At 42.2% G+C, this 72,089-nt stretch overlaps 2 protein-coding genes and 1 long non-coding RNA gene across 10 annotated transcripts; 1 reads left to right on the top strand and 2 right to left on the bottom strand.

The window, feature by feature from the left end:
• The first annotated feature begins 49,052 nt into the window (after positions 1–49,052).
• LOC123047240 (uncharacterized) lies at positions 49,053–53,600 on the top strand. 2 transcript variants are annotated; one of them, XR_006422856.1, is made up of 6 exons: positions 49,053–49,414; positions 49,557–49,726; positions 49,974–52,304; positions 52,558–52,708; positions 52,789–53,007; positions 53,134–53,600. XR_006422856.1 is itself a non-coding variant. In XM_044470738.1 (3 exons), the coding sequence occupies exons 2-3, from the start codon at positions 49,712–49,714 to the stop codon at positions 52,269–52,271; spliced, it is 2,313 nt and encodes a 770-aa protein (XP_044326673.1). In that variant the 5' UTR covers positions 49,053–49,414; positions 49,557–49,711; the 3' UTR covers positions 52,272–52,385. The 2 variants fall into 2 exon arrangements, 1 of the variants encoding a protein (XP_044326673.1); XM_044470738.1 differs by lacking the exons at positions 52,558–52,708; positions 52,789–53,007; positions 53,134–53,600 and having other exon boundaries at positions 49,974–52,385.
• A 13-nt stretch (positions 53,601–53,613) lies between these two features.
• LOC123047242 (uncharacterized) lies at positions 53,614–54,264 on the bottom strand. Its single transcript, XM_044470739.1, has one exon. The coding sequence runs from the start codon at positions 54,177–54,179 to the stop codon at positions 53,880–53,882; it is 300 nt and encodes a 99-aa protein (XP_044326674.1). The 5' UTR covers positions 54,180–54,264; the 3' UTR covers positions 53,614–53,879.
• Positions 54,265–54,655: 391 nt separating this feature from the next.
• LOC123047239 (uncharacterized) lies at positions 54,656–71,603 on the bottom strand. Of its 7 annotated transcripts, XR_006422853.1 has the most exons (12): positions 71,281–71,602; positions 71,126–71,195; positions 69,912–69,982; positions 69,507–69,586; positions 59,011–68,742; positions 58,820–58,926; positions 58,605–58,713; positions 57,701–57,969; positions 57,035–57,164; positions 56,588–56,883; positions 54,990–55,202; positions 54,656–54,891 (listed from the first exon to the last, which is right to left on the bottom strand). It is a non-coding gene; the product is annotated as an uncharacterized lncRNA (long non-coding RNA). The 7 variants fall into 7 exon arrangements; XR_006422851.1 differs by having other exon boundaries at positions 56,588–57,164; positions 58,214–58,713; positions 71,281–71,603; XR_006422850.1 differs by having other exon boundaries at positions 54,962–55,202; positions 56,588–57,164.
• Between the last annotated feature and the right edge of the window lie 486 nt (positions 71,604–72,089).

Below are 72,089 nucleotides of genomic sequence, written 5' to 3'. Positions count from 1 at the left end.
CAATAATCATGTTAAATCCAATATTGTTGCTTCTAGTAGTTCTCTTGATTCAACTAACGATTCTCTTAGCCAAGTTACACTTGAGCAAGAAAATAGCTTATTGAAGGGAATCATAGAGAAAGGTGTTTACAAGAGCCTTGGCGGAAGTAAGCAATTCAAGGAGATTGTACGCAAGCAAGGAAGGCACCGGAAGAATCAAGGTGTTGGTTTTGAACGAAAGTTCAATGTCAATGGAGTTGAGTGGGAAGAAGATCAATATCCCAAGACGAAGTTTGTTCCTCAACAAGAGAAGTATGATCCCACTTCTTTCAAAGGAACACAAGCTCAAGATGATATTCCACCACAAGACCACATGCAAAAAGGGAAGGACAAGCTTCAAGAGAATGATGCATTTGAAGAAGCTCCTAAGGCCTTGGTCAAGTGGATTCCCAAGACTACATCAAGTTCTACTTCATCAAGTACGACTACAACTCCAAGGATTCCCATCAAGATGATGTGGATCCCAAAGAAGAAGAACTAGAGAGTTCTTGAGGGTGACTCCGCCAACATACTTCACTCATATCATTTTGGCGAGGACAAGTGCAAACAACCTCCATATCTTGCACTAATCCAAGGAGCCACAAACCCTCTTGTTGGTAAGACAAGGGACAAGGTAACCTAATGCTTTCATGGACATCATCTTGCGTGTGCATCACTCTATGTCTATGGATATCCTTGCTTGTTCCTTGTGGGACTAACCCGTGTAGGTATTGAAAGTGCAACTCACTCCAATGGATTGCTCCAAATGATCTACATCAACATTGAGCATCCACATCTTCAACACCTACGTGAAGTCATCATGGACAAAACCCAAGGTTAGTTCATCCCTCTTAGGGCGGATATCACATCTAGGGGGAGCTTTACTGTAAAGAATTGAGCTAAAGCAACTCTAATGGTGTGAACACATCAATGCTTTATGTAAAAGTGGTAACCCCACTTGTGCTTAAACGATGAGTATGACCTATGATCAAATGTTCTCATTTGACTCCTAAGTCAATATACTCATATATAGATGACCTAGTCATCACCAATTGTTTAATCGATGCTATAATTGGTTGTGCATGCTTTGTCACATATTTCATTTGCCATCTTATTGTGTGAGCATGTCGTTTGCATATTTTTCTCATTCGAGGACATCCACTTGTTATTTTGTATGTTTGGCTTTCTTTTCTTTGACCAAGTGGATGGACAAGAATGCCTAAGTACCCTCTCTAGCTATCTATGCTTTTCTCATCTCAAAATCTATTCATGCTACATCACAAAGTTTGATCAAGTCAGATTCAAACCACTCTGTGTGAGGAGCACTCGGAGTCCTCGATTTGTCATAGACTTGAACTTCCAAAACCTCTTTGTGCATTTTGGTCTGACCGATAAATCAATTTTGGTCACACCGAGTTCACTAAGTTGATCTAGGTTTTCATCTCGGTGCAATCGATTAGAACTTTTCGATCACACCAAGTTGCAGTAACTGTTCACAGTTTTGCATCTCGGGGCCACCGAGTTGTTCCACTCAGTCACACCGACAGGGTCAGGTTATATATACCACGGGTCAAATTTTGGAAATTTCTCCAAAACCATTCGCCCGCGCGCAACCTGCTCCGCCTCTTCGGGTCTCCTGATCGTCTTCTCGCCGCCAGCGACCTCCCGCCGCTGGACTCCGCCGCCGTCAACGGGAATCAACTCCGCCGTTGCTGTCGTAGCAAGTTCACCGCCAGATAGGGTATGAACTTGACTCTTTGTGCTATTCTTTAACTCCGATTCCTAGCACATTGGATTGCCATGACTCTTGCCACGTATGAAATCATCCTGTCCAACTAAAACATCCAGTAGAATAGATTTAATCTGAAAATTTAGGGTTAGGTTTCTGCCGAATTCATCTCGGACCGACAGAGTTGTTGAAATCGATTCCACCGATTTTGCTTAGGCCATTGCACATGCGATTCTCGGTCTGACCGAAAATTGTAGATCGGTGTGACTGAGTTTGATTCTTTGTGAAACCCTAGCAGTCTCGGTGCCACCGAACTGTGGCTCGGTCTGACCGAGTTCACTAGTTTAGGTTCCAAAAGCTGCTTCGGTATCACCGAGTTTACAAATCGGTAGCTCCGAAATGTTTTCTGTGGAAAACTAAAACTATGCTTTTGAATCAATTGTTTTGCAAAATCTCTGTACTTTGTGATCCTCATCTACTCTACCTCATCTACAACCTATTCACGGGGTCTACTGACAGTTTTTTGCTTGAAGATGTTTGATCAAAGTGATAGTCAGAACAAGTCAGAGGAGCAGGCTTAGTTAAGTGAGGGCACTAGTCCCTCAAGCAGCTATGATGAGGGTAGCAGGAGCACACCTAGTAACCTGCCCAAGGCAGCTACTAGGACAAGGAAGAGGAGAACATCTGAATCTGAAGATGAGGACTACATTGCAGCTGAGGATGAAGCCACTTCCAAGAAGAAAGTGGTGAAGAAAGAATTTGGAACTGTAGCTTCAACAAAGCCAGGAATGAACGGAAAAGCTCCAGCCAAGAGAGTTCCTATGCTAAAGGTCAGAGCATCCACTCAAGAAGCTTTGGGATCTGAACCCAAAGAAGCAGTTGTGGCTAAGAAGAAAAGGAAAGAAAGGGCCAAGAAGACCATGGCCAAAGTTGTTGGGAAGCCCTCAATGATGGAAGAAGAGGAAGAGGTTGCTGCACCAGCACCTAAAGCTCAGAAGCTGATGGGAGATGCTATAAGATCAGGGGATGCTCCATCTAAGCCCAAAGATGCTCCCAAGGCTGCTGCTCCTAAGCCCAAGTCTGCAGCTAAGAGGAACACCAGGAGTATTCCAGCTGAAGAGAAGAACAAGGCCCCAGTGCTTGAAGCTATTGAAGAAGAAGATGATACACTTATCTTGAGAAAGTTAAAGCCCAAGATCCCTGACCACAATGATGCACATCTGGTTGCAGAGGGCATGAAGCTCAGGAAGGATGCATGACTGAGATTATGGAGATAGTCTGATCCCTATGCTGTCAGGAGGAGAACTGTTGTGGACTACAGGTTCCACACAAAGGAACAACAAGATTTCTATGAGACAGTTTTGCTTGACAAGAAGCCCATAGTGTGTGAAATGAGATTGGTTGACTGGGAGTACATCAGGAAGAATGAAGATCATTATTCAGGAGTATATGACAGCTTCAAAACATGTGGAGTTGACACATTTGTTTCTCAGGAGCTCACTAAGTGGAATGATGAGCTGATCATGCAGTTTTACTCCACTGCCCACTTCTACCCAAATGGGAAGATCATCTGGATGTCAGAAGGTACTAGGTATCAATCCTCTGTAGAAGAATGGGCACAGTTGATCAATGCTCCAACAGAAAGTGAAGATGACTTGGATGTCTATGTCAAGAAGAAGAAGGATCACAACTCCATGGCTAGTATGTACAGAGAGATCCCAGATGCTGCTCTAGAGACACATAAGTTTGGATCTGTACATTACTTGTTGTCAGGTTTGCCTACCATCAACTGGATCTTAAGGCACACTTTGCTGCCCAAGTTAGGTGATCACAAGATGATCAGAGGACATGCTATCAACTTGCCTCATATATTTGATGTGCCTTAAAAATTCAAAGTCATGAGTCTGATTGCGGAGACAATCAAAAGGACTGCTGCTGATCAGAAGAGATCTTGTGGATATGCCCCACATATTTAGGAGCTCATTAACTCCAAGATGGGCACATGCAAATATCTATTGGACAAAGAGCACCTGCCCATCTACCCTGACTTTGAGGACAACACCATTGTCATGGATGAAAATGAACCATCATCAGCCCATGCACATAAGAAGAGAGAGAAGGCAAAGGCAGAAATAGGTGCAAAGATGCCAACATCTGAAGAAGCATCTCAAGTTTTCTTGAAGAGCAAGCAAGATCAGCTTGGATACCTAATTGCCTCCACCTTGAGGATTGAGAAGGGCTTGGCCACCCTGACTCAAAACTAGGAGAGCTTGGAGAGGATCATTGAGCAGAAATTTTATGATCTTCATGTCAAGGTAACTGAGATCCAGTCAGTAGTTGAGCAACTTCAGGAGGAAGTGGAGGAGAAGGGAAAGTGTACTACAAATGCTTTTCATAGAGTGCCCAGGAGCCAGAGATCTGCTGCAGTGTCTGTCACAGATACGAGAGCTACTACATCAGCACCAGCAGCCACAGCATCAGTTCCACCAGCTCCAGCAGCCACTCCACCAGCTCCAGCAACATCAACAGAAGCCTTCGTCCTTGGATCCATCTCAACGCCACCTCATGAAGACCAAGCCTGAGAGTCTTTTAGCACTATGCATTTTTTATGAACTTTTTGGTAACTTGTTGCCAAAGGGGGAGAAAATGTATAGATTATAGTCTGAGAGAAAGAGAGAGAGTGTTTCTTTTTGGTATCTCTTTGCTTTGCTTGAACTTTATTGTGTGTTTGCTTGATACACTATGTCTTTTGTGTTATACTTGGATGATCATGTGTTTGATCATATGCTACTTAATGCTTGTTGGATGATATTACCTCTTATATCCTTTTATGATCATTCACTTGCTTGGTGATGAGTGCATGCTTTTAACTTATATCATTTTGAGCGCTCCACCAAGATGTATGTGACATGAAAGAGTAACCCATGATCTTAACACATTGTGCATTTGCAGTCCAAAGCAAATTTTAATTAATGTGCAAATTTAGGGGGAGCTCTTACTTATCACATACTTCTCAAAGCGACGATGTTTTTTCAATCTCATTATCACTTGTCGAAGCTTTGATCTATATGTTGTCATCAATTACCAAAAAGGGGGAGATTGAAAGTGCAACTATCCCTAGGTGGTTTTGGTAATTCATAACAACATATATCTCATTGAGCTAATGCTATTTCAAGGTAAACATTTCAAGAAAGCTCAATGGTTGGCATGGCATGGATGAGAAACATGGACCCCTCAAAATGCTAAGGACAAAAGGATTGGCTCAAGCTCAAAGCACACGACTCTACATCTTACTTTTAGTGATCCAAGATCACATTGAGTCCGTAGGAAAGCCAATACTATTAAGAGGGGGTGAGGTGTTGCTTAATGGCTTGCTTGCTCAAAGTGCTTAGTGATATGCTCCAAAGCCCTCAACCACTTTCTCACATCCACATATGTCCCAAACCAAAAGTCAAACTCGGCCCTACCGAACCTTTCTATCCGGCGCCACCGAGTTCAATTGACATAGCCACTGCCAGAAACCCTAGTCTTTTTGGTCTCACCGATAGGGATCTCGGTCTCACCGAGATGAGATTGTAATCTCTCTGTTTCCCTTCGTAATGTTTCGGTCAAACCGAGATGAGTGATCAGTCCCACCGAGATTGCAATGCAAACTCTCTGTTTCCCTTTCGTAACGTTTCGGTCCAACCGAGATGAGCGAATCGGTCCCACCGAGTTTGCTTGACCAACTCTCTGGTTAGCTTATTACCAAAATCGGTCTCACCGACTTTGTGTAATCAGTCTCACTGAGATTACGTTATGCCCTAACCCTAATGATATCGGTCCCACCGAGTTGACATGTCGGTCCCACCGAAATGCCTAATGGTCACATTATGAACTAAACCGGTCTGACCGAGTTTAACGATTTGGTACCACCGAGTTTGGTTAGTTGTGTGTAACGGTTAGATTTTGTGTGGAGGCTATATATACCCCTCCACCCAATCTTCATTCGTGGAGAGAGCCATCAGAACATGCCTACACTTCCACTATCCATTTTCTGAGAGAGAACCACCTACACTTGTGTTGTGATCAAGATATACCACTCCTATCACATAAATCTTGATCTATAGCCTTCCCCAAGTTGCTTTCCACTCAAACCTTCTTTCAATCAAATCCATATCCTGTGAGAGAGAGTTGAGTGTTGGGGAGACTATCATTTGAAGCACAACAGCAAGGAGTTCATCATCAACACACCATATATTACCTTTTGGAGAGTGGTGTCTCCTAGATTGGTTAGGTGTCACTTGGGAGCCTCCGACAAGATTGTGGAGTTGAACCAAGGAGTTTGTAAGGGCAAGGAGATCGCCTACTTCGTGAAGATCTAACCTAGTGAGGCAAGTCCTTCATGGGTGACGGCCATGGTGGGATATACAAGGTTGCTTCTTCGTGGACCCTTCGTGGGTGGAGCTCTCCGTGGACTCGCGCAACCGTTACCCTTTGTGGGTTGAAGTCTCCATCAACGTGGATGTACGATAGCACCACCTATCGGAACCACGATAAAAACATCTGTGTCTCCTATTGCGTTTGCACTCTCCAAACCCCTCCCTTTACATTCTTGCAAGTTGCATTCTTTACTTTCCACTGCTTATATACTCATTGCATGCTTGCTTGAATTGTGCTAAGATTGCTTGACTTGTGCTAAGTTGTTAAAATCTGCCAAGAACTAAAATTCGGAAAAGGCTAGATTTTTATTTGGTCAAGTAGTCTAATCACACCCCCCCCTCTAGACATACTTTCGATCCTACACTTGTCAAAGCAGAAATCATGCCCCCTTATCACAGGATTCTCATCAATGCGTGTTGGGTAATCCAACCGTGCCGTTCGCATGTCTCCTTGGGAATAGGCGAGGTTTAAGGCCTATGAGGGGGCGCTTGATATTCACTGCCTCTATAAGAGGACAAGGACCCATATGTTCACCTCACGCCTTCTTCTTCCTCTGCCCTTCCGTCCCCGAGCTCCAGCGCCCAAGTTCTACACTTTCCCTTCGCCCCAACTTCTCCAGCAATGGCCAGATCCGGTTTCCAGGGCAAGTGGATGGCCTCCTCCGTAATGGAGAAGGATATCAAAGATCTACGCGAGGCGAGTGATACGTCTCCAACGTATCTATAATTTATGAAGCATTCATGCTATTTTATTATTTGTTTTGGATGATTACGGGCTTTATTATACACTTTTATATTACTTTTGGGACTAACCTATTAACCGGAGGCCCAACCCATATTGTTGTTTTACTGCCTGTTTCGGTATTTCGAAGAAAAGGAATATCAAACGGAGTCCAAAGGGAATGAAACCTTCGGCAGCGTGATTTTTTGGAAGAATATGATCCTGGAGAATTGGAGTTCACGGCAGAAGATCCTCGAGGAGGCCATGAGATAGGAGGGCGCGCCCACCCCTCCTGGGCGTGCCCCCCTGTCTCGTGGGCCCCTCGAGCACCTCCCGACCGACTTCTTTCGCCTATATAGTCCCACGTATCCTAAAAACATCCACGAAGAAGATAGATGGGGAGTTCCGCCGCCGCAAGCCTCTGTAGCCACCAAAAACCTCTCGGGAGCCCGTTCCGGCACCCTGCCAGAGGGGGAACCCATCATCGGTGGCCATCTTCATCATCCCAGCGCTATCCATGACAAGGATGGAGTAGTTCACCCTCGGGGCTGAGGGTATGTACCAGCAGTTATGTGTTTGATCTCTCTCTATCTCGTGTTCTCTCTCATGTTCCCTCTATGTCACGATCTTGATGTATCGCGATCTTTGCTATTATAGTTGGATCTTATGATGTTTCTCCCCCTCTACTCTCTTGTAATGGATTGAGTTTTCCCTTTGAAGTTATCTTATCGGATTGAGTCTTTAATGATTTGAGAACACTTGATGTATGTCTTGCCGTGCTTATCTGTGGTGACAATGGGATATCATGTGCCACTTGATGTATATTTTGGTGACCAACTTGCGGGTTCCGCCATGAACCTATGCATAGGGGTTGGCACACGTTTTTGTCTTGACTCTCCGGTAGAAACTTTGGGGCACTCTTTGAAGTACTTTGTGTTGGTTGAATAGATGAATCTGAGATTGTGTGATGCTTATCGTATAATCATGCCCACGGATACTTGAGGTGACAATGGAGTATCTAGGTGACATTAGGGTTTTGGTTGATTTGTGTCTCAAGGTGTTATTCTAGTATGAACTATTGAATAGATTGATCCGAAATAATAACTTTGAGGTGGTTTTGTACCCTACCATAATCTCTTCGTTCTCTGCTCTTAGTGTCTTTGGAGTGACTCTTTGTTGCATGTTGAGGGATTGTTATACGATCTATCTATGTTATTATTGTTGAGAGAACTTGCACTAGTGAAAGTATGAACCTTAGGCCTTGTTTCCTATCATTGCAATACCGTTTACGCTCACTTTTATCATTAGTTACCTTGCTGTTTTTATATTTTCAGATTACAAAAACCTTTATCTACTATCCATATTGCACTTGTATCACTATCTCTTCGCCGACCTAGTGCACCTATACAATTTACCATTGTATTGGGTGTGTTGGGGACAAAAGAGACTCTTTGTTATTTGGTTGCAGGGTTGTTTGAGAGAGACCATCTTCATCCTACGCCTCCCACAGATTGATAAACCTTAGGTCATCCACTTGAGAGAAATTTGCTACTGTCCTACAAACCTGTGCACTTGCAGGCCCAACAACGTCTACAAGAAGAAGGTTATGTAGTAGACATCAAGCTCTTTTCTGGCGCCGTTGCCGGGGAGGTGAGTGATTGAAGGTATATCTTTAGATCTTGCAATCAAATCTTTTTGTTTCTTGTTTTATCAGTAGTTTAGTTTAGAAAAGAAAAGTACAAAAAAATGGAATTGAGTTCGTCTCATATGCCTCATCTTTTTAATATCTTTTGTGAGAATTATGGTAAGGAAAATTGTGCTCAAGTGCTAGAAGAAGAAATCTATAAAATGTTTGTCACTAAATCTTTGAATGATGAGCATGATTGCAATGTTGTTAGTATGAACTCTTTGAATATCCATAGTACTAATGATGATTGCACTAGTCATGATGAAAATATCTCTTATGAGCATGTCAACAATTGTGGAGTGCATGTTTGCATGAACACACCGGATAGAGAAGATATATATTGCAAGAGTCATAAGTATTTAGAAACTAAAAGGTTCCAAGAAAGTCTTGATGTTTGTGCTGAAAAATTCAATATTTTTCGCGCTCCTTGTGAACTTTGTAATGAACGTGCTCATTTAAATCTCCAATGCAAATTGTTTCATGACCAAATCGTATCCAAAAATTGTGATAATTTGATTACCCTTGAGCATCATAAAGAACTTAGTCTTCTTTTGGGGTATGAAGAAATGAAACGTATAACTGAGGGTATTCCCAAATTCAATCTTGATAGATTTCTTGATTTTGATCTGGAGAAGATTTATTTGTATTGTGCGGTGAATTGCATTGAAAATCCTTATATTGCCAATTACATAAAGAAAAGAAAGCAAATAGAAGATTATGAGAATACTAATGAAAGGGAAGAGACTTCCCAATATCCTCGTATTATTTCTTATGATGAATCAGGTAACGAGGAGGAGCTTTCTATTCAACCAATCCCATCAATAAAGAAGGTTGAACCCACACATAATGTGAAGAAGAAAAGGAAGAGGAGCAGCAAAGGTAAAAAGGTATCCCTCCCAAATGATGTTGCTCCTACTACTCATTGTGATGATGATAATTGCTATACTATTGGTGCTATCCATACTATTAATGATGAGAATGATTATGCTTATGATATGAAAAGGCCCAAGCTTGGGGAAGCTATGTTTGATGAGGATGAAATATTTGAGAATATATTTGCTGAAATTAATGTTTGTCCCAAGCTTGGGGATGCTATGTTTGATGAATATGATATTTTTAGCCTCCCAAGTTTTGATATGCAAAGTTGTTATGATGATAGCATGCCTCATACTTATGATGATTATATTGATGAAAGTTGGTTTGGAAGAGTGTCAAACTTTAGGAAGTAGTGATCCCACTATTTTGGAGGATGTTGAATCTTATTGTGATGAATATGAAAGTGGGTTTGGAAGAGTGTCAACTTTATTTAGTGATGATTCCACTATCTTGGGAGAGGTTTCAATCGATTATGATAAGAACAAAGTTGCTACTTACGATGATTATTGTGATGAAACTTATGCTATAAAAAGTAGTGATGATTATATTTATAAAACTTGTCATGATTATGATTACCCTTTTTCTGAACATTACTCTTTTAATGTGGAAACAATTTATAGTATTCAAGTCTCTTATGATACTCCCACCATTCCGAATGAGAAGAAATTTGCTTATGTGGAGAGTAGTAAATTTTCTATGCTAGAAGATCATGAAAAGAATGCTTTAGGTGCTGGTTATATTGTTGAATTAATTCATGATGCTACTGAAAATTATTATGAGGGAGGAACATATGCTTGTAGGAATTGCAATAATATTAAGTTTCCTCTCTATGTGTTGAAAATCTTGAAGCTATATGCTTGTTTTACCTTCCTATGCTAGTTGATTATTGTTCCCATAAGTTGTTTGATCACAAAATCCCTATGCATAGGAAGTGGGTTAGACTTAAATGTGCTAGTCATATTCTTCATGATGCTCTCTTTAGGTTTCAATTCTTATCTTTTATGTGAGCATCATTTCATCATGCCTAGTTAGGGGCGTTAAACAATAGCGCTTGTTGGGAGGAAACCCAATGTTATTTTTGTTCCTTGCTTTTTGTTCCTGTTTAGTAATAAATAATTCATCTAGACTATGGTTATATGTGGTTTCATGTTTTAATTAGTGTTTGTGCCAAGTAGAACCTTTGGGAAGACTTGGGTGAAGTCTTTATGATCATGCTGTAAAAAACAGAAACTTTAGCGCTCACGAGATTAGCTGCCATTTTTCACTCAAGAGTGATTTTAGGTTGATTCTTTTTGAAGATGATTAATAGACAAATTCCTCAGGTACACCAATTTATTTCATAATTTTTGGTGTTCAATAAGTATACGTTTGATACAGATTACTACAGACTGTTCTGTTTTTGACAGATTCTGTTTTCATTGTGTTGTTTGCTTATTTTGATGAATCTATGGCTAGTATGTAAGGGTATGAACCATATAAAAGTTGGAATATAGTAGGTTCAACACAAATATAAATAAATAATAAGTTAATTACAGTACCTTAAAGTGGTGGTTTGTTTTCTTGTACTAATGGAGCTTACGAGTTTTGTTTTGAGTTTTGTGTGGTTGAAGTTTTCAAGTTTTGGGTAAAAGATTTGATGGAATATGGAATAAGGAGTGGCAAGAGCCTAAGCTTGGGGATGCCCAAGGAACCCCAAGGTAATATCCAAGGACAACCAAGAGCCTAAGCTTGGGGATGCCCCGTAAGGCATCCCCTCTTTCGTCTTCGTTCATCGGTAACTTTACTTTGAGCTATATTTTTATTCACCACATGATATGTTTTTTGCTTGGAGCAAAATTTTATTTTGTTAGTATTTTCTTGTTGTTATTTATAATAATGTTTTGCATCTATATTTTCAATAAAAATGTCAAGGATAGCCTTTACCATGCTTATTTTGCTAGTATACATGTTGCTGTTTGAAAACAGAAAGTTTACCGCTGTTGAGAAAATTCCCTAGAAAAGTCAGAGAATGATATAATGTTTAATCTTTTTGAATTATGAGCTATTATAAATCTTCTACAGCATATTATTTTTCTCATAATTTTTTGAGTTAGGGAAGTATGATGAATCTTGCATTCTTTACAGACTATGCTGTTTTGGCAGATTGCTGTTATGTTTGCATTGTTTGCATATGTTTGCTTGTTTAATGATTCTATTTGAGGATAGGAGTATTAAATATGCAGATATATTTAGTATTCAATGTTGAATAATAATATTAGTGATTTTTTACAGTAGAAAATGATAAGTTTTTGCATTGGTTTATACTAACCTATCTCACGAGTTCTTGTTGAGTTTGGTGTGAATGAAGCTTTTGGTAAAAAGAGAAACCATGATATGAGAGGAATTAAGGAGACACAAAAGTTCAAGCTTGGGGGTGCCCAAGGCACCCCAAGATAATATTCCAAGAAGTCTCAAGCATCTAAGCTTGGGGATGCCCCGGTAGGCATCCCATCTTTCTTCTTCAACAACTATCGGTTAGTATCGGTTAAGCTTAAGTTTTTGCTTCTTCACATGAGTTGTGCTATCCTTGCAATGTCATTTTATTTTGTTTTGCTTGCTGTTTGAATACAATACCAAGATCTGAACTTCTTAAATGAGAGAGAGTCTTCACATAATTGCGTAATTATTTAACTACTCATTGATCTTCACTTATATCTTTTTGGAGTAGTTTGTCATTTACTCGTGTACTTCACTCATATCCTATGAGTAAATGGTTGAATGAGTTGAATGTCATAAATATGAATTTATATATGCCTCATTCGCTTATCCCATGGGGAGCAATGACTTCACATCTAAGAAGTATAGGTTGTAAATTTATTGACGGTTAGCAAGCATTGTATTGGTCATTTGAACAATTCATGAAAGAATATTGAAGGAAGAGAGATTTCACATTGAAATATATTATCATAGACATCTTTTATAATTGTGAGCACTCATTAAGTATGACATGCTAAAGAGTTGATGTTGGACAAGGAAGACAACGTAATGGGTTATGTTTTCTCACATCTCAGTTAAAGTATATTGTCATGGATCATTCAAATATGTTGGGCTTACCTTTCCCCCTCATGCTAGCCAAAATTCCTAGCACCAAGTAGAGATACTACTTGTGCTTCCAAATATCCTTAAACCCAGTTTTGCCATGAGAGTCCACCATATCTACCTATGGATTGAGTAAGATCCTTCAAGTAAGTTGTCATCGGTGCAAGCAATAAAAATTGCTCTCTAAATATGCATGACTTATTAGTGCGGAGAAAATAAGCTTTGTACGATCTTGTTATGGAAGCAATAAAAGCGACGGACTGCATAATAAAGGTCCATATACAAGGGGCAATATAAAGTGACATTCTTTCGCATTAAGATTTTGTGTATCCAACCCTAAAAGCGCATGACAACCTCTGCTTCCCTCAGCGAAGGGCCTATCTTTTACTTTATGTCTTTTACTTTACGCAAGAGTCAAGGTGATCTTCACCTTTCCCTTTTTTCATTTTATCCTTTGGCAAGTACTTTGTGTTGGGGTGATCCTGATATATATATCCAATTGGATGTACGTTAGCATGAACTATTATTGTTGACATCACCCAAAGGTGAATACGTTTGGAGGCAACATTATAAGCCCCTATCTTTCTCTGTGTCTGATTAAAACTTCATAACCACAAGTATTGCGTGAGTGTTAGCAATTGTAGAAGACTATATGATAGTTGAGTATGTGAAGTTAGCTAAATTAAAGCTCTGACATAGACCCTTCCTGAAAATAGGATGAATTGCAATTGTTTGATGACTAAGAATGAAGTTTGCTAGTTTTCAAGAAAGTTTATGGTCTATGCTTTAACATGTGAATAGCTTGTTACTTGATCATGAAAAGTTTTATGAGATGCACTACTGTTATGACATATAAACATGCTAGAAAAGGTGATTGAAATTATCATTGATCAAACTTATGCACCTGCTAGCATTCACACTTCATAAATTATTTCTTTTATCATTTACCTACTCGAGGACGAGCAGGAATTAAGCTTGGGGATGCTGATACGTCTCCAATGTATCTATAATTTATGAAGCATTCATGCTATTTTATTATCTGTTTTGGATGATTACGGGCTTTATTATACACTTTTATATTACTTTTGGGACTAACCTATTAACCGGAGGCCCGGCCCATATTGTTGTTTTATTGCCTGTTTCGGTATTTCGAAGAAAAGGAATATCAAACGGAGTCCAAACGGAATGAAACCTTCGGCAGCGTGATTTTTTGGAAGAATATGATCCTGGAGACTTGGAGTTCACGTCAGAAGATCCTCGAGGAGGCCATGAGAGAGGAGGGCGCGCCCACCCCTCCTGGGCGCGCCCCCCTGTCTCGTGGGCCCCTCGAGCACCTCCCGACCGACTTCTTTCGCCTATATAGTCCCACGTATCCTAAAAACATCCACGGAGAAGATAGATGGGGAGTTCCGCCGCCGCAAGCCTCTGTAGCCACCAAAAACCTCTCGGGAGCCCATTCCGGCACCCTGCCGGAGGGGGAACCCATCACCGGTGGCCATCTTCATCATCCCGGTGCTATCCATGACGAGGAGGGAGTAGTTCACCCTCGGGGCTGAGGGTATGTACCAGTAGCTATGTGTTTGATCTCTCTCTCTCTCTCGTGTTCTCTCTCATGTTCCCTCTATGTCACGATCTTGATGTATCGCGAGCTTTGCTATTATAGTTGGATCTTATGATGTTTCTCCCCCTCTACTCTCTTGTAATGGATTGAGTTTTCCCTTTGAAGTTATCTTATTGGATTGAGTCTTTAATGATTTGAGAACACTTGATGTATGTCTTGCCGTGCTTATCTATGGTGACAATGGGATATCATGTGCCACTTGATGTATGTTTTGGTGACCAACTTGCGGGTTCCGCCCATGAACATATGCATAGGGGTTGGCACACGTTTTCGTCTTGACTCTCCGGTAGAAACTTTGGGGCACTCTTTGAAGTACTTTGTGTTGGTTGAATAGATGAATCTGAGATTGTGTGATGCTTATCGTATAATCATGCCCATGGATACTTGAGGTGACAATGGAGTATCTAGGTGACATTAGGGTTTTGGTTGATTTGTGTCTCAAGGTGTTATTCTAGTATGAACTATTGAATAGATTGATCCAAAATAATAACTTTGAGGTGGTTTCGTACCCTACCATAATCTCTTCGTTCTCTGCTCTTAGTGTCTTTGGAGTGACTCTTTGTTGCATGTTGAGGGATTGTTATACGATCTATCTATGTTATTATTGTTGAGAGAACTTACACTAGTGAAAGTATGAACCTTAGGCCTTGTTTCCTATCATTGCAATACCGTTTATGCTCACTTTTATCATTAGTTACCTTGCTGTTTTTATATTTTCAGATTACAAAAACCTTTATCTACTATCCATATTGCACTTGTATCACTATCTCTTCGCCGAACTAGTGCACCTATACAATTTACCATTGTATTGGGTGTGTTGGGGACACAAGAGACTCTTTGTTATTTGGTTGGAGGGTTGTTTGAGAGAGACCATCTTGATCCTACGCCTCCCACGGATTGATAAACCTTAGGTCATCCACTTGAGGGAATTTGCTAATGTCCTACAAACTTGTGCACTTGCAGGCCCAACAATGTCTACAAGAAGAAGGTTGTGTAGTAGACATCAACCTCTTTTCTAGCGCCGTTGCCGGGGAGGTGATTGCTTGAAGGTATATCTTTAGATCTTGCAATCAAATCTTTTTGTTTCTTGTTTTATCAGTAGTTTAGTTTAGAAAAGAAAAGTACAAAAAATGGAATTGAGTTCGTCTCATACGCTTCATCTTTTTAATATCTTTCGTGAGAATGATAGTAAGAAAAATTGTGCTCAAGTGCTAGAAGAAGAAATCTATAAAAGGTTTGTCACTAAATCTTTAAATGATGAGCATGATTGCAATGTTGTTAGTATGAACTCTTTGAATATCCATAGTACTAATGATGATTGTACTAGTCATGATGAAAATATCTCTTATGAGCATGTCAACAATTGTGGAGTTCATGTTTGCATGAACACACCGAATAGAGAAGATATATATTGCAAGAGGCATAAGTATTTAGAAACTAAAAGGTTGCAAGAAAGTCTTGATGTTTGTGCTGAAAAATTCAATATTTTGCGCGCTCCTTGTGAACTTTGTAATGAACGTGCTCATTTAAATCTCCAATGCAAATTGTTTCATGACCAAATCGTATCCAAAAATTGTGATAATTTGATTACCCTTGATCATCATAAAGAACTTAGTCTTCTTTTGGGGTATGAAGAAATGAAACGTATAACTGAGGGTGTTCCGAAATTCAATCTTAATAGATTTCTTGATTTTGATCTAGAGAAGATTTATTTGTATTGTGCGGTGAATTGCATTGAAAATCCTTATATTGCCAATTACATAAAGAAAAGAAAGCAAATAGAAGATGATGAGAATATTAATGAAAGGGAAGAGACTTCCCAATCTCCTCCTATTATTTCTTATGATGAATCAAGTAACGAGGAGGAGCTTTCTATTCAACCAATCCCATCAACAAAGAAGGTTGAACCCACACATAATGTGAAGAAGAAAAGGAAGAGGAGCAGCAAAGGTAAAAAGGTATCCCTCCCAAATGATGTTGCTCCTACTACTCATTGTGATGATGATAATTGCTATACTATTGGTGCTATCCATACTATTAATGATGAGAATGATTATGCTTATGATATGAAAAGGCCCAAGCTTGGGGAAGCTATGTTTGATGAGGATGAAATATTTGAGAATATATTTTCTGAAATTAATGTTTGTCCCAAGCTTGGGGATGCTATGTTTGATGAATATGATATTTTTAGCCTCCCAAGTTTTGATACGCAAAGTTGTTATGATGATAGCATGCCTCATACTTATGATGATTATATTGATGAAAGTGGGTTTGGAAGAGTGTCAACTTTAGGAAGTAGTGATCCCACTATTTTGGAGGATGTTGAATCTTATTGTGATGAATATGAAAGTGGATTTGGAAGAGTGTCGACTTTATTTAGTGATGATTCCACTATCTTGGGAGAGGTTTCAATCGATTATGATGAGAACAAAGTTGCTACTTACGATGATTATTGTGATGAAACTTATGCTATAAAAAGTAGTGATGATTATATTTATAAAACTTGTCATGATTATGATTACCCTTTTTCTGAACATTACTCTTTTAATGTGGAAACAATTTATAGTATTCAAGTCTCTTATGATACTCCCACCATTCCGAATGAGAAGAAATTTGCTTATGTAGAGAGTAGTAAATTTTCTATGCTAGAAGATCATGAAAAGAACGCTTTAGGTGTTGGTTATATTGTTGAATTCATTCATGATGCTACTGAAAATTATTATGAGGGAGGAACATATGCTTGTAGGAATTGCAATAATATTAAGTTTCCTCTCTATGTGTTGAAAATCTTGAAGCTATATGCTTGTTTTACCTTCCTATGCAAGTTGATTATTGTTCCCATAAGTGGTTTGATCACAAAATCCCTATGCATAGGAAGTGGGTTAGACTTAAATGTGCTAGTCATATTCTTCATGATGCTCTCTTTAGGTTTCAATTCTTATCTTTTATGTGAGCGTCATTTCATCATGCCTAGTTAGGGGCGTTAAACAATAGCGCTTGTTGGGAGGAAACCCAATGTTATTTTTGTTCCTTGCTTTTTGTTCCTGTTTAGTAGTAAATAATTCATCTAGACTATGATTAGATGTGGTTTCATGTTTTAATTAGTGTTTGTGCCAAGTAGAACCTTTGGGAAGACTTGGGTGAAGTCTTTATGATCATGCTGTAAAAAACAGAAACTTTAGCGCTCACGAGATTAGCTGCCATTTTTCACTCGGGAGTGCTTTTAGGTTGATTCTTTTTGAAGATGGTTAATAGACAAATTCCTCAGGTCCACCAATTTATTTCATAATTGTTGGGGTTCCATAAGTATACGTTTGATACAGATTACTACAGACTGTTCTGTTTTTGACAGATTCTGTTTTCATTGTGTTGTTTGCTTATTTTGATGAATCTATGGCTAGTATGTAAGGGTATGAACCATAGAAAAGTTGGAATACAGTAGGTCCAACAGAAATATAAATAAATAATGAGTTCATTACAGTACCTTAAAGTGGTGGTTTGTTTTCTTGTACTAACGGAGCTTACGAGTTTTGTTTTGAGTTTTGTGTGGTTGAAGTTTTCAAGTTTTGGGTAAAAGATTCTATGGAATATGGAATAAGGAGTGGCAAGAGCCTAATCTTGGGGATTCCCAAGGCACCCCAAGGTAATATTCAAGGACAACCAAGATCCTAAGCTTGGGGATGCCCCGTAAGGCATCCCCTCTTTCGTCTTCGTTCATCGGTAACTTTACTTTGATTTATATTTTTATTCACCACATGATATGTGTTTTGCTTGGAGCGTCATTAATTTTGTTAGTATTTGCTTGTTGTTATTTATAATAATGTTTTGCATCTATATTTTCAATAAAAATGTCAAGGATAGCCTTTACCATGCTTATTTTGCTAGTATACATGTTGCTGTTTGAAAACAGAAAGTTTACCGCTGTTGCGAAAATTCCCTAGAAAATTCAGGGAATGATATAATGTTTAATATTTTTGCATGATGAGATCTTATAAATATTCTACAGAATATTATTTTTCTCATAATTTTTGGAGTTAGGGAAGTATGATGAATCTTGCATTCTTTACAGACTATGCTGTTTTGGCAGATTGCTGTTATGTTTGCATTGTTTGCATATGTTTGCTTGTTTAATGATTCTATTTGAGGATAGGAGTATTAAATATGCAGAGGCATTTAGTATTCAATGTTTAATAATAATATTACTGATTTTTACAGTAGAAAATGATAAGTTTTTGCATTGGTTTATACTAACCTATCTCACGAGTTCTTGTTGAGTTTGGTGTGAATGAAGCCTTTGGTAAAAAGAGAAACCATGATATGAGAGGAATTAAGGAGACAAAAAAGTTCAAGCTTGGGGGTGCCCAAGGCAACCCAAGATAATATTCCAAGAAGTCTCAAGCATCTAAGCTTGGGGATACCCCGGTAGGCATCCCACCTTTCTTCTTCAACAACTATCGGTTAGTATCGGTTAAGCTTAAGTTTTTGCTTCTTCACATGAGTTGTGCTATCCTTGCAATGTCATTTTATTTTGTTTTGCTTGATGTTTGAATACAATGCCAAGATCTGAAATTCTTAAATGAGAGAGAGTCTTCACATAATTGCGTAATTATTTAACTACTCATTGATCTTCACTTATATCTTTTTTGAGTAGTTTGTCATTTAATCGTGTACTTCACTTATATCCTATGAGTAAATAGTTGAATGAGTTGAATGTCATAAATCTGAATTTATATATGCCTCATTCGCTTATCCCATGGGGAGCAATGACTTCACATCTAAGAAGTATAGGTTGTAAATTTATTGACGGTTAGCAAGCATTGTATTGGTCATTTGAACAATTCATGAAAGAATATTGAAGGAAGAGAGATTTCACATTTAAATATATTATCATAGACATCTTTTATAATTGTGAGCACTCATTAAGTTTGACATGCTAAAGAGTTGATGTTGGACAAGGAAGACAACGTAATGGGTTATGTTTTCTCACATCTCAGTTAAAGTATATTGTCATGGATAATTCAAATATGTTGAGTTTGCCTTTCCCCCTCATGCTAGCCAAAATTCCTAGCACCAAGTAGAGATACTACTTGTGCTTCCAAATATCCTTAAACCCAGTTTTGCCATGAGAGTCCACCATATCTACCTATGGATTGAGTAAGATCCTTCAAGTAAGTTGTCATTGGTGCAAGAAATAAAAATTGCTCTCTAAATATGCATGACTTATTAGTGCGGAGAAAATAAGCTTTGTACGATCTTGTTATGGAAGCAATAAAAGCGACGGACTGCATAATAAAGGTCCATATACAAGGGGCAATATAAAGTGACATTCTTTCGCATTAAGATTTTGTGTATCCAACCCTAAAAGCGCATGACAACCTTTCCCTCTGCGAAGGGCCTATCTTTTACTTTATGTCTTTTACTTTACGCAAGAGTCAAGGTGATCTTCACATTTCCCTTTTTTCATTTTATCCTTTGGCAAGCACTTTGTGTTGGGGTGATCCTGATATATATATATCCAATTGGATGTGCATTAGCATGAACTATTATTGTTGACATCACCCAAAGGTGAATACGTTTGGAGGCAACATTATAAGCCCCTATCTTTCTCTGTGTCTGATTAAAACTTCATAACCACAAGTATTGCGTGAGTGTTAGCAATTGTAGAAGACTATACGATAGTTGAGTATGTGAAGTTAGCTAAATCAAAGCTCTGACATAGACCCTTCCCGAAAATAGGATGAATTGCAATTGTTTGATGACTAAGAATGAAGTTTGCTAGTTTTCAAGAAAGTTTATGGTCTATGCTTTAACATGTGAATAGCTTGTTACTTGATCATGAAAAGTTTTATGAGATGAACTACTGTTATGACATATAAACATGCTAGAAAAGGTGATTGAAATTATCATTGATCAAACTTATGCACCTGCTAGCATTCACACTTCATAAATTATTTCTTTTATCATTTACCTACTCGAGGACGAGCAGGAATTAAGCTTGGGGATGCTGATACGTCTCCAATGTATCTATAATTTATGAAGCATTCATGCTATTTTATTATCTGTTTTGGATGATTATGGGCTTTATTATACACTTTTATATTACTTTTGGGACTAACCTATTAACCGGAGGCTCAGCCCATATTGTTGTTTTATTGCCCGTTTTGGTATTTCGAAGAAAAGGAATATCAAACAGAGTCCAAACGGAATGAAACCTTCGGCAGCGTGATTTTTTGGAAGAATATGATCCTGGAAACTTGGAGTTCACGTCAGAAGATCCTCGAGGAGGCCAGGAGATAGGACGGCGCGCCCACCCCTCCTGGGCGTGCCCCCCTGTCTCGTGGGCCCCTCGAGCACCTCCGGACCGACTTCTTTCGCCTATATAGTCCCACGTACCCTAAAAACATCCACGAAGAAGATAGACCGGGAGTTCCGCCGCCGCAAGCCTCTGTAGCCACCAAAAACCTCTCGGGAGCCCATTTCGGCACCCTGTCGGAGGGGGAACCCATCACCGGTGGCCATCTTCATCATCCCGGTGCTATCCATGACAAGGAGGGAGTAGTTCACCCTCGGGGCTGAGGGTATGTACCAGTAGCTTGTGTTTGATCTCTCTCTCTCTCTCTCTCTCTCTCTCTCTCTCTCTCGTGTTCTCTCTCGTGTTCCCTCTATGGCATGATCTTGATGTATCGCGAGCTTTGCTATTATAGTTGGATCTTATGATGTTTCTCCCCCTCTACTCTCTTGTAATGGATTGAGTTTTCCCTTTGAAGTTATCTTATCGGATTGAGTCTTTAATGATTTGAGAACACTTGATGTATGTCTTGCCGTGCTTATCTGTGGTGACAATGGGATATCATGTGCCACTTGATGTATGTTTTGGTGACTAACTTACGGGTTCTGTGCATGAACCTATGCATAGGGGTTGGCACACGTTTTCGTCTTGACTCTCCGGTAGAAACTTTGGGGCACTCTTTGAAGTACTTTGTGTTGGTTGAATAGATGAATCTGAGATTGTGTGATGCTTATCGTATAATCATGCCCACAGATACTTGAGGTGACAATGGAGTATCTAGGTGACATTAGGGTTTTGGTTGATTTATGTCTTAAGGTGTTATTCTAGTACGAACTCTTGAATAGATTGTTCCGAAAGAATAACTTTGAGGTGGTTTCGTACCCTACCATAATCTCTTCGTTTGTTCTCCGCTATTAGTGTCTTTGGAGTGACTCTTTGTTGCTGTTGAGGGATTGTTATATGATCTATCTATGTTATTATTGTTGAGAGAACTTGCACTAGTGAAAGTATGAACCTTAGGCCTTGTTTCCTATCATTGCAATACCGTTTACGCTCACTTTTATCATTAGTTACCTTGCTGTTTTTATATTTTCAGACTATAAAACATTTATCTACTATCCATATTGCACTTGTATCACTATCTCTTCACCAAACTAGTGCACCTATACAATTTACCATTGTATTGGGTGTGTTGGGGACACAAGAGACTCTTTGTTATTTGGTTGCAGGGTTGTTTGAGAGAGACCATCTTCATCCTACGCCTCCCACGGATTGATAAACCTTAGGTCATCCACTTGAGGGAAATTTGCTACTTTTTACAAACCTGTGCACTTGCAGGCCCAACAACGTCTACAAGAAGAAGGTTTTGTAGTAGACATCAGCGAGGTACCTGACGGCGGAGATAAACACAAGCTTCCTACCTCGGGGCAGGTCATCCCCACCCCGGAGCCTGGTGAGAGGGTGGTATTTATCCCCCACTTCCTCCGAGGACTTGGGTTCGCCCTCCATCCATTTGTTTGAGGTCTCATGTTCTACTACGGGCTGGATTTCCACGATCTGGCCCCAAATTCCTTCCTCCACATCTCGGCGTTCATCGCTGTGTGTGAGGCATTTCTCCGTGTCCCCCCCACACACACTTCGGCTTGTGGCTCAAGGTCTTTAATGTGAAGCCGAAGGTGGTCGAGGGCTAACAGCCGAGTGCGGCGGTGCCATGGTGAGAAAGCTCAACAATATTACCTGGCCCAGAGGGAGATTCGTGGATATTGTCAAGGTATGGCAGCAGGAGTGGTTCTACATCACCGAACCCCACGGCACCAAGTGGGCGGCCGCTCCTGCTTTCAGATCTGGACCTCCACTGCGAATCGCGTCCTGGACCAACAAGGGTCTAGACTGGGGATCCCCTAACGAAGTATCGATGCTGCAAAAGCGCATCAAGAGCGTGATAACAAAGGACATCACCCTTGCTGATGTGATCCAGGTGATGATTATCCGCCGAGCTCTTCCCTGCCAATGACGGCCTCTCAAAATGTGGGAGTTTAATTGGGAAAGGCCACGGACCCTGCAGCGGTTCTTTGGCACGACACACAAAGGGATATGGAAGCTGCTCTTCAAGAAGCAGAAGACGTGGCCAAGGACATCTGACGACACCGGCCTCGACTGCAACAATCTGGCATTCCCAGTAAGTATCATATTTCCGAACACTACTTAGCTAATCAATCTTAGGGAGTGGTACTCAAAATTTCATCTCCTGAATAGGGCTGGATAAAGAAGGCGGAACGGATTAAGTGTCCGACCCTGCTCCCGAAAACCCAGCTGAGCCTCTGTTGATGAGGATGCTTGTCCCGGCGCCCTACCATGCACCAACAAAGAAGGACAAGAAGAAGAAAAGCAAGGAGGCCGAAAGTGGCCTCCATCACGAAGATACTTCGGTCGCTATGTCCGGAGGAACCGAGGCTCCTTCCTCTCACGAGGGAGACGAAGACGAGGACAAGGAGGAGGAGGTGGAAGAAGAGAACCCTCCTCTCAAAGGGAAAAAGAGGGTGGCCTCCATAAATCCGAAGGAGGGGGCGTCCAAGAGGGGAAAGATATCCCTCTCAGATGATTCGGATTCGGGCACCGAAGCTGTCCCCAAGCACCGCCCCTAAGCCAAGCCCCTTGCCGAATCGTAAGTACCTTAGGATGCCTTATATACATGCAATCTTTTTATAAATTGTAAGAATAATATCAAATTACGTGTTTTAGTCCGGCCCGTGATATCCCTCAAGAATCATCACCATCAGGGGATCTTCCGCCGGAGATGATGGAGAGCGAGGCACCTCCACCAGCTTCCTCGCCTCCTAGGGCAGACGACATCGAGGTGTCGTCCCTAAGGATCTCTCCGGGCCCCGAAAAAGTGCGGGTGGCGACCAAGACGGTGCCAAAGGATAACACCTTGGCTGCTGAGAATATGAGGGGCGCAACCGTCATGGAGACCGGCGATGGGGGTTCTGGATCATCCGACCCCCAGCCGGATACTGTTCTGGAGAGACAAACGGCTCCAGAGTCGAATTAGCAGCCCCCTCCAAGGGAGGGGGAGACAGCTATTCTGGCGGCGACCTCTACTAATGCGGATGCGCCGAACATGCTGATGGACGCTCTACAAAGTGTGTCCGTCTTGGAGGAGCACCGTACCTTGATGGGTACGGTGGTTGAGAAGATTTAGTCCGCTAAAAGCGGTCTGAATGAAGCCTTCACGAGCCTACTAATATGCTTCGAGGTATGTGATGTAATGTTTTTAGCCGCTTTCCATATGAAAAATCTGCTTGTATATAGATAGTAGCCCCTGAGACTCTGTTTGGCCCATGAAGGAGGGAGAACAGAGGATCTATAGTCATCCGCGGGAAATAACATACTTATCTTTTTGATAAAAAACAGGCTTCACTGTTAGCAGCGACCGCTCAGGCCACCAAAGTTTCTGAACTGAAGCGAAAACTACAGCTGGTCGACGAGGACAATATCCGTATTAACAAGCGGCTCGATGAGGCGCAGGGTATGTTTCAAGTACTCCGTACATGATTATATTAGTTTGCAAATGCTAAGTTGAAGCTTACGCGTTGCTATATGCATAATTGCAGATGGCGCTGCTGAGGTCGAGGCTCTCAAGAGTGACCTTGCCTACGCGAAGGAGTAGGCAAGGGTGAGCAGTGCGGCCGCTGAGAAAACAGATCCGGATTTGAAGGCCGAACAGGCCACCCGGCGCCAATTTGAGGAGCGGGTATCCAAAGTTGAGCAAGAGCTCACGGACGCCACTCGCAAGTGCGAGCTCCTCGAGGAGGAGAATAAAGCTAAGGCGGCTGAACTCGCCAAGGCCCTTCAGGAAGCCCAAGAGGCGAGGTCCGAATCCCGAGCGGCTCGCGAGGAGATTCGGCAGGCTGGACAGATAGCGGCTGGTAAGCCCTTTCTTTTATAGTCTAAGTTTGACGATCAAAGGTATGCCTTGCTTAATCGACTATGGAGTTCTCCAGACACTTTTGAGGATCTTCCGAAGAGTGCCGCCGATGCTGCGCAATTCTACCGAGCCCAGGAGGGACATGCGATGGAGAAGTTGTTCTGGTCGCAGTTCACGACACAGGAGCACTCGACGCTGCTGAATGACCAAATGGCGCAGTGGGCCAAGCTGCATAAGATGTCCGGAGCGGCCATGAAGGATGTCATAGTCTGACTGTGGCCCGCCGAACCCGTTCTGAGCAGCTATTTTGGCCTGGCGCGGTGACTCATCGATGTCGTGCCCCGAATTGATGCAATCAAGCAGTCGGTATGCATAGAAGTTACACGGATGGATTTCGCCCATGTCAAGATGCACTGGGCGAAGATGAAGGCCGCCATTATCACAGTCGAGGGTCCTCCCGGAGGCAAGGACCACCGCACACCAGAGAGCTATTTAGAAGACGTCCTAGAGGGCGCTCGCTTGATAGAGGGTCAATGCTCAAAGGACATTATGTTCAAATGAATGTATTCGAATGACCAGGACATGCTTATTATATGTATTAAGGCTTTGTGATATATTTCTGCCATTGTCTGAAAGTTCTTTCCTCCTGTGCGGCATTTTTTGTATTCCTGAGAGTTTTCCAGTCGTCGGCTTCACCCCCCACATAGATACTACGGGGGTGTTTGGAATGGCACATGAGCACACTTGACCCAAAGTCTTGGTCCATAAAGGAGGTGTCAGCGCGGCGAACCAGGCAATCGGACTATATGGCTTTACCACTCTCGCTTAGCCATAGGAGTTTGACAATGGGGCTAGAAAATAGCCCCTGGTACGTAAGCGGCTATCCGAATGCGGATGCGTAACGTATATGACCGGAAAAACAGTCCTTCGTTTTATACGGAAAAAATCGTTAAAGCTTTAGTAAGTCGCCGAGTGGCTGACCAGCTCTCGCCGCATCATGACAGTCAGTTTTCGGCTTTCTCTACTGAGGTGTTTGACCGGACGAACCAGAAACGCAATCGCAGTAGTTCTTCCTTTACTACCCTAGCCGAACAAACGGAACGTAAGGTAGCAAACACAGGAGCCGGGCAACCCAACTATTGACCAAAGACATGATTCAGAGCTGATGCATATAATGCCAAGTTCGGGACGCCGAAGTATGCTACAAAGCTGTTCGGGCTTTTGTTTGGCGACACATATGTGGCCGTATAGAGCCCCTGGCAATGGGTGTCGAGGTATGTGAGTGAGACAACTAGGGAGATGGAGTACAGTTTTATGAATAAAGTTGATACCGAAAAATTGTCCTCACTTTAATCTGATTGATTCGTCAAAATGTGATCTTACAGAGGGTACCATAAGCACCAAAGCCATTTTACATGTCAGGGATCTAAGAATAAGGAGAAAATCTTAATACAGGTCCTTTGAATTAGGTTTGGTCTGAAGAATCCTTTGGATATCCTGCCGCACGTCTGCGCCGCTTTCGCCTTGTAGAGAGGGGTTCCTTAAAAGGAATGGTCTTCGGTTATCTGCACGAAACCGGGCTCGAAGAGAGTCCTTGTAAGTCCGTAGGATATATAGGTTCGAATGCACCTGTGGTAGTAGAGAAAAAGTAATCGAAGAAAAAGGTGTAAGGTCGTACAGGGTCGAACCGTACTATAGACTTGTCCGTATTGTGCCTCCATTGATGCCCAAGGTATTTTGAGTGCGTAGTGACGCATGTGCGGTACAAATTCCGCGGGTGTGTGCGGCGGTCGACGGAGGCGAAACTGCTAGTCTAGCTCTGGAATTACCGAGCTGTCAGCTTGCGGAACTGATCGGACTCATTTAACAATGTCCGGTGGTTTGATGGCCGATGAGGTGTGCGGCTTGATAGGGCCGCTGTGTACTTCAGCCATGAGAGCCGCAGTGTGCTCCTCCGTACGGAGGTAGCATTTCGTGTTTCCATTGACTGTTATGACGCCATGTGGACCGGGCATCTTGAGCTTTAAATAAGCGTAGTGCGGGACCGCGTTGAATCGAGCGAAAGCGGTCCATCCGAGCAGTGAGTGATAGCCGCTGCGGAAGGGGACGATATCGAAGATCAAGTCTTCGCTGCGGAAGTTGTCTGGCGAGCCAAAGACGACTTCCAATGTTATTTAGCCCGAACAACAAGCTTCTACACGAGGTATTACTCCTTTAAAGGTAGTTTTAGTGGGCTTGATTCTTGACGGATCAATACCGATTTTGCGGACAGTGTCCTGGTAAAGCAGGTTAAGACTACTGCCACCGTCTATGAGGACTCGCATGAGGTGGAATCCGTCGATGACTGGGTCAAGGACCAAAGCTGCCGAACCTCCATGACGGATACTGGTCGGGTGGTCCTTTCGATCGAAGGTGATCGGATAAGCCGACCATGGGTTGAATTTTGGGGTGACTGGCTCTACGGTGTACACGTCCCTTAGTGCGCGCTTGCGCTCCCACTTGGGGATGTGGGTGACGTAGATCATATTCACCGTTTTGACCTCGGGGGGGAATTTCTTTTGTCCCCTTGTGTTCGATGGGGAGGCTCTTCATCATCTTCCTCGCTGGGCGGCCTTTTCCCCTTGTGTTCGGCATTGAGCTTGTCGTCCTGTTTAAAGACCCAACAGTTTCTGTTGGTGTGATTGGCAGGTTTATCAGGGGTGCCATGAATCTGACAAGGTCGATCAAGTATTCTGTCCAAACTTGATGGACCATCTTTGTTTCCTTTGAATGGCTTCTTCCGTTGACTGAGTTTGGAGCCACTGAATCCGGCGTTGACCACCATGTCTTTGTTATTGTTTCGACGCTTGTGCTTGCCGTGTCATGGCTTGCCATTGCCGTCCCTGGCTTTAGAGGTGCCTGGGTCGCTGGTGCTATTGCTTCTACGAGCTAGCCAGCTATCTTCTCCCGCGCAAAAGCGGGTCATAAGTGCGGTCAAGGCTGCCATGGACTTCGGCTTCTCCTGGCCAAGGTGTCGGGCGAGCCACTCATCTCGAACACTGTGTTTGAAGGCCGCGAGGGCTTCAGCGTCTGAACAATCCACAATATGGTTCCTTTTTGATTAAGAACCTGGTCCAGAGCTTCCGGGATGATTCGTCGGGTTGCTGGATTATGTGACTGAGGTCATCGGTCTCTGGGGGCCGAACATAGGTACCTTGGAAGTTGTCTCTGAAGGCGTCCTCCAAGTCTTCCCAGCTGCCAATAGAGTTTTCTGGGAGGCTGTTCAGCCAATGTTGTGCTGGTCCCTTAAGTTTTAGGGGGAGGTACCTGATGGCATGCAAGGCATCACCGCGGACCATGTGGATGTGGAGAAGAAAATCTTCAATTCATACTACGGGGTCTGTTGTGCCATCGTATGATTCAATGTTCAAGGGTTTAAACCCTTCTTGGAACCAGTGCTCCATTACCTCATTGGTGAAGCATAGGGGGTGTGCGACGCCTCAGTATCGGCCAGCGTCACGACGTAGTTTGATTGGAGTCCATATGCGATTTTTGGCCCGGGTGAGGTTGTGCTTGTTGCGCCAGGCCTGATGGTCGTCTTCTCTCGCTGGGGCACGCCCCTTTGATCCATCGATTGATCCGGTATGACCGGCTCTATTGTCCAGGTTCTGTCGCAGGTCCTACATGTATCCTGCAGCCGCTGTCCCTCTGCCTCTAGGGAGAGGTGGTGCGGGCTGGTGTTCGGCTTGAGTTGCCGCTCTGTCCCGGCCATGAGGTGGCCGGTCAGGTCCGTCAGCCGCGTTACGTGCTGTTAGTATAGGTTCTAGGACCTCATCATCGAATTGGGATAGCAACCTGCGCTCTGGGTAACTCTTAGCTGCACGCTCGAGTCCGTATTCCTCAGCTGCCAGGACATTAGTCCATCTGTCATTGAGTAAATCCTGATCAGCTTGGAGTTGCTGCTACTGATTCTTTTTCAGGCTTCTTGCAGTGGCTATTAGCCTGCGCTTAAAGCGCTCTTGATCGAGGGGTTCCTCTCGCATGATGAAATCTTCGTCGCTGAGGCTCTCGTCCTCTTCGGAGATTGGTAGGTAGTTACTCCTCCGAGCCCTCATTCCCGATAGGATCGTCGGGGTTGACTTGCCCATCCTCCCAATCATCTTGTTCGGATGTTGGCTCGATAGGGGCTTCTTGGTCTTCGGTGTTCTCCGGAGTATTATTGTCTCCGGTGCTGGTATTGCTGTCTTTTTAGCGACGCGATTTTGATCGGCGCCGCTGATGCCGACGCTTCGGAGGTGCTTCGACATGCTTGTCGCCTAGATTCTCCCCACCATTGCCGTCATTCTCTTTGGGGGTGTCCACCATGTACATGTCATATGAGGAAGTGGTCGTCCAGCGTCCAGTGAACGGCGAGTTCTGGATCTTCTCGTCTCCGGTATCGTTGCCCATACCGTCGTGTCTTCGGAATCGTAGTCGAGCGTGTCGGTTAAATCTTTGACAGTTGCTATGAAGTGGGTGGTGGGTGGGACGTAACATTCCCTGTTCTCAACCCCTATTGTGGGCTGGGCGTAGTTCGGCAATGATTCTTCTGCAATGGCAAGAGATCACATTAAGTCCAGGGCCTCGTTTAAGAGCGCGGTTTGGACGGGGAAGCGAAAGTCCGTGGAGTTGGGCGGGACAGAAGTTCCTTGGCCGAGCTCGCATAACACGGACCTCGAGAGTTCGAAGATGGTGTTCGGGGGTGAGTCCGACTTCATGTTGATAAAGGGAGCCTGGCGTGACTCCGGGCCTGCCGGTGAAACGATCCCCTCCGTCTCTCCGGTGTTAAGCTCTATGGCTGCGGGGAGTCCAGCGGGCTCAAAACTCCCGTCTTCAGACCTGGTGACGTGTTCCGGATCTAAGGCCAGAGCTGCGGTCGAGGCCGCGAACCCTTGGAAGATCAAGTCTCCTCGGATATCAGCGACATAGTTTAGATTTCCAAAGTTGATCTGATGACCAGGGGCGTAGCTGCCGATCTGCTCTAGATGGCCAATCGAGTTGGCACGTAGTGCAAAACCGCCGAATACAAAAATTTGGCCGGGGAGAAAAGTCTCCCTCAATGCGGTATTGTTGCAGATGATCGATGGAGCCATCGAGCCTTCTAGCGACGACACAGTGGAACTCTCAATGAAAGCACCAATGTCGGTGTAAAAACCGGCAGATCTCGGGTAGGGGGTCCCGAACTGTGCGCCTAAGGATCGAAGGTAACAGGAGGCAGGGGGCACGATGTTTTACCCAGGTTCAGGCCCTCTTGATGGAGGTAATACCCTACTTCCTGCTTGATTGACTCTGATGAGTATAGGTGTTACAAGAGTTGATCTACCTCGAGATCGTAATGGCTAAACCCTAGATGTCTAGCCTGTATGATTATGATTGCCCCTACGGACAAAACCCTCCGGTTTATATAGACACCGGAGGGACCTAGGGTTATACAGAGTTGGTTTACAGAGTAAGGAAGATGCATGATCCGAACGACAAGCTTGCCATCCACGCAAAGGAGAGTCCCATCTGGACACGGGAGAAGGTCTTTAATCTCGTATCTTCACGGCCCATTAGTCCGGCCCATATCACATAGCCCAGACGCCCGAGGACCCCCTAGTCCAGGACTCCCTCAGTTACCCTCGGGCTTCCTTCTTTCCTGGGAATCAAGGAAGCAGTAGCGGGACAATCCTTTATTTCCCCCTTTGGACCAACTACAACAAGCTCGCTCCTTAGGTTAGCTGTGTTGGTTTTCCCTGATTTCAGTAAAAGATTTGTGCTAGAGACAGATGCATGTGGGCATTGGAGCTGTGATAAGGGGTAGAAGTATTCGTGTGGGGTGGGATTCGAGGATACCGATGCATCCCGGGTTTTGTCGAGTTTCACGAACAAAGGGAACATCACATGATAACCATAGGTTCACTCGAATATCATTCGTGTGCTCATAGGGATTGATATGGACGCCCACGGTCCCGCTGTCGGTCATTGAACGAATGGTTTCGTTCATGTCTATGAGTTACTGAACCTACGGGGTCACAAGTTTAAGGTAATCACTACCTACTGAGTGTTAGTAGGACTGGAGTGATGAGAATATATTTGAGGAATTGTTTCATTAATATTCGGAATAGTTCCGAAAGGATCCGGAAGCGTTTCATAGTCACCGGAATGGTTTTGGTGAATATCAGATAATACCGGATATTACGATAAATATATATATAGGTGAAAAATGTTTCTGGGATGTTAAGTTTGTATATAAAATAGTTTTAAAATATTTAGAACAATTTTATAGTGTCAACGGGCCTAAAAAGGCCAAGGTATGAACAGTAAAATTGAAAAAAAATCTTACTTTTTTTGGGAGGTGAACTTTGATAAATATTTTGTATGCTCACCAAATTTCCTCGCTAAATAATATTCGTGGAAATCATAGAAAAAACAAAATCAACACTCCAAAATGCTTTCAAGAAAAAGCATTTTTGAAGCATCATCTTTTTTTGCCATGGCTTCCATGAGTGTTCTTTCGAGATGAAAATTTTCAAACACACAAGACATTTGTCAAAGTTTACCATAAAAAAACAGAATTGTTTGATTTTTAATTTATTTCCATTTACTATTCATAAAGGAGCATTTGAGCTCGGGTGCAAATACTCCACTTCCTCTATACTGCTGGAATCATGGAAAGCAGCCAATCTCCCAAGCACGTGCACTCGTCATCGAGGACTAGTCTAAATGAACAACGCCAAGGTTTAGATAAAGGTCTTCTGTACCGACGGGTAGGCCGCGGCAGAGAGCCGTGATAATGATGTGATGGACGAGAGATCCCTAATGCAATGGGAGAAAAGAGATCAAGCGAATTCAGGTATCCGTGGAGCTTAGCTAGGGATGCAAGCAGGCATCCCGCATAAGCCCGCCAAAACAGGAATTTAGTTCAAAATGAATTAAAGCTGAACCGGAAAAATTATAACTAAGTTGGTTTACTTTGACTACGAAGCGGGGCGGATCGGGCGCCGCCTTGCATCCCTAAGCTTAGCCATGTTGTCGCGAGCCAGATACGAGATACCAATAGTTTTGGGAACGGGACAGAAGAGATGAAGTCACATTTTTTTTAATACAATACAGTACAGATGCACACACTTACATATACGCATATACACTCATCCATATGAACACGCGTGCACACACTCTATCTTTATGAGCATCTTCGAGAGACTGAGTAAGCACATTATCTTGAGATTAACGAAGTCGCCACGAATGCCTTTGTAGTCGACGAGAACATCTCTCTCACTAAATATACGTTGTTGGAAGACTGGAATAAATCTAGATAAATGCGACCACGAAGACTAGAACCCTCGTGGATTGGTTCCACCACAAAAACCCAACCATTTCAGCTATGCTAAGTTCGCATGATTTCACACAATTGACAAGGTGGCATACACAAACAATAACATTACTTGCCACTTATTTTGTGCAGTAAACGGTATATCATCTACACATAAGGTGTATTGGGTTGGGTAGTGTTCCTCGTTTTGTGTTTGTATAGGCTTATAGTAATATTTTTATTTCATTCATTATTTTCACATTTTATTTTTTTTCTTGTTTCTTTTTTGATTTTATTTGTTTGTGTTTTTCTCCCTGGTTTACCATTTCTTTTTTTAGCCATGTATTTCATCTCCTATATGTATTTTCTTCTCATTACTTATGAAGCATGGACATAATTTTGTTCGCCCATGGTTTAAAGTTGTTCCACAAAACAAAACACATGTTCATTAGAAAAAAACGTTTTTTCCATTTTCAAAGATATATCTAAAATGTTCATTATTTGTTCAATCCTTATAGCCTAATAAATATCCATGATATTAGTTTTTATGAGAGTTTTTGTGAACTACAAAACAATTTTTTATATTTACCTAGTTTTTTAACTATCAAAATACATTTTTCTAAAGCAAGTCGTATGAGCGGCAGGAACATGTTTTGTAAACTATCTGAAGAATTTTTGTGATATTTGCATACTATAACATGAGTGTTACATATCATAAGCTATATGAACAGTTTTCATGATTATTGGAACTAATTTTTTGAGATACATGAACATATATTGTATAAATAAATAAACTCTCACTAGTTCTCCAAAATCTGGTAATACAAACGATTTTGTTATGAATGACTTTTGATTGGATTTTTGCATGTTTTAGTTTGTTTCCACACTCTATTATACTTCATAACCTAGTAGCATGCCAACTGAAAGAAATTCCGACAACTTGTAGAGGCGACCTCGTCTTGCTTTGATGCAAGATTAGCGATGCTATACTTGAGCATGCGGTAAGCGGTATATAAGAGACCCCTCTGGAATGAACTGACAATGACTAAGTGATACAACTATATACAAGGCAAAAACATTAAAAGAGAAGGAAAAACATCAAAAGCCCTCAAAGATCACACTTGTAGACAGACCAAAGCACCAGTAGGTTGTAAATAACAATGATGACATAACTAAGAACAAAACATGAGAAAAGAAAACTCACAAAATATGGTGAAAACATAGATGATGAATTAGAATGAATGATTAATTTTTACTATCCATGTAGTTTAGAAACAAAGATACGACTAATGATGCATTCAACACTGGGGCGAGCATGGGCGGCCGTGCTAGTTCTTTGCTGGTGATGCATACATCCTCTGACTAGCAACCAACGGGGACAACACAATTGAGATCTGTTATCGTTCATCACCCGCCAAACCTCGATCTCTATTATCACCACTGGTTATGACTTATTTATACTAATCACTTTTACTTTTTATATATATCATATTCACTATACGTAAATTAGTTTTAAATTGATACAATATTTATAAATGACCATTTTTTTCTGAGAGTGGTGTTTTGGCACCTAAGAGCATATGATCCTGGTTTTTAAAATGTGTTTTAAACATATTTTGAAATGTCGCAAAGTTGGCAAAATGTTTTGGGCGTACATCTCGACATTCTACATACTCATAAAGTCGTTACATGAAAAACGGATGACTTTTGTGTTGCTTGTGAAAAAGATAAAATTTGGTGTTAAAAAGGGCTTTTCACAAGACATTTTTTTTGTCTTCTTACACAAAAAAGGTAGATTTTCCGTGAAACTTGGCGTGCCCATGTAGAATATTGAGATGTACACGCCAAATTTTTGTATTGATTTTTTTACAATTTGAAATATTTTCCCAATAGCTGAGCATATGCTCCCGTGTGCCAAAGTGCATTTCTGATTTTTCTTTCTACTATACCTAAAAACATAAATAGAAGTAACAAATTTAACTATTGTCAATTTTACTTTTTACCATTAAAATTACTATAATGATAAACCAACACTGTTTGTTGTAAACTTATGTTAATTTTTCTAGATATATGTTCAGTACATTGAAGTAAGATAAATTCCATCTATATAAAAATAGAAGTAGCATTCATATACAACTTTTTTGAGTTATGCTTCTAGTTTATTATCGCTGAACATCTTGATATTGCTCTATAATATAAGCAACTAACAAATATCTTAGTAGAGATTTGTGGAGCGCAATTTTTATCTTAATTGCAATTTTTTTAATCTTTCTACTTAATTAACTAGAAGGAACTGATGTGCACTTGAAAGAACTTATTATCTGAAAGTATGTTTTAAATTTTCCTTCTCTTTTCGTTTCATGGCCCTAAGGAAAAATCCAAATTGCTGGTCTTTTAGTTGAAACTAGAAAGATAACTGTGATGTGCGTCACTCAGTGATCGCTCTCATCAGAAGGCACACTTACCTATTAATGTGTTCTAACTTGCAGCTGAATCATGTCTAGTTGACTTACTACCGTATCAGGTGCAACAGTTTACCATCCCGGTTAGGATCATGTAAATTGAGTGGGGGATGCCGGTGGCTCGGCTCCGGTTAGTATTTAGGTTAAGGTTTTCTCTCTCAGGGGTGGCGTTCGTGCAGATGGCGGCACTTCGTATTTGAGCTGGTCTTCCGGATTTCAATCCTCTTCGAGATTGTCCATCGGGACAGAGTCGATGGAGCTTCAGTGTAGATTTCTGCCGTCCTTGGGGCGGTAGGGGTTAGGGTTTCTCGTCTTGCGTGCGCGATGGCAAGATTTGGTGTTAGGCGCTTCATATTGATTCAAGGATTCATTGGCGACAACTACGGCTCTGGGCTGCTAGTCCTTAGTGGTACATGCACAAAGATGATCTGAATGCCATCAACAAGGTCAAGCCGGCTCAGATAGGAGAGCCGCGCATCGACAAAATGTTCTAGCAACGGTAGTTGTCATTCTATTTTATTATATTTGGGATGATGTGTACTTGTTATGAACCTTTATATTAGATCTGGGGTATTTTTTGCAAAAAAATAAGGTGCAACAGAGTGCACAATAAGATATTGAAAACATATTCACCACCACCTCGTCACACATCAGGCGGACTCGAGGTCTCTAGACCAAAATTTCATTGTTATCATCGTCATTATGTTATCTTTACAATCACTAGATAACCTGTCGGGGATATACCCCGCGGTGTAACCCGGCTGGAAGTATAACCCTGCCGGGCATGGCCACTCACTAATGACCCGTCCTGACTGGACGACGTACTAAGTGACCCGCCCGATCCTGGCGACTTATGGGTAACCTGGCAAGCGGATCAGAGGAGCGACAAGACCCGGGGGCCCGGGAGGCTCAAGGCCCAGAAGGCCGGCTTATGTTATGGTAGGCCGGCTTAAGAGGAAAGGTGTGAGGAATATCTTCCTTACAAGGAATCAAGACCCGGACTTGTATCCGCCTTGTAGTAGAACATAGGCTAGTCCTAATCCTATTTGGACTCCACATGTAACCCGCCCCTCTAACTTATATAAGGAGGGGCAGGACACCCCAAAGAGGGACAAGTAACAACAACAATATCTAGGGCTAGACACAAAGGGGGAGCCGGCTTATGCGGCGACTCTCGATGAGCATAATGAGACCTAGCCTTAAACAGCATGTAGGGCTATTCCGGATGATGTTTCTCGGGGCACGAAGCTGTCTAAACCCTCGTCTTGTGTGATGATCCGCCTAGCGTCTCTCGATTCCGCCCAACCCCTCTCAAGCTACCACATAGATGCGTTGGCCTCGCGACTAAGTCCTCACACTAAGGACATCTGCCGTGACAATTTCACGACAGTTGGCGCCCACCGTGGGGCTGCTCGTACGGTGGTGTTGAGTTCTTGGAGGGATCTTTTCTAGGGTTCGAGAAGTTCGCAGTTTTTCGGCTCAAACCGACGTGGAAAGATTTACATCAGCTAATAGTTCATCAGTCAAGATCAAAGAAGTTATCAGCGGCGGCATATACAAAATTAAGATCAGGAATAATTAGGGTTACAGTTTTGATCAGCCACTGTCTTGCGATTGATTTGTTTGATTTCAAGTCGCCAAGACCGGCAGCGATTGTTTCTCGAGTAGCCGAAACGGACAGATTTCTGAAGAAGGCACGTTAAATCTGAGTCGGCTCCCGTGGCCTACGTGGTCGAGCCGCTGTCACCGCCTCTGTCTCTGCGAGTCTCCGTCTCGATCCCTGCGGCCAAGTCGCCAGGCCACGCCTAATGAGTTGCCTGTTGTTTTTGATTCTTCGTCGCTGCTGAGCGCGGCTGGATTGTTTCTGCTGCGGCACATGCGTGACGGGAACCGGGTTCACGAGAAGATAAAGTTTCGAAAGAAAAAACAAACATCTTTCGCTGCTATTCCCTAGCATGACGACCGAAGACTGCAAATCAATCGACAAGTTTGTTTGTACGTACGAGCAAGCACATATCAAGTGAAAAGACTATGCTGGTCTGTTTATTTTTCAATGGCCAAAGTCACGTTGGATCTGCTTACAAGATCTAGATGGAAGAAAAGTCAAAGTTGAAAAAAAAGGGGCTACTAGGGAACACAGAGGTGGATTCATTGAACCGGCCGCGGCTCGGAAGCAGATGTCTCCAGCCTTGGACTCCTCTACCGACTCGCTTCGGGCCACTGCGCCTCCGCTGTCGCCGGTTTGCGCCTCCTCGTCTCGCCTCTGTCTGCGTCCCTAAGCTGCCATTGCCAGACGCGCCTATGACAGCCGCGTGGCCGCGGCCCCACTGTACCAACGCCTCCTCGACCGCGCTGTGCTGCCGTTTCAAGTCGTCTCTGTCCGATTCTACAACGAGCAGCCCCAAACTGTTTCCTCTGTCACCGACTCACCGACGTCGTCACAGCCCGCCTTCTGCCGCCTGTGACCCGGTCCGATTCACTCCTGCGTGAGGCCGCGCCTGCGTGCCTCCACCCTGGCTTGCGTCGCCGTGTTAGTGCGCGCTGCTGGCTCCGGCTCGCCGTCTCTCCGTTTTGCGCCTACCTGCGCCCGGCCGGGTTAGATCTGCAGTGCCGTCTCCCGCGTCACCCTGCTTCAAGCCGGCCAAGCTGCCTTCACGGCTCCTCTGTGGCCCGCGAGCCACCGGTATGCCGCGTTGAGCCGTCGGCCACCCGTCCCGGCGCTAAGCTACCCACATCCATGGCCAAGGTGTTGCCTCGTGAGCCGGCAAAGTAAGCCGCCAGCTACTTCTGGGCCATGGTTCCAACCAGCATGAGAGTCGCCGTTACTGTTACTGAGACTTCAAACCGTTCTCCGCCTCACATAGCCAGTGCAATTCTACTGCTGATATGACCCGTCTCCGCCTCGCATGTCAATAAAAATCTCTGAACTAGAAGAGGATATATCTCCTGGTTAAAGAGAGAAGCGGGCATGACCATGTGGATTAGAGTACAAAATATGGCCTCCCCACGTGAAGCATCAGACCATATAATAGCGGTAATAATCAATCAAGAAACAGTTGGAACGTGCAGACAAAAGAGCATGGTGCTGTTCGCTGGTTGCACAACCAATCAAAATTCCAGGACAATGATTCATTATAGAGGAGGTGGTGTAATGCTGTGCCCATGAAACGTGTGTTAGCATCATCATGCACCTTCTTGATGTTCAATAGGTGTGCACAAGCCGCCGCCGCTGCGGTCCGGTCTACATCAACGCACCGACCGACTCTCCCGTCCGCAGCCGGTTCAAAACACCGCGGCCGACTCATCTGTCCGCGTCCGTGCCGTTCTCCAAACACTGCGGCCGATTCTCTCGTCCGCGCTGGCTCACAATGCCGCGGCCGGCTCACCCGTGATTGATTTCAGCTTCATCCGGTGATCATCAACTTCATGGCGGATTATTTCCGGCTAAATATATCAGGTTGAATCCATCCAGTCAGTTTTTTATTGATACATTTTTATGATTTCGAGAACAATTACTTTCGCCTGCAATACCTTTTATGCAGGATAATTAGTCACGACAAAAGTGGCTCATATCATGGGTACGGAGCATGCGCTGGTAACATCCTGCCCGATGTTCATCCATGTCATATTACATGGTGAATGGATGCGTGCAAGACGCCATCTTTATGGCCCGGTTTACATCGGCTTGCCGGGGCTGCGCCTGTGATTAACTCGTTCGTCCGTGCCGGCTTGCAATGCCGCGGTCGAATCATCTGTCCGAGCTGCCTCTGATGCTGAAGTCGTCTTTACCGTCAGTCTCTCGTGGCCTGGTCTACATCAACACATCGGGCCGCACTTGTCTGCATGAGTTGTTTATTGAGTATGAGCAAGTCACTACTTGAGAAGCCCGGTTTGTTTCCAACAAATTGGAGGCAAGTTATCATGTCTTATCAGCCACTGTCTGCACTGGATGGCTCAATGGGTAGGTGCACAAGTCGCCGCCACTACGTTTTGGTTAACTTCAAACAACCAGTTGGAAAGAACCATTGGCCGAGTTGCTGACACGGCTCATACGAGATCATTTATAATGCGCCGCAGTCACCTCAACCTTCGGTGGATTCATATCGCGTTATCAACGCCAATGATATACACCTTCTGCTATGGTAAAATATGGAGAATCTCAAGCCAACTCTTCGAGTCATCTTGAGACTCGGGGGCTACAATGGTATGGCTCGGCAAAATTAGCCGGTTTCAATGAATTCAAGAACTCCGGGTCATTGAAGGGAAGATAACCCGGCCCTGGAGGCTACTGCTTTATTGGTGAATATTTAAAGGCCGTCAGAAAATTTCCGGTTCAAAATGAAGATTCCGGTTTAAAATACAGCTCAAGAGACATCTCTCTCCCGCAAAGCTTTGAAGCTCTCAAAACCGGTTCGACATCCGGCTCAAGGTAAATTTGTCCCTTACAAAGTTTTGCGGCTCTCAATATCCGGTTTCAGAATTTCCGGTTCAAAAAGAATTAATCTCTCGCAAGTTCAAGTTCTCAGACAAATTAATGGTTACCTAAGAAAACTTGCTGCCATGATGCACGGTTCAAAACATGGGTATCCTGCCTTACGGCTTACCTTATTATGGTCACTTGGGGGCTTCCTGCTCATCGGGCATAGCTATCAATACCCTCTTGATCGGCGCAATGCCAAAATTTATATGGTCACTTGGGGGCTTCCTGTTCAAACATAGGTCGTATTCGAACCAAAGAGAACATAACTGTCGATACCCTTTTGATTAGCAAACTGCTGAACCTAATTGGGGGCTTCTTGATCGTATCTGAATCATAACTCAACCCCTTTGGGAATCAACGTGGATCATATTCGAATCAGCGTCGTTAAACAACTCTTAAGGTCACTTGGGGGCTTCCTGTTCAAACATAGGTCGTATTCGAACCAAAGAGAACATAGCTGTCGATACCCACTTGATCGGCATCGCCAACGCCACCGGGGGCTATATGATCATATTCGAATCTTAGCTTAACCCCTTTGGAACGGTTTACTGATCGTATTCGAATCAGAAGCCTCAAAAAATTTATCTGTTTTTTATACAATCGCAAGTATTTGAGTTGTCACAAATATCATATGTGTCGGCTCTTACAGAATCAACTTTACTGTCCGAATCACATAAACCGACGGTATCACATTTGGGTGGTTACCCGCCCTGGCTTTTGACGTTAAGTCGTCAGGGCATATGTTGTTTAAACTCTGTGCAGGATTTGAAGAATTATGACTTATATAAATGCTTCAGTCCAAGCTCATCACTGAAATTGGTGTCTTAAAAGGGTTATCACTTATTGATTTTCTCAAGGGCTATAGGCCACCGGGTTACAAAAATTCCGGCTTACAATAAATGCGCATTAAGTCGTCATCGGCCAAGAGCCGCCAGGTTTTCATACCGGATTATATTATTCAAATCTTTAATAGCCAAAAATGGTTGGATTCTTATTATGGTTATCAATAGCCAATATTATGATGGAGGTCTTCAAAGTCGCTTCAGCGCAATGGCTATTATTTTATTAATGGATATGATTTATTCTACAATGGAAGGAATAGTCCTGAGTCGTTGCAGGCTTACGACCCAGCACTTGGGGTCTACATTACTCAAATTGAGGTTACATCAAATATGCAAGTCTCATGTCACTGCAAGCATTCACCATGACACTTGGGGGCTAATACAAAGTCATTTTTGCTCACCTCATTGAAGACCCGACTCATCACATCGTAATGAGCCGGCCCTTTGGGGCTACCAATTGCTCCTGTCAACAATTCAATGTACACAAGTCTTAATCCATTATATTGAAAGGTCCACTACTCAGTTGGTAGAGTACAAAGCCCTTAACCTTATGGACGTGGGTTCGAGCCCCATGGTGAGGGTTACATCATATGATATTATTTTCAATGAAGTATATATAAAGTCCCAGCTCAGTATTATCTTACTAAGCCGGCCCTTGGGGGCTACACATTGCTGTTCAAATTTACATGGTTATATCTACAAAATCCCTGCTCATTATTGCATAATGACCTGGCCCTTGGGGGCTATACTGTTTGAAGTTTTCAAGAGCATAAAGCAATTACAAGTCCCAGGTTGCTGCAAGCATGACAACCCAGCACTTGGGGGCTACATGTGTGGAATATTCAGTTTATATGATTGAGATGAATAACCCGGATTTCTTTAAGGTTGCAACACTTATATTGAAGCAAATCTTAAGTTATCACTATGTTCTCCTCTTAAGACTTGAGGGCTACAGGTATTATGCATATAAAGAAGGAACATCTTCAAGTTCTCAGCTTTGAGTAAATCAGGAAGATCAACTACATGACCCGGTGTTAACAACAATTATGACTCGACATCATCAGTCTTTTAACCCGAAGATTTTGGAAATTATAACTCGGCAAGATCTACATCTTTAAGCCGGTTGAAAATCAGATGAGTATTTCAAGACCTGTATTTTTTAAGCCGACGCTTTGGAAGCTGACTCAAATGGATTATTTGTTTACAATATGTCTTTTACAAGCAAATGGATTGTGAAGCTGGTCTATTGACCCGTATTTTCTAGAAGAAGGAAATGACAAGGACTTAAGGATGTTCAGGTGCCGGTTTATAAGAATTCTTAACCTGGAGCACAACCTGTCAAATTTGTTCTTGTGTTTATTTTGCAGCATAAGTTTACCATGGATAAATCCAAGCTAAACTTGGGGGCTAATGTCGGGGATATACCCCGCGGTGTACACTACTAGGAAAGGGGCTATAAATGGGATGGACATTAATGGCGCACTGTACATGTGGTGCGCCATTACTAAATACTAATGGCGCACCATGTGTTGGTGAGTCATTAGTATGCAAATACTAATGGCGCACCACATCCCACGGTGTGCCATTAGTAAAAAAATTTTAATTTTTCAACACTACTAATGGCGCATCGTGGGAGTGGTGCGCCATTACTAGTTGACATAGTAATGGCGCACCACACCCACCGTGCGCCATTAGTAGTTTTGAAAAAAAAATTGTTAGTAATGGCGCACATGTGGACAGTGCGCCTTTACTAGTTTTAACTAGTAATGGCACACTGTCCACTGGTGCGCCATTACTAAATTTTTTTCAAAAAAAAATTCAAATTTTTTTATTATTTTTTTCAAAACTAGTAATGGCGCACCGTGGGTGTGGTGCGCCATTACTAGTTTAACTACTAATGGCGCACCATCCACGGTGCGCCATTACTAGTTTGCCCAGCTTCCACCGAATGCAACCCCCCCCCCCCCCCCCCCCCGTGGACCGCCTTTTCAGTTTTAAAAAAAATAAAAAAATGATAAAAATGTCAAAAAAATAAAAGAAAATAAGTTTCCCATGTGATATGTGGTCTAGTTGTTGGGAAAATTTACAAATATAAATTTCGACTTTATTTGCAAAATCTCTCTAGAAATTTGTAAAATGGGCATAACTTTTGCATACGAACTCGGATTAAAAAGTTTTATATATGAAAAATCATCTACTCGGATTAAAAAGTTTTATATGTGATCCAGGTGATGCTTATCCGCCGAGCTCTTCCCTGCCAATGACGGCCTCTCAAAATGTAGGAGTTTAATCGGGAAAGGCCACGGACCCTGCAGCGGTTCTTTGGCACGACGCACAAAGGGATATGGAAGCTGCTCTTCAAGAAGCAGAAGACGTGGCCAAGGACATCTGACGACACTGGCCTCGACTGCAACAATCCGACATTCCCAGTAAGTGTCATATTTCCGAACATTACTTAGCTCATCAGTCTTAGGGAGTGGTACTGAAAATTCCATCTCCTGAATAGGGCTGGATAAAGAAGGCGCAACGGATTAAGTGTCCGGCCCTGCTCCCGAAAACCCAGCTGAGCCTCTGTTGATGAGGATGCTGGTCCCGGCACCCTACCAGGCGCCGACGAAGAAGGACAAGAAGAAGAAAAGCAAGGAGTCCGAAAGTGGCCTCCATCACGAAGATACTTCGGTCGCTATGTCCGGAGGAACCGAGGCTCCTTCCTCTCACGAGGGAGACGAAGACAAGGACAAGGAGGAGGAGGAGGTGGAAGAAGAGAACCCTCCTCTCAAAGGGAAAAAGAGGGTGGCCTCCATAAATCCGAAGGAGGGGGCGTCCAAGAGGGGAAAGATATCCCTCTCAGATGATTCGGATTCGGGCACCGAAGCTGTCCCCAAGCACCGCCCCTGAGCCAAGCCCCTTGCCGAATCGTAAGTACCTTAGGATGCCTTATATACATGCAATCTTTTTATAAATTGTAAGAATAATATCAAATTACGTGTTTCAGTCCGGCCCGTGATATCCCTCAAGAATCATCGCCATCAGGGGATCTTCCGCCGGAGATGATGGAGAGCGAGGCACCTCCACCAGCTTCCCCGCCTCCTAGGGCGGACGACACCGAGGTGTCGTCCCAAAGGATCTCTCCGGGCCGTGAAAAAGTGGGTGTGGGGACCAAGACGGTGCCAAAGGATAACACCTTGGCTGCTGAGAATATGAGGGACGCAACCCTCATGGAGACTGGCGACGGGGGTTCTGGATCATCCGAACCCCAGCCGGATACTGTTCTGGAGAGACAAACGGCTCCAGAGTCGAATCAGCAGCCCCCTCCAAGGGAGGGGAGACAACTATTCTGCCGGCGACCTCTACTAATGCGGATGCGCCGAACATGCTGATGGACGCTCTGCAAAGTGCGTCCGTCTTGGAGGAGCACCGTACCTTGATTGGTACGGTGGTTGAGAAGATTTAGTCCGCTAAAAGCGGTCTGAATGAAGCCTTCACGAGCCTACTAATAGGCTTCAAGGTATGTGATGTAATGTTTTTAGCCGCTTTCCATATGAAAAATCTGCCTGTATATAGATAGCAGCCCCTGAGACTCTGTTTGGCCCATGAAGGAGGTGGACAGAGGATCTATAGTCATCCGCGGGAAATAACATACTTATCTTTTTGATAAAAAAACAGGCTTCACTGTTAGCGACCGCTCAGGCCACCAAAGTTTCTGAACTGAAGCGGAAACTACAGCTAGTCGACGAGGACAATATCCGTATTAACAAGCGGCTCGATGAGGTGCAGGGTATGTTTCAAGTACTCCGTACATAATTGTATTAGTTTGCAAATGCTAAGTTGAAGCTTACGCGTTGCTATATGCATAATTTCAGATGGCGCTGCTGAGGTCGAGGCTCTCAAGAGTGACCTTGCCTGCGCGAAGGAGCAGGCAAGGGTGAGCAGTGCGGCCGCTGAGAAAACAGATCCGGATTTGAAGGCCGAACAGGCCACCCGGCGCCAATTTGAGGAGCGGGTATCCAAAGTTGAGCAAGAGCTCACGGACGCCACTCGCAAGTGCGAGCTCCTCGAGGAGGATAATAAAGCTAAGGCGGCCGAACTCGCCAAGGCCCTTCAGGAAGCCCAAGAGGCGAGGTGCGAATCCCGAGCGGCTCGCGAGGAGATTCGGCAGGCTGGACACATAGCGGCTGGTAAGCCCTTTCTTTTATAGTCTAAGTTTGGCGATCAAAGGTATGCCTTGCTTAATCGACTATGGAGTTCTCCAGACACTTTTGAGGATCTTCCGAAGAGTGCTGCCGATGCTACGCAATTCTACCAAGCCCGGGAGGGACATGCGACGGAGAAGTTGTTCTGGTCGCAGTTCACGACACAGGAGCACTCGACGCTGCTGAATGACCAAATGGCGCAGTGGGGCAAGCTGCATAAGATTTCCGGAGCGGCCATGAAGGATGTCATAGTTCGACTATGGCCCGCCGAACCCGTTCTGAGCAGCTATTTTGGCCTGGCGCGGTGACTCATCGATGTCATGCCTCGAATTGATGCAGTCAAGCGGTCGGTATGCATAGAAGTTACACGGATGGATTTCGCCCATGTCAAGATGCACTGGGCGAAGATGAAGGCCGCCATTATCACAGTCGAGGGTCCTCCCGGAGGCAAGGGCCACCACACGCTGGAGAGCTATTTAGAAGACGTCCTAGAGGGCGCTCGCTTGATAGAGGGTCAATGCTCAAAGGACATTATGTTCAAATGAATGTATCCGAATGACCCGGACATGCTTATTATATGTATTAAGGCTTTGTGATATATTTCTGCCATTGTCTGAAAGTTCTTTCCTCCTATGCGGCGTTTTTTGTATTCCTGAGAGTTTTCCAGTCGTCAGCTTCAGCCCCCACATAGATACTACGGGGGTGTTCGGAATGGCACATGAGCACACTTGACCCAACGTCTTGGTCCGTAAAGGAGGTGTCAGCGCGGCGAACCGGGCAATCAGACTATATGGCTTTACCACTCTCGCTTAGCCATAGGAGTTTGACGATGGGGCTAGAAAATAGCCCCTGGTACGTAAGCGTCTATCCGAATGCGGATGCATAACGTATATGACCGGAAAAACAGTCCTTCGTTTTATACGGAAAAAATCGCTAAAGATTTAGTAAGTCGCCGAGTGGCTGACCAGCTGTCGCCGCATCATGACAGTCAGTTTTCGGCTTTCTCTACTGAGGTGTTTGACCGGACGAACCAGAAACGCAATCGCAGTAGTTCTTCCTTTACTACCCTAGCCGAACAAACGGAACGTAAGGTAGCAACCACAGGAGCCGGGCAACCCAACTATTGACCAAAGACATGATTCGGAGCTGATGCATATAATGCCAAGTTCGGGACGCCGAAGTATGCTACAAAGCTGTTCGGGCTTTTGTTTGGCGACACATATGTGGCCGTATAGAGCCCCTGACAATGGGTGTCGAGGTATGTGAGTGAGACAACTGGGGAGATGGAGTACAGTTTTATGAATAAAGTTGATACCGAAAAATTGTCCTCACTTTAATCTGATTGATTCGTCAAAATGTGATCTTACAGAGGGTACCATAAGCACCAAAGCCATTTTACATGTCGGGGATCTAAGAATAAGGAGAAAAGCTTAATACAGGTCCTTTGAATTAGGTTTGGTCTGAAGAATCCTTTGGATATCCTGCCGCACATCTGCGCCGCTTTCGCCTTGTAGAGAGGGGTTCCTTAAAAGGAATGGTCTTCGGTTATCTGCACGAAACCGGGCTTGAAGAGAGTCCTTGTAAGTCCGTAGGATATATAGGTTCGAATGCACCTGTGGTAGGAGAGAAAGTAATCGAAGAAAAAGGTGTAAGGTCATACAGGGTCGAACCGTACTATAGACTTGTCCGTATTGTGCCTCCATTGATTCCCAAGGTATTTTGAGTGCGTAGTGACGCATGTGCGGTACAAATTCCGCGGGTGTGTGCGGCGGTCGACGGAGGCGAAACTGCTAGTCTAGCTCTGGAATTACCGAGCTGTCAGTTTGCGGAACTGATCGGACTCATTTAACAATGTCCGGCGGTTTGATGGCCGATGAGGTGTGCGGCTTGATAGGGCCGCTGTGTACTTCGGCCGTGAGAGCCGCAGTGTGCTCCTTCGTACGGAGGTAGCGTTTCGTGTTTCCATTGACTATTATGACGCCATGTGGACCGGGCATCACTGGTTGATGTTTTCATGAGCATAAAGCAATTACAAGTCCCAGGTTGCTGCAAGCATGACAACCCAGCACTTGGGGGCTACATGTGTGGAATATTCAGTTTATATGATTGAGATGAATAACCCGGATTTCTTTAAGGTTGCAATACTTATATTGAAGCAAATCTTAAGTTATCACTATGTTCTCCTCTTAAGACTTGGGGGCTACAGGTATTATGCATATAAAGAAGGAATATCTTCAAGTTCTCAGCTTTGAGTAAATCAGGAAGATCAACTACATGACCCGGTGTTAACAACAATTATGACTTGACATCATCAGTCTTTTATAACCCGAAGATTTTGGAAATTATAACTCGGCAGATCTACATCTTTAAGCCGGTTGAAAATCAGATGAGTATTTCAAGACCTATATTTTTTAAGCCGGTGCTTTGGAAGCCGACTCAAATGGATTATTTGTTTACAATATGTCTTTTACAAGCAAATGGATTGTGAAGCTGGTCTATTGACCCGGATTTTCTAGAAGAAGGAAATGACAAGGACTTAAGGATGTTCAGGTGCCGGTTTACAAGAACTCTTAACCCGGAGCACAACCTGTCAAATTTGTTCTTGTGTTTATTTTGCAACATAAGTTTACCATGGATAAATCCAAGCTAAACTTGGGGGCTAATGTCGGTGATATACCCCGCGGTGTACACTACTAGGAAAAAGGCTATAGATGGGATGGACACTAATGGCGCACTGTACATGTGGTGCGTCATTACTAAATACTAATGGCGCACCATGTGTTGGTGCGCCATTAGTGTGCAAATACTGATGGCGCACCACATCCCACAGTGCGCCATTAGTAAAAAAAATAATTTTTTTCAAAACTACTAATGGCGCACCCCATTACTATGTCAACATTACTAGTTGACATAGTAATGGTGCACCACACCCACCGTGCGCCATTAGTAGTTTTGAAAAAAAAATTGTTAGCAATGGCGCACCAGTGGACAGTGCGCCATTACTAAGTTTTTTTCAAAAAAAAATTCAATTTTTTTTATTTGTTTTTTCAAAACTAGTAATGGCGCACCGTGGGTGTGGTGCGCCATTACTAGTTTAACTACTAATGATGCACCACCCACGGTGCGCCATTACTAGTTGCCCAGCTTCCACCGAATGCACCCCCCCCCCCCCGTGGACCGCCTTTTCAGTTTAAAAAAAATAAAAAAATGATAAAAATGTCAAAACAATAAAAGAAAATAAGTTTCCCATGTGATATGTGGTCTAGTTGTTGGGAACATTTACAAATATAAATTTCGACTTTATTTGCAAAATCTCTCTGGAAATTTGTAAAATGGGCATAACTTTTGCATACGAACTCGGATTAAAAAGTTTTATATATGAAAAATCATCTACTCGAAAAGTTACATCCGAATTTAACTGGGGGAACCCCGTTAAACATTTTCAAAATCCCCAAAAACCTAACAGAAAAAAGTTATGGGGCTTTCAAGATCTAGAGGCAAAAAAATTCAAAAAAATGATTTTGAATTTTTTTTTGATTTTTTTTCAAAAAATGATACGTAATATGACCGAGAAGTTTGAAATATTTTTCAAAATTTCATCATAGTCATGAACATGAACAAAGTCCTAGACATCAACAAGGTATAATAGGATTGATATGCTAGATATATCAACAAGTGCCTGTGAAGTGAGCTGTTGCTAGGGTTGGACAGAACTTTGAAGTTAAGCGTGCTTGGGCTGGAGTAGTGTGAGGATGGGTGACCTTTCGGGAAGTTTGACCACGGAGTGCGATTTGACCTGAATTTAAGCATATTGACCCGAGATTAAGCCATAGTGACCTGAGATTAAGAAAAAAACAAAAAAAAATTGAAGAAAAAATAAAAAAATTCTGAAAAAATGATTTTTTTAAAAAAAATGTTACTAATGGCGCACTTCTATGTGGTGCGCGTGGGCTATACTAATGACGCACCAGTGGTGCGCTATTAGTAAAAAATACTAGTGGCGTGATAGTAATGGCACACCGGTAGTGCGCCATTAGTAGGCAAGACCGGTGCGCCATTAGTAGGCATTTTCCTAGTAGTGGTAACCCGGCCGGAAGTATAACCCTGCCGGGCTTGGTGACTCACTAATGACCCGCCCTGGCTGGACGACGTACTAAGTGCCCCGCCCGATCCTGGCGACTTATGGGTGACCTGGCAAGCGGATCAGAGGAGCGACAAGACCCGGGGGCTCGGGAGGCTCAAGGCCCAGAAGGCCGGCTTATGTTATGGTAGGCCGGCTTAAGAGGAAAGGTGTGAGGAATATCTTCCTTACAAGGAATCAAGACTCGGACTTGTATCCGGCTTGTAGTAGAAGATAGGCTAGTCCTAATCTTATTTGGACTCCACATGTAACCCGCCCCTCTAACTTATATAAGGAGGGGCAGGGCACCCCAAAGAGGGACAAGTAACAACAACAATATCTAGGGCTAGACACAAAGGGGGAGCCGGCTTATGCGGCGACTCTCGATGAGCATAATGAGACCTAGCCTCAAACAGCATGTAGGGCTATTCCGGATGATATTTCTCGGGGCCCGAAGCTGTCTAAACCCTCGTCTTGTGTGATGATCCGCCTAGCGTCTCTCGATTCCGTCCAACCCCTCTCAAGCTACCACATAGATGCGTTGGACTCGTGACTAAGTCCTCACACTAAGGACATCTGCCGTGACAATTCCACGACATAACCCATTGCACCAATTGTCGCAGAGATCAACTCCAGCCCAGAAACTGAGTGAACTATTTGAAGGGTTTTTTTTCTCAACTGTCTGCAAATATGTTCATACTATGTTTCTATTTCCTTGACAATGGTTACTGCCCATAGCCCTCTTTTGCGATTTGTTTTTGATGACATGAGACTTTGTTTGTGATTAACTTTTTCTCAACTGTTTACAACTGCCCAAAGACTAATTAGAACCAGGAATTAAGCAAGATATGGGCGGCACGTTACTTTTGATTTACCAGTACTAATATCCAACTATGCTTCTTTGGATGGTTCTTAAGCATGGGAAACCATTAGGGGGTGTTGAATTACCCACTCCGAACAAATAATTTTATGAAGTGTTCCCTACAATTGTAGCCAAGGTAAAGGATTTTATGAAGTGTCCTCCCCCCCCAAAAATGGCCCGAACCATAAGAACCGTGGACCCCACCCAATGCAAATACAAGTGTTGTCATCATAATTATAGTATAAATCTTGCAGATGCAAATGTTTGAATTTCGGTGGTATTATATAGCTCTTGCAGGTGCAATTGTTTGAATCTTGGCGGTTGCTTTTGGATGTGCAAGGACGCAAGTGAAAATCCTGCCCACTTGCGGCCCAGTGGAGTATTTTCGGCCAGGTTGGGCCCAAAATGGAAAAACAAAGGCCGAAGGTGATGTAGTGAGCTGGACTGGAAGGAAGGTAGCCGCTGCCCTCGCCGGCGCCGCCGGCGGAGGAGGGAGTAGCCGTGCGCCGTCGCATTATCTATTTGCCCCTCTCCCCGCATCCGTTACCTCAAATGCCCACCACCGCGCCGGGCCGTACCTCCCCTCTGTCCCGTCTGACGGAGAAGTGGGGGCGGGGGTGTTGCCGGAGTTAGATGCGGCGCGAGACAGGGCCGCTCCACCGGCGGCCTCAGGGAGCGCGCCTGCCACGTTCCTTGGGATGTTTGGGGCGGCGAGTCCCGCACTCCAGCCTTCTCGTGTCCATGTGAGATGTGACGTCCTCGCCGCCTTAGCCGGGTAAATTTTCTAAGCTGAGTCCTTGCTCGGTCCTTTCAATCTCATCATTAAAAACTTGTCAAGGCTTTCCCTTCTAGAGTCATGATAAAGATAGAGACTGATCTAAACCCTGAGTCGTCGCCTGTAAAATATGTATCTGCAGGGCAAGTTGAGCTTAAACAAGGGAAGCATCTGACCGCCTACTGCACCCATTAATGGCATGGATCGCCATTTGTGCTTGCAGTTGAATACCAATAGTGGCTAGGCTCTAGAGGAAGAAGAAAGATCCAGTGCGGGGAGCTCGACTCAGCTGAGGAAATGAGTAATCACAAGGTATGGAGCTCCTTTTCCAGTTTTCCTGTTATCAAATTCTGCAATGGGGCATTCCAATACTTTATCCATCGATTGCTTTTTTTCCTATAAAAAAAGATTTATCATTTCTAGGTTTAGAAAGAGTAAAATTCAGGGCAGTCACTTTGAAAGGGCCTGCAATTAACATATGTAAACATTGAGCTAGATTGTTCTTAGATCTGTTTCTTTTATTATGAATTGCACATTACAACGGATCTACTCATTGAAGGTTAATGATTACTGCAAGCTGTTCAAGACCGAGAATCATCTTGGGAATGCTACAGTGACGAGCTTGTTACATTATGCAAGATACTTGTCGAAGAGCTCAAGGGGAACAGTGACCCGGATAGAAGTATTTGTATTACTGACTGCTGCTCTCTTCCTGTTTCTTGCTACCTTTGGAGCATATCGTCGCCAGCACAAAAACTTGTTCATCCTGAAAGTTGTTTTTGGCATGTGTACCTTATCCTCCTCACTGATAACATACATATTCGGTTCAATGCAATCTTCTGCAGTGAAGAGCAGCATGTACTCCATATGGGCCATATCTCTCTTCCTCCTTTATGGTTCTACTGACGCTATGGCGGCTTCTAGTCTCGATGACACCAGACAGAGCATTTTAATATACACATACCATACTTCACTCTGGTATGTGTATGTGGTGTTGCTTTTGTTATCAGTAACATCAAGTGATGGTGCCTTTCATGTTAGCATGTCGATTGATGATAGTCATCTAAAAGGTTTACTTACCTGCCCAGTTATTTTTCTACATTTCATTGCTGTACTAAAATCCTTACAGAGAGTAGCGGTGTGTGTGATGGCAAGCAACTCATGGAAACTGAATAAAATGGTTGCTGATTACATGTATGACGAGCACACCAGGGGTGAATTTGTTCCTGCCACCATGGAAGGTTGCCATTACCTGGTTGATTGGCCCCTCAGCAAATCCAAGCTTGGTACTTCATCATTTGCAACAGTATTAACAGCAGAGGATGATGAAGTCATTGACATTGAGAAGATATGGCAGTGCAATGATAGTTCAATAGGCCTAGAGCTAAAATATGCATGCCTTTCCTTCTCCCTTTTTCATCTGTTGAGAAGGCGCTACTTTGGGCTTGCCTGTTGTGAATCCAAAGAAAGGGCACATGATTTTGTCTTCAAGGGGCTGCTATCAGAGAATGCTACAGACTGCAATAGGATTTTCAGGGTTATTGAGATAGAGTTGGCCTTCATGTATGATTGCTTCTTCACCAAGTATGCTGTCATTTATTATGCATCAACGGCTGCAACATTTTGGTCCTTGGCTTCAGTCATCTGCATTTCTCTTACAGCATACACAGTAGCCACCCGTCTGTTGATCATTCGATGTGATCAGGATGAGCCCCTTCTTGTGAACACCAAAACGGAGGTTGTGATCACCTTATCACTACTTGCATGCGCTGCTTTGCTTGAATTGCTGCAGTTGTTACATTATTGGACAGCCATTTGGGCGAGAGTATCCTATGTTTGTCAGTTTATCAGACAGCAATCAGTATTGGACAGAAGGGGGTGCCACTGCTTGATGAGATTAAAAGAGCTTCTTACCAAGATTGGTGTTTATTGTGCGTCAGACAAACACTACTGGCAACACAAGCTTGGGCAGTACTCCTTGCTTGAATCAGTCAGCTGCAATTCTAACCCTTCCAAGAAAGAGCATAGAGTAATCAACAAATTCGGGGAATTTATATACTCAGCAGTCAGATGGTTTACTCTTTTTGATAGAGCACACATGCACCGAACTAGTTATGATGCATCAGTGATCTGCATGAAACCTGGTAAACCCATCGAGTTGCCTACAGAAGTAAAGGAGGCAATTGTCCATTCCCTTGAACATACTGATGGCAAACTAACAAATGGGAATTCATCGTTGGTGTCAAATGGAGCAGAGCACCTCCTATGGGCTTGTGGACAGGACATCTACCCAAATATAAGCCGCTTCCTGGGAAAGGAGAACCAGACGCACCTTATCATGACTTGGCACATAGCAACATGTTACTGTGAGATGACAACAATGAAAAACCTTCGCTCAGATGATGAAGAAAAACTCAGGCCCCATCTTGACGTTGCCACGAAACTATCAAAATACTGTGCGTACTTGGTGGTCTCTGCACGAAAGCTTCTTCCTGGCCACCGATATGATACACTGTCTGTGCTTGATGCAGTTGCAGTGGAAGCAACCAAATTCCTGAAAAATTCGAGGGACAGGTATGAAGTGATGAGGAATTTAGCAGAATCAGAGGAGACCATCTTCGAGGGCGGCACCAAGCTGGGGAAGCAGCTCGAGGAGATTGAAGATGTGACACACCGTTGGAAGGTGCTGGCTGATTTCTGGGCAGAGATGTTGCTCTACCTTGCGCCATCAGATAATGTTAAGGAGCACATCGAGGAGCTCGGGAATGGTGGGGAGTTCATCACGCACCTGTGGGCTTTACTCACTCATGCGGGCATCCTTGAGAGGCAGGAGGATCATCAAGTTGGAAGCGTGTAACACTGCACCACCCTTTTATTCTTCATGGTGCGGGTATGTGTACGGTTTGTTCTTATGTGACAGTTTTCTGTTATTTTCCTAATAAAAGTGGCATTTAATGCCCAGTAGCATACCTTTTGTGTTGTGTGACGAACCCTATGATTGTTTAGTTTGTGACATCCTATATTTGCAAGTTTTTTTCCCCAAGAACACTTATATTTGTAAGTTTGAATCCAAGTTCTCTGTATTAGTCATTGGGTGACTTGATCTTATTGTAATAGTACTTATATTGTGTGCGTTTTTATAGGACTATCACATGTGTTATATGTCCGACTTCACACAGAAGATGTTAAGAACTGACCGCAGAAGATCTTCAATGGTTGGCCCAAACGATTACCAGTGCAAACTGTGTGCATGATATTGTTCCCAGTAAATCATGCCAAATGTATCTTATGTTTGTAAGCTTCAACTCAAGTTTCCTGTATTTGGCGATTGGTTGACTTGATCTGATTGTAACATCTTGTGCGCCTATTTACAGGATCATCACATCTATTACATGTCTGGCTTCACACTGAAAATATTCAGAACTGACCACAGAATATCTTCATTGGTTGGGGGAAACAGTTACCACTGTAAATTTGTGTATGATTGAGTCATAATAGATGCATCTTATCATGGCATGTGCAGGTGGACCGAAAGAGGCAGTTGCTCAGAATATCTTCATGATGGTTTGATATGTGAAACTGATGCACCAAAGGTGAGCTCGATTCCTGTCTTGAGCAAGTTCTTTTAACACCCTGCTCGCGTGCCTGAGGCTCGTCGCTTGGAAACATATCAAGGAAATGGATTGCTACTTCTGAACATATTCAGGCTGCTGCTGCAGGTAATGCTTATATGGGAGCAACCGAGCAAGGACTTCAGGAACCAGGCTACTCTGTTGGCAAATAGTTCATGCAGCAATATGCCGTTTTTGACAGCTGAATGGAATGTCTTCCCTTCGTCATATGCCTGCCTGCCTAACGAAGTAACGAGTAACGATGATGGATTGTATGAAGGCCCTTCCCTGCTGCGGATTCTGAGCAACCGCATGCAAACTGCAGCTAAGCCGGGAGGAGGCGCGGGAAGTGACCCCCAGTCTCTGTTTCTGAAATCCTTCTGGGGTCATGGAGATACAGTATGTACCGCATCTTACACAAGCTCGAGAGTGAATGCGCATATTGAGCTCACATCATCCAGCCACACAAAACGGTGCTGAGCTAGGATTGAAAACCCCCGAAAATGATGACAGCGGAAAGCATATTCCCCATTCCCCCTTCGCCATACGACGGTGATTTACAACAACAACAACAACAACAAAAAGTAACAGCGATGAACTGTAGGATAATCTGTATGCTCAACGCTGTAAATTCAGAGCGACAGTTTGCAGATTGCCGCTAAGCATTGCGATGTCAACCTCTGTTTCTGAAACCTTCCGGGTCATGGAAGTATATAAGGTGTCTTACACTAGCTCGAGATTGAATGTGCATGCTGAGCTCACATCATCCAGCCAGCTAGCGCACCAGTCTTAGTCTAGCCATCTAAGAAGATCTAGAGGATTGTAGTCTGTAAGTAATGACTAATCCGCTACAGTTAGTTGTTGGGTCCCCAGTTGCTGAGGTACATCACCGTCCGGAGCTCCTCTTCCTGCTCCTGCCTCGCCTTCCTCCTCGCCGCCGCCCCACCGGCAGTGGGCGCCGCCTTGCCCTTGCCGCAGGTGCCGTTCCCGGCGGCCGAGGTGCCGGCGCGCTGCTGGAAGACGCACGGGAGCGCGTGGTGGTTCCAGCGGCACAGCCCGGAGTGCCGCTCCTTGAGCGCCTCCACCGTGCCCGCGCCCACGCTCATCGCCGCCGCCCACGACGACGCCGTCGCCTTGCCGCCTCCGCTCGCCATCTGACTAATTGTTCGGTCGTACTCCTACGTAGATATCACCGTGCACGAGTGCGTGCTTCGTTCGGTGCCGTGTGTGAGTGGCGGTTTTCAGCTGCCTGCGAAATGGCGGTGCTCCTCATGGTGGTTTTTATAGGAGATGCCGATGCTGGCATCGGCAACCGTACGTGCCGGCCGTCGCTAGCAAGCTGCGTCGTACTACGTACGAGCGCGCGCGTGGTTTGTGGACTAGTCGTGGGCGGAAACCGGGTGCCTAGCTAGCTTGGCGCCCCAGGTTGCTGTCGGACGCCAGCCGAGGCTGTGAATTGCGGCGTGCCACGACTTGTGTGCTGAACCTGCTCTGTTTTCTCTGTATGCCTCTCTGCTTGCTTTGCTGAGTTACTCTGTGTAATTCTGAACTTTCTTCCTCTCTTGATAAAGATCGTGGCCTTTGGCCTTTTGTCCGGAAACTAGTCACATAAGCACATGAACAAGGAGGGTGATGTAAACTCATAGCCGAAATTTTCATCATTGTCATCATCATGGTATCTTTACAACCGATCATGTGGGGATTGTCACATAACATAAGCATAAGCTGCAACGAACTCAACACCCCCAACTAATAGTACTCCTAATTTGGGCCCCAGCAGCTGAGGTACATGACCGTCCTCAGCCCCTCCTCAGCCTTCTCCGCTCGCCGCCTCTCCGGCGATGTCAGGTCTCTGGCATGGGATGCCTGTCAAAACCAACATATTATTAAGTGGGATACTACGTGGGTTTAGTGGGATACCCACTACTAAACGTACATTCATCTATTCCAACATAATATAATACTGAAGCATCTTTTTTGTGAAGATGATACTGAAACATCGACTCATTACACAACACGATGGTAGTATTGGATGGATCCCATGGATGGATGGTAGTACACTAAATCTCCTCTCTTCCATTTCTATAGATTTCCTCTCCATTGCTGGTACAGGACGGATCATGTGCTGCCATGCACCTTCCTCTACCTTCAGACTGCTGGCCCAATGATGCCTGTGCCTGGAGAACGCACAAAAAGCTCACTGTACTTGTTACTATTTGTTACTCCCTCTTTTTCGGTTTATAGGGCTTATCTCAAAATTTTAGTTTTTCCATTTTATAAGGCTCAATTTGGTTGTTCCCCATCACATGTTCAGATTCCAAGGTGCATTAAATCATTGCATGCAAGTATTAAGAGAAAATTGACCAATGCATGTACTTTATGCATGCATGCATTGCAATTAATACATTGGTAAACATAATTTTTTGAGGAAAACAAGAGCATTAATTGAGTGCTTTTACAAACTACAAAAAGTATTTCACCACTCACCATCTATCTTGGTTGGTGAGATTTTTGAATTGAGCCCTATAAACTGGAAAGGAGGGAGTAACAAATACTTCATTCCCTCGATGAAATCAGGTCACATAAAAACGGATTTATTGAATTACCAACAAGAAACTCATGTCATTGGGAAAATTTCAGAAAACATGGGGCAATGCGATCCAACTCTTGCCAGCATGGAGCAGGAACATGGAAAAATAGCAGACTCCAAAAAAATACTCTGATGACCGGCATGAAGTATGGATCTTCTACTAGATGTGGGCGAAAAATTAACTACTTCCTCCGTTCGGAATTACTTATCGCTAATATGGATGTAGTACGGACACAGTTGCAAGCAAACATCATGGACGACGCTGCCATGATTAACCAGAAAACGTACGAACTTTCTCAAGATTATTAGCAGAAAATACACAAGTTTACTGGGAGCGTAAAAATATTTCCCCAAATTCTTATTTAAGTCACAGTGCACAAGTATAGCACACACAAAAATAAGCTACATTGATATAGCAGTTACCCAGTATTAATAGACACAAATTATAAAGGTAGCAGATTGGCTGCCTCTAGATTTCAGTGGGCTAGCTACACTGCTTGCATTCAGAAACTGAGAATACAGTCTCTGCAGCATAATTATATATCTGAATTCTGAATGTGAATATTAAAATGCTCCACGGAAACAGAAACAATAGCTCAGGCGACAGTGCAACTGCTTATCATCCCAGGACAGTTACAATTACTGATATAATTCTTAGTTTTTTAGCGTGATATAATTCTCAGTTACCATCACTATTCCAAGTTCTCAAGGAACAATTCCTTTCAGTCTTTTGCTGCAAATCAAATCAAATCACTTGTTTGACATGCCCGCAACTGCTAATGCATTTTTTTTACAACATTTTACTTGGGACCAAAACAGATTTTTCAACATAAGTTTCAGGTAAGTTGCCTTCCTTTCCCTTACTTAATCTGGTACATTTGCATGCCTAAAAGTAATATATCGACAAACCAATGCTTTGAGGCGATTAAAGTATCCGCAAGATATATAGTAATGTGAAACAATCTTCATTACCTCATAATCCAAGTTACTGTCAAAACAACTCTAGTCACAAGGAAGAAGAAACATCCACTGCTATTGCTGTCAGGTGTCGGTTATTACGTGGCAACGAGTGATGCCCTGGCTTGCTTTAACCAGACTCTTCAAGGCGTCACCATCCCAGAACTGGCTCAAGCAATAGCTGAGGTTTGACAAGGTCCAGAACAACTGATTTGCTCTCAGTCACAAAACTGACTGACGGAGATATATAACCAAACAATGACCGACATAGTAAACTTAATCTAGCAACAGAAATCTGCAAGTGCTCCAATCTTAAGAAGAGGAGTAACCAGATGAACATAACACATTAAACTTCAACAAAGAAGCTCAAATCATAAAGAATCAACGAGGCAAGGGTGATAACACCAAGCAAAACATCCACTTGACGATAACGATTCAGTTTGACAAGTGATAACCACTGACCACGATAGGTTTTTTTCTTCTCGCAAACATAACCACTGACCCAAGTTGTTCACCGGCAGGTCAAAATGATGGACTTTTCACCATGCCACGCCTTGTTCTTCTCCAAAATTTTAGCATGTCATGCCAAATCCTTAAAGGAACAACAGAACTAACAGTTCAGTATATGAGACTGTGTGCAAGAAAGAAACAACAGATTGTGCAAGAAACTACAGAATACAGTTCAGTAGAGACACACTGGCTCACAGACAAAAATGGACTATACTACCAGAATGTGCCAAAAACAACAGAACCAACAATTCGGCACTGAAACTATCCCAGGTAAAGAAATAATCATTGGTAAAATGTGCAAGAAAAAAAAGAACCAACAATAATAAATTTGTATGTACAGTGCAGTGTGAGTTGGAAAGATTAAATTTTGTATGACATGCATTTTAATATTCGCATTCATCAGAATTGAAATGTCCAAGGAGAGACAATTAGCCACTCATGGAAAGGTATAAATCTGCTTGATCAGGAATTACAGAATTGTGCACTCAAATTCAGCTACTCCTTGGACATTTGAACTGAATCAGCGACAATTAATATGGATTGGAGGGAGTACTTAATTTTGATTTTGGATAAGAATCACAAGGTTACATTTGAAGATACAAATGGTAGGAGACAAACCTGAGGTGATAGCTGAGGAGCTTCATTCGGCTGGGTCCCAATGGCTGCAAGTCAGCAAGGAACTCATGCTCTGGGAGATTCGCTGGCAAATTCACCATTTGGTGACCTCCATGCTGTGGCGGAATGGATATGCATCTCATCTCCTTGACTTGAGGGTTATCCCGTGGAATCAGCCCATACAGGAAACCTACAACCTGTGTCCGTAGATCTGCTATGCATATCAAATTCTTCAATATATTCTTTGGCATGATGTAAGTATAGCCAGTCTCCTGTACACAGAATATACACACAGTCAGTAGCCATTTGACCATTGTTATTTGGCAATTTTATGGGTAAATCAAAGAACATAAATTGCTCCTCTGTGCAGTAGACACTTTTGTCCTGCCCATACACTTGTGTGGATGACCAGCAGATTATAATGCATTTTCATTCAAGTCTTCCAAGTTGTGATACTGCGCAGTATGCCATAATTGCAAGAAAACTAGAGCTAAAAGCAAAACAAAGGGAACAAACCTTCAGAAATAGTTGGTTGACCAGTTCTTGGATTAAAAATAAAGATAGGTACCACCCGAGCCGGATTAGATCCTTGGATGCTGCTGCGGTTGACCCGCCTTCATTTTTTCTTTTTCAGGGCTTGTTGAGCTGTGCCCTCAGCAGAACCTATTTGTACTCTATGTTGTGCGACTGTGTGTGTGTGTGTGTGCGGGTGAACTTATGTTGTACCGTTTGGCTGTGGTGGTTTGCTTTATCTATAAAGCAGGGCGAAAGCCTTTTTCGGTAAATAAAGATAGGACCATTGATTGGTTTGGCCGTTAGGTTACCCACAGTTTTGTGAATCGTAACTCGATAGACATTTGTGTCATCAACAAACCATATGATTTGATTGCTGAATATCTCTCCGTACCGTAGTTCTGTGAAGACATATGGCTCGGTGGGCGGTGGGTTCAGATGAATAGAACTGAAGACCGTTTCCTATTCTCTCTCTCCCTCAGCACATACAGAGCAGGATTTGACTGTCAAAAGAGAAAATAAACAAGCATGTCATTTACTGTATTAAATAAGATATTTTTTTACTACAACAGAGATATCTAGATTTGTTACAGTTAGCATGGTTATTACCTTCATGATCTTATTCATTGCTTGCTGAAGGAGGGGCTTTGACCCGGGGAACCAATTACCAAAATCAGAGTGCAAATTATAAGCTAGATCAAGTCCAATCATCACCCCTGCAAGAAATATTAATCAACATTAAGCACAGAAGACTCCGACATGGCAAGAAATTGACAGTCAATGGACACTCAAAATCATACCAGTCAGAGAACGGTAGATGGACAAATTATCTGTCACGTAGTCCATAAATTTTGCTCTTGCGTAAAGTTCTATGTCGTGTGAATTGTAATCTCCCCATCTTGGTTGCACATCAATCCAGTGCTTGTTACTGGATTTCTGATCGAAGACATCCTTTGACGCAGAAACTAAGCTTGGTTTGGACATCTGCCACCTATGTGCAGCAAAAAGGACATCTGCACATGAACTGTTCATGTTGCAACTCTTCCTTGGATGTATTGTCTCCTTCTGTACTGTCTCAATCTCCAGCGCATCCAACTCCTGACCCATAACTTGGCAAAGATCCATAGCAACACTTTCATGAACCTTGTGCCAAAGATGTGCACGGGAAAGAGTTGGGTAAATAGCAACTGCTTCTTTAGGTGTCACGTATGGCAGCATATCCATTGAAACTAGGTGTAGACCTAAAATCTCAAAAATCTTTGACTATATCCTCAAAATCACAGGGACGTAACTAAATCCACTAAAAACTCATAAACAATTGTCAAATTTGTTTTAAGATGATAATCACCTAACTAAATCAAAGTTCTTTCAACATCAATTAATGATATGTTTGTCCACCAACATAATAGTAGGCATGCTCATACTAGACCAAAAATCTTATAATCCACCAAACATCTTTGACTATCTCCACAAGACAACAATTACCTAACTGAATCCAGCTAAAATCTCATAATCTATCGTGAAATTGGGTTCAAGATCATAATCACCTAACTAAATCCAAATTGCTCAAAAATTAATTAAAAATCTGTGTATCCACCAATAAAATAATCAAATCTTATAATCCACCAAACTTTGACTATCTCCTCAAGATGACAATCAACTAATTAAATCGATCAAAAACTCATAATCCATCATCAAATTTGCTTCAAGAGCGGAATCACCTAACTAAATCCAAATTATTTCAAGATTAATTGAAAATATGTTTATCCATCAATATAATAGTAGTCGTGCTCATACTAGACACAAAATCTCATAATCCACCAAACACCTTTGACTATCTCCTCAAAATCACAATCACTTAAGTAGATCCACCAAAAAGTCATAATCCATCGTTTAACTGAATCCATATTGTTTCAAGATTAACGAATGATATGTTTATATCACCAATATAATATAGCCATGCTCATACTAGACTTAAATCTCATAATCCACCTAAGAACTTTAACCATCTCCTCAAGATCACAATCTACAAACTAAATCCACCAAAAACTCATAATCCGTCATCAAATTTGCTTCAAGATCACAATCACATAAGTAAATCCAAATTCTTCCAAAATGAATTGAAGATATGTTAATCTACCAATATAAAAGTAGGCATGCCCATACTATACCTAAAATCACATAATACAGCAAACATCTTTGACCATCTCCAGAAGACCACAATTACCTAACTAAATCCATCTAAAATCTCATAATCCACCGTGAAATTGGTTCAAGATCACAATCACCTAACTAAAGCAAAATTGCTCCAAGATTAGTTAAAGATCTGTTTATCCACCAATAGAATAATAGTCGTGCTCACTTACTAGCCTAAAATCTCATAATCCACCAAACATCTTTGACTATCTGCTCAATAACACAATCACCCAACTAAATCCACCTAGAATCTTATTATCCATCGTGAAATTTAGTTGAAGATCACAATCACCTATAAAAATTTAAATTATTCCTGGATTAACTAAATATTTGTTTTGTTTATCCAATAATATAATAATCATCATGCTCATCTATTAACCCAAAAAACTCACAATCCACCTAATATCTTCTCAAGATTATAATCACCTACCTAAATCAACCTAAAATTTTGTAATTCATCTGCATTTTTGTTCAAGATCACAAGCACCTAACTAAATATAAAGTGTTGCAAAATTGCTTGAAGATTTGTCTATTCAATAATATAATAATCACCATATTCACCTAATAGGCCTAGAATCTCATAATCTACCGAACATCTTTAACTATCTTCTCAAGATCACAATCACCTAACTAACTCCAGAGTGTTCCTAGATTAATTGAAGATCTGTATATCCACCAATATAATAATCACCATTCTCACGTACTAGACCTAAAATCTCACAATCCGTCGAACATTTTTGAATATCTCCTCAAGATCGCAGCCTAATTAAATCCATCAAAACTCATAATCCATCGTCAAATTTGTTTCAGGAAAAAAATCACATGACTAAATCCTAATTATTCCAAGATTAATTGAAAATATGTTATACACCAATATAATAGTCACGCTCATACTAGACCTAAAATCTCATAATCCACACAACATCTTTGACTATCTCCTAAAGATCACAATCACCTAAGTAGATCCACCAAAAACTAATAATCCATCGTCAAATTTGCTACAAGATGACAATCGCCTAACTAAATCCATATTGTTCCAAGATTAACGGAAGATATGTTAATCAACCAATATAATATAGCCATGCTCATACTAGACTTAAAATCTCATAATCCACGGAGCATCTTGAACTATATCCTCAAGATCACAATCTCCGAACTAAATCCACCAAAAACACATCATTCACCGAACATCTTCGACTATCTTCTCAAAACCACAATGACCTAACTAAATCCACTAAAAACTCATAAACCATCATCAATTTTGTTTCAAGATGATAATCACCTACCTAAATCCAAGTTGTTCCAAGATTAATTGAAGATATGTTTATCCACCAACATAAAAGTAATCATGCTCATACTAACCCTAAAACCTCATAATCCACTGAACATCTTTGACTATCTCCACAAAATCACAGGGACGAAACTAAATCCACTAAAAACTCATAAACCATCGTCAAATTTGTTTCAAGATGATAATCACCTAACTAAATCAAAGTTCTTTCAACATCAATTAATGATATGTTTATCCACCAATATAATAGTAGTCATGCTCATACTAGACCCAAAATTTCATAATCCACCGAACATCTTTGAGTATCTCCACATTATCTCAATCACCTAAGTAGATCCACCAAAAACTCATAATCCATCATCAAATTTGCATCAAGGTGACAATCACTAACTAAATCCAAATTGTTCTAAAATTAACAAAAGATATGTTTATCCACCAATATAATATAGCCATGCTGATAATAGACTTAGAATCTCATAATCCACCGAACACCTTTTAACTATCTCCTAAAGATCACAATCACCAAACTAAATCGACCACAAACTCATAATCCACCAAACAACTTCGACTATCTCTTAACTAAATCCAAAGTGTTCCAAAATTAAAAGGAAATCTGTTTATCCACCAACATAATCACCATTCACATGTACTAGACCTCAAATCCCATAATCCACCGAACACTTTGACGATTTCCTCAAAATCACAACCACGTACTTAAATCCATCAAAAACTCATAATCCATCGTCCAATTTGCTTCAAGATCACAATCACCTAACTAAATCCAAAAAATTTAAGATTAATTAAAAAATATGTTTATAACAAATAGTAGTAGCCATGCTTATACTAGTCCTAAAACCTCATAATCCACCGAATCTTTGTCTATCTATTCAAGATCACAATCACCTAATTAAATCCATCAAAATCTCATAATCCATCATCAAATTTGCTTCAAGATGAAAATCACCTAAATAAATCCAAATTCTTCCAAGATTAATTGAAGATATGATTATTTGTTCATATAATTGTAGACATGCTTATACTATGTCTAAAATCTCATAATCCATGGAACATCTTTGGCTATCTTCTCAATATGACAATCACCTAACTAAATCCAGGCTAAGATATCATAATCCATCATGAATTTTGATTTAAAAATCACAATCACCTAACTAAACCCAAAGTGTTCCAAGATTAATTGAAGATATGTTTATCCACCAATATAATCGTCACCATTCTCACGTACTAGACCTAAAATCTCATAATCCACCTTACATTTTTTAATATCTCCTCAAGATCACAATCACCTAATTAAATCCATCGAAAACTCATAATCCATCGTCAAATTTGCTTCAAGATTAAAATCACATACTAAATCCAAATTATTTCAAGATTAATTGAAAATATGTGTATCCACCAATATAATAGTAGTCATGCTCATACTAGACCTAAAATCTCATAATCCATCAAACATCTTTGACTATCTCCTCAAGATAGCAATCACCTAAGTAGATCCACCAAAAACTCATAATCCATCGCCAAATTTGCTTCAAGATGACAATCACCTAACTAAATCCAGATTGTTCCAAGATTAACGGAAGATATGTTTATCAACCAATATAGCCAAGCTCATACTATACTTAAAATCCCATAATCCACCTTTGTCTTGGTCCTCTTTGCTACTTCCATGAGATCTTCTTGCTCATGCTGCTCTTACTGATGAGCGCACTATTGAGACTTCTATGAAGTCAACATACACCTTTGTGTCCACCTTCTTTCCCTGCCAGTTTGGATGGGCATCCTTTGCCTTGCTGCGGGTTGCTATGGGTGCTGTCTCAATCCCACATCCCGTGTTCCCTTGTTGTGCGACACCATAACCGCACGCTCGAGCACCACCAATGGTGAGCACGAGCTCGGACAGTCGACGCGTACCTGGATTATGCACGGGATGAGCCGAGGACAAGGCGCTACCTAAAGCCGGGGCCAAGGGCGCACAGTAGGAGAACCTAGGGTGCTTAATCAAGTGCATGACCCACAACCTGCAAACAGGAGAAGAACACCAATCCGGATCGGCAAGGTACGGAAAGTGCACATGCACATGGGATGCTGGATCAAGTCCCTCTGCTGCCTCCACCGCCAGTCTCTGCCTCTGTTGCCTTTTCTACCAATTATTTTCAGCAGCGGCATCATCGCCTTGGGTCACTTGATCTCTCATCCTTAGTATGACGTGGTCTTCTTGGATCCATCTCTGACGATGTCTCTAAACCATCAAGGTTGTCGGCTATGTAAACATGTCCAAATACCTTATACTCATAGCGAGGCAGTGTCTCAACGTCTTTCCGACCTTGTTCACTCTGATGTCGGGGGTCCATCTCCCTTTGACTCGAAAGGAGGTCATCACTAGTGACTTCTCTCGACACACTTGGATATACTTTATTTCTTCTTGTAGTGAGGTCTTATCTATAAGGTTTTGCTGCCATGGTTCATACTTAGTTCTCTACGCGTATTCGTGTGTTCCAAGATTAACAAAACATATGTTTATCCACCAATATTATAGAGCCATGCTCATGCTAGACTTAAAATCTCATAATCCACTAAAGATCTTTAACTATCTCCTCAAGATCGCAATCTACAAACTAAATCCACCAAAAACTCATAATCCACCGTCAAATTTGCTTCAAGATCACAATCACATAACTAGATCCAAATTATTCCAAGATTAATCGAACATATGTTAACCTACCAATATAAACGTAGGCATGCCCATACTATACCTAAAATCACATATACACCAAACATCTTTGACCATCTCCTCAAGACCACAATTACCAAACTAAATCCAACTAAATTACCTAACTAAATTAAAATTGCTCCCAGATTAGTTAAAGATCTGTTTATCAACCAATACAATTATAGTTATGCTCACTTATTACCCTATCTTAAAATCCACCGAACATCTTTAACTGTCTGCTCAATAGCACAATCACCTAGCTAAATCCACCTAAAATCTCATTAATTCACCGACAAATTTACTTCAAGATCACAATCACGTAGCTAAATCCAATGTGTTTCAAAATTACTTGAAGATATGTATATCCACCAATATAATGATCACCATGCTCACGTACTAGACCTAAAATATCATAATCCACCGAACACTATCACCTAACTAAATCCGAAGTTGAAGATATGTTTATCAACCAATATAATATAGCCATGCTCATACTACACTTAAAATTCTCATAATCCACCGAACATTTTTAACTATCTCCTCAGGATCACAATCACCAAACTAACTCCACTGAAAACTAATATTCCACCGAACATCTTTGACTATCTTCTCAAAACCACAATGTCCTAACTAAATTCACTAAAAACTCATAAACCATCATCAAATTTGCTTGAAGATGATAATCACCTAACTAAATCCAAGTTGTTCCAAGAGTAATTAAAAATATGTTTATCCACCAACATAATAGTAATTATGCTCATACAAACCCTAAAAGCTCATAATCCACCGAACATCTTTGACTATCGCCTTAAAATCAAAGTGACCCAACTAAAATCCACTGAACGCTCATAAACCATAGTCAAATTCGTTTCAAGGTGATAATCACCTAACTAAATCAAATTTCTTTCGAGATTAATTAAAGATATGTTTATCCACCAACATAATAATAGTCATGCTCATACTAGATCAAAAATCTCATAATCCACCAAACATATTTGACTATCTCCTCAAGATCAAAACCAACTAACTAAATCCACCGGCAAATTTGCTTCAAGATCACAATCACTAACTAAATCCAATTTATTTCAAGATTAATCGAAAATATGTTATCCACCAATATAATAGTAGTCATGTTTATACTAGACCTAAAATTTCATAATGCACCGAACATCTCTGAATATCTCCTAAAGATCCCAATCACCTAAGTAGATCCACCAAAAACTCATAATCCATCATAAAATTTGCTTCAAGATGACAATCACCTAACTAAATTCAAATTGTTCCAAGAATAACGAAAGATATGTTTATCCACCAATATAATATACCATGCTCATACTAGACATAAAGTCTCATAAACCACCAAAGATCTTTAACTATTATCACCTCAGGATCACAATAACCAAACTAAATCCACCAAACATCTTTGACTATCTCTTAAATAAATCCAAAGTGTTTCAAAATTAATTAAAAATATGTTTATCCACCAATATAATCACCATTCTCACAAATCTCATAATCCACAACATTCTTTGAATATCTCCTCAAAATCATAAACACGTAACTAAATCTATCAAAAACTCTTCATCCATCATCAAATTTGCTTCAAGATCACAATCACCTAACTAAATCCAAAAGAATTCAAGATTAATTGAAAATATGTTTATCAACCAATATAGTAGTAGTCATCATGCTGGTACTAAACCAAAAACCTCATAATCCTTCGAACATCTTTGTCTATCTACTCACGATTAGAATCACCTAACTAAATTCATCAAAACCTCATAATCCATCATCAAATTTGCTTCAAGAAGACAATCACCTAAATAAATCCAAAATGTTCCAAGATTAACTCAAAATATGGTTATTTATTCATAAAATAGTAGACATGCTCATACTATATCTAAAATCTCATAATTGATGGAACATCTTTGACTATCTTCTCAAGATGATAATCACCTAACTAAATCCAGGCTAAGATATCATAATCCATTGTGAAATTTGGTTCAAAATCACAATCACCTAACTAATTTGAAGTGTTCCAAGATTATTTGAAGATCTGTTTATCCATCAATATAATAATCGTCATTCTGACATACTAGACCTAAAATCTCATAATCCACCTAACATTTTTACTATCTCCTCAAGATCACAAGCACCTAATTAAATCCATCAAAATTCATAGTCCATCATCGAATTTGCTTCAACATCAAAATCACATAAATAAATCCAAATTAATCCAGGATTAATTGAAAATATGTTTATCCACCAAATAGTAGTCATGCTCATACTAGACCTAAAATCTCATAATCCACCGAACATCTTTGACTATCTCCTCAAGATTACAATCACCCTAGTAGAGCCACCAAAAACTCATAACCCGTTGTCAAATTTGCTTCAAGATTTCAATCACCTAACTAAATCCAAATTGTTCCAGGATTAATGAAAGATATGTTTATCAACCAATATAATATAGCCATGCTCATACTAGACTTAAAATCTCATAATCCACCAAACATCTTTAACTGTATTCTCACGATCACAATCACCTAACTAAATCCAGGGTAAGATATCATAGACTTAAAATCTCATAATCCACCAAACATCTTTGACTGTATTCTCAAGATCACAATCACCTAACTAAATCCAGGCTAAGATATCATAATCCACCATGAAATTCGGTCGAAAATCACAATCACCTAACTAAATTTATATTGCTCCAATATTAATAAAAGATATATGTATCCACAAATAGAATAATCATCATGCTCACCGACTAGCCCAAAAATCTCATAATCCACCAAACATCTTTGACTATCTTCTCAAGAGCACATCATGTAACTAAATCCACCTAAAATCTCATAATGCTCCGTAAAATTTGGTTCAAGATCACTATCACTTAACTAAATACATTATTGTAATATTAATTGAAGATTCGTTATTCAACAATTTAATAATCATCATGCTCACATACTAGACTAAAATCCCATAAATCACCATGAAATTTAGTTAAAGATCGTAATCACCTTACTAAAGCCAAATTGTTTACAGATTAATCAAATATATGTTTATTAAACAATATAATAATCATCATGCTCACCTACTAGCTCTAAAATCTCATAATGCACCGAACATTTTTAACTATCTCCTTAAGATCACAATCACATAACTAAATCCACATAAAATCTCATAATCCACCGTGAAATTTGCTTCAAGATCACAATCACCAAACTAAATCCAAATTGTTTCAATATTAATTAAAGATATGTTTATCCATTTATAAAATAATCATCATGCTCACCTACTAGCCCTAAAATCTCATAATCCACCGTACATCTTTGACTTCTATCTCCCCAATACCACTTCTACATCACCATCAAACTACCTCATCTTCTAACTGATGAAAACCATTTCAATATGGCACCACCCAACTTGGTGCATATTGGGGGCTTAAGGATGTAACATGATTGACTCACAAAATCACAATTTCATGTAGGGCTTCATTCCAATCAAAAGTTGTTGGTGCTTAATGGGTCCTCTTGCAATTCCATAAGTTAAGTACATCGATATAAGTCCATGCTATCACATCCTTGATAACTAGGTTGGGTTTCCTAGGATAGGTTTGGTTTAGAGAAAGGCTTAAGCTTGAGAGAGGAGAAACTCTGACTAAGTTGCACTTTGTACAATTAAAGATGCAGGCCTTTGCATCTTGAAGGTATCTTGGTGCTAGGTCTACGCGACTTGAACAATCGAACAAAACTTTTCTCAAGAATGATGCAACTATAGAGTCCACCTGATGGTACATAGTCCCCCATGATTGATATTTTTCCACTCTCGTCACGGTGTACAAGGTATCCACCTAGTGAGGGCTCTACACTAAACAGACCAAGGTACTAAGTTCAGCCTCGTCCCATATTGGGGTAATGTGCTACAATTATTCCCCAGTCCTAGGATTTATATGACTTGCATGGCTAAGCACTATTAAACTTGCGCCTATGACCCACATTTATTTGTGACAAGTGGGTATGTATTCCTCCGGTTAGAAACGAGGGGTATTAAGAATGTCAAAGGGGGTGTCAATATCAAGCACATAGAGCATAGCTAAACCCTAGCTAATTTACTTAGCATAGCAATACTAGTAAACAATACTTTATGCATGCAAAATAATCTTAAGTGTGTAATGCAAATATGGGTTCAACATGATCAAAGTAGGTTGCTTGCCTTGCTCAATAAAGTCTTGAATGCTTCTTTGAAGGGATAGTGTTCATGATGATTACTTCTTGAAACAAACCACTTGATAATCTCTCAATGGCTGGTGGGCTAAAAAGGGGATGTGAAACATACTTGTAAGAAATCAGAGCTAAACAAGTTAACACAGAATAACAGAATGAAACATATGACTCAAATTCGAGTTCGACGATTGCATCTCAGGAACAGAAATTGCAGCAAGGCGGCATAATTATTCCAAACTCTATTTAAGGTTTGCACTTTGGGTTCACATTTCCAAGACGCGAATCTAATGCCACAAATGAGTTCAAACCAAATTTTGCACATCATCAACGATTTGGTAATAGTCACCACTGAATTCTTTTCCCTGCTATTTTGCTAAGTTACTGTATCCATCCAGATTTGTAGTTTAGATTCGACATACAATGTTTGACTGTAACAGCACAGTGCACACTTTCTGAATTGCTTGCACGAATTGGTGTAGACTCTGGTTCCATCAAACTCTCAGTTCCATGGAACAAGTCTGTAACCTATGTTTTTAAGGCGGTAAGGCGATCTAAGGCGCTGGGGGGGGGGGGGGCGCCTTATCGCCTAGGCGACGCCTAAGCGCCTAAGGCGGACGCCTAAGCGCCTAAGGCGGGCATATTTGTAAGGCGCTGGCGGGGCGCCTTATCGCCTAAGCGTCGCCTAAGCGTCCAAGGCGGGACGCCTTAAAAACATTGTCTGTAACTAGGCATATAGTGCGGTGATGGGCCTTTCCCATAGCAAAGCGGGTTCAGTAGCTAATCTAGCATACTCCTTTGGCAATAGTTCCTAGTACTAGACAAATTATGGAATGGGCATAAAAAACAGTGTACCTAAACAGCAGGTGTACAACATGCATAGACTTCTCTTGCTCTTTCTTGATGCAGCAGCTCATCTCCCTTGGCAATAGTTCCTAATTTAATTGTGATAGTCTTATTAGGATATTCATATTCAGAAGCAAAGATTGTCAAAAGGTAGCTACTTTTGGTATGCAACAGATGTTGTAATTTACTTTCTCAGTTGTCAAACATGAATGTGGAACACTTCAGCATGTTTCCAAGTTTAAACTATATTGCAAGTCATATGACTTGCATCCACACCTTGTTAAATAAAATTAACTAACTATATATATTTAGTTTCTGCGTTTAATCATTGTAATGAATCATGGCTCAACTGCCCCTCTGTGAGATGGTCAATCTTAGAATTATGTTTCCTACAACTTAAATGGGATAACTTACCTGCTGTACCAATCATATCATCCATCATAACAGACACTTTTCCTCTTAACATCTCCAATCAGATTCATTACCTGCAATAAATGCACATGACAAGTTGTGCTTGTTTAATCTGACAGAACTGATCACATAAAAGTATGGAAAAATAAAACTAGCATGCACCATGTGAAACAGCACATCTACATATGCAATATACATTTCCAGCAGATTGACTAGCAGTGGATAAACCGTAACCAACTACAAAAGAGCCTTGATGAGTATTCTCTTACTATGCATCCTAGTTAGCTGCTCATATACCCCACTGTGGACAAGAATGTAAAACAAGTTAAGCCGTTCTTCCACTCGCGCCAATTCATCCAGCTATAATACTACTTGCCTCGGCAACGTTGTGTACATGCCTTCTTTTGTCTACAATTGTTAGAGGTGCATCTGCTTTTTGGCAAAAGCGCGTGCTCTGGGAACACCTCCAACATCAGGCGACACCACCACCAAGTCATTCGAACAAATTGTCTTGCTGGCGAGGTTTTCAAGAATCACCGGCTTGACAGATAATGAGGCAAAGACAGAAACAGTTATGAATGATAGATATCACATGCCAGTTTTGAAGTACTTGATCAACTGAAGCAACGGTGTTCAGGAAGGAATAAGACTAGGATTACCCACAGACATGATTTAATTTTGTGGATTTTTTCACTCCGTGCACTATGCTGGACGCAGACGGAAATTTTTCACTGGAGAAGCATTGTGTAGGTTTCAGACTTCCTCACCAAATAGTTTGCCTGAATGCAAACGCTTCATGTCTGTTCAACTAGGATTAGTCACAGCTACAATCAGATTGTGTTCGACTAGTATTACTCACAGCTAGAATCAAGACCTAAGACCGCACAGCAGACCTCCACATGGGAGGTTGAAGAGGGAGAAAAGCAACCACATAAGGTCAGCCATGACTTGGGATAGCTTTCCTCTGATGCTTGTGATTGAAGGGGAGGACATCACCGGAGAAAAAGAGAAAAGATGTCAAGAGGAAGGAGAAAAGGCATGCATCATCTCAATACCATCCCGCTCAGGTCGGCTAGTGGAGGAAAGTGAAACGCCTAAAGAGGATATCCGCCGGACAGAACAAATGTTGGTGCACGGATCCGGCAAGAAAAGAAGAAGAAAGGGGATTTGGCTCTGATTTTCGCATTGCAGGGAGAAGTGAAGATGAGGGGGCTTACTTCTCAGCGTAGTGGAGCAAGTACGCGGGCTTCTTCACCTCAAACGACTACGCCTCCAGTTCATGACCGCCTGCGTCGCAAGCACACGCAATTCAGTCACCGGAATCCGCCGCGTCAGATGAGAGGAGAGGAGAAGAGGAGAACCCTAGACGTACCTGCGTCGAGAGGTGGGCGACGTCGATGCCCAGAGAGATGAGGGCGAGAAGGTGCTTGGGCGCGTCGAACTTGCCGCCGTCGAAGTGGGAGTCGAGGAGCGCCGGTACGGCGGCATCGTCCGGGTCGTCGTAGAGGTGCGCGTCCGCCCCACCACCCGCGGCGTTGCCGCGCCGCTGGCCCGCATCCCAAATATCCCAAACAGGCTCCCTCCTCGAACGCGGCGGCGAGGCTGCGCGGAGCGGATCTCGGCGGCCGCCGCGTTTCGCCGGGTAGAAGCAGAAGAGAGACGAGGTCCGTGTCCGTCTCGTCTAGGGCCGAATTTGACGTATAACCTGGGCCGTCCACGAGAGAGGCTGGGTAGTATTTTCTGTGGGCCTGATCCACATATATCCATCCGGGCGGCGGCCTGCTAGTAGTGGGGTAAGCTGTACCTGGAAACTTTAGCCCCACATCGCGAGTTTCATTAATTCAAAAAATGATTAAAGAAATATAAAGGTAATAAGAAAATAAGAAAACATTAAAAAATCACAGTTTTTTAAAACATTCTTTCTAAAATCATCGATCTTTCTATAAAAAGTTGAAAGGTAGCTGCGATATAGTTTTAAATGTATCTTCTCTGGACTAATATAGTTTTAAGTGAGCTTCCGCTTTGATATGAAATTGCATGATTTATTTGTGCTCTTTTATAATGTATACATTTACAAGGAAAATGATGATATTAAAACTAAATTATTTTGTTCTTCAGTGAGTTAAAAACACATCCCAACTTTATCAAAAGGCAAAAGAACTTTCCTATGATTGTAATTAT

Source organism: Triticum aestivum, chromosome 2B (genome assembly GCF_018294505.1).
Source record: "Triticum aestivum cultivar Chinese Spring chromosome 2B, IWGSC CS RefSeq v2.1, whole genome shotgun sequence".
NCBI classification, from domain to species: Eukaryota; Viridiplantae; Streptophyta; class Magnoliopsida; order Poales; family Poaceae; genus Triticum; species Triticum aestivum.
Note: the sequence above shows the minus strand (reverse complement) of the source record. Positions and strands in the feature narration are given on the sequence as shown.

What these genes read in the sequence shown, in the direction of transcription:
- LOC123047242 (XM_044470739.1), bottom strand. Translation starts at nt 54,179, where the DNA reads ATGGCGAGCGGAGGCGGCAAGGCGACGGCGTCGTCGTGGGCGGCGGCG.